Source organism: Homo sapiens, chromosome 5, assembly GCF_000001405.40.
Source record: "Homo sapiens chromosome 5, GRCh38.p14 Primary Assembly".
In the NCBI taxonomy this organism is placed as follows: Eukaryota; Metazoa; Chordata; class Mammalia; order Primates; family Hominidae; genus Homo; species Homo sapiens.
In genome coordinates this window covers 115,729,778-115,801,866 of record NC_000005.10, presented here as the reverse complement: position 1 = coordinate 115,801,866, position 72,089 = coordinate 115,729,778, and the positions used below count along the sequence as shown (strand labels likewise).

Below are 72,089 nucleotides of genomic sequence, written 5' to 3'. Positions count from 1 at the left end.
TGCTTTGGTGTTTTCTGTGTGCCACCAAATCAAATGTACCACGTTATTTTTATTAAGGATGTAAATTCTAAGGATCATTTTCTTAAGCCACAGACTTCTTTTGTAAAGCCGATTCAGAGACTTACCTTGGCGTGGATTCATGAATCATGTACTCACACAATCTTTTTGATGAACAAAGCGTTTTTACATCTGTTCCAAGGAAGGGGACAGAATTAATTATCCTATTTAACAATGGTACTTAGCCTTTTTCAAAATTATTATTATGGACCACTTTGAAAATCTCTGAATACTAAAGAACTTATCTCCCAAAAGGGGACACGCAACAAATTTGCATGCAATTTCAGAAAAGATTCATGGAGTCTCTGAAGGCCTCTAGGGCCCCTCTTCAAAAAGCTCTGCCATATATGAGCCAAGGTTTGTGGGAAATGGTGGCTATTTGACTTCATTTTCTGAGATTAAGCTGGGCAACTAGTTAACCTTTTAAAGGTTACAATGAGTTATCTAAGGTTTCTAGGAAACACCAGGCATGAGCTACCTTGTCCAAGGCACGTCAACACATTTCACAAGATCTGTTCTCTTTTTTCTAAAGACATGAACAACATTTCAAACTTTCACAACTTTATTTATCCAGCTGATAGATGTTTTCTTTAGAAAACAAAAGTATGTGGGAGAATGGCATAAGCCAGACAAAGAACAAATATTATATGATTCCATTTGTACAAGGTACCTAGAATAGGCAAATTCATCAGAAGTAGAACACAGGTTACCAAGGGCCTGGAGGGAGGGAGAATGGGGAGTTATTGTTTAATGGCTAAAGAGTTTTTGGTGGGAATACTAAAAATTTGGTGGGTATACATAGTGGCGATGGGTACACTGCACTCTGAATCTATTTAATGCCACTGAATTGCACATTTACAAATGATTAAAATGACCATATTTTCCCACAATAAAAATTATTTCTGTAAAAAGTATATGTGGGAAAAAAGTGTGTTCATGTGTGTATGTATTGATATAGGTAAGACACACTGATCATAGCAAATTCTAAAATGCTAAAATATGAGAAACCATTTTATGAGAAACATAATGTGAGAAGTCTCCTTCCTAACCCCAAGCACTTCATTTCCCTCCCTAAAGGTAGCCAATATTATCACTTTCTTGTGTTTCCTCATTTATTTTTTCCCACTTTTTATACACAGGGTAGCATTCTGAAGTCAATTTTGGGAACTTATAAGGAGATCTTTCCATATCAGGATACAAACAGCTTCTTTATTCTTCTGTACTGATGGCTGTGTGCTATCCCATTGGATGAATGTACCATAGTTCTGTTAACTAGCCCTCTACTGATGGACTTTTCAGTAATTTCCAGACTTTTATAATTACAAGCAATTCTGCAATGAATTACCGTGTGCATAATGTCATTTCACAAATATCAGTTGACATATTTCTTTATTTCAAAACAAGCAAGATAACAGGGCCCAGGAAATGAGGTAACAGCAGAAAGTCATAGCCAGCTGCCCTGCTTGAAGGCGTCCCTTTAGTGCACAGTCTGCTGCTCCATGTCTTGGCTCTTCAATTCAGCCATTTCCACTCTGTTCACTGGCCTGCTGTATTCATGTGAAGCTCCAAAGCTATCAGAAGTTTGACACTCATAGAGAGAGTATATACCACAACCAAGAAAGCTCTAGGGCCCCTGTTACTAAGAAAAGTCATGATCTAGTTATGGTCAATTTAGGATTCAGCCCCACTATAGGAGAGTTGAGGCACTCCTGATGTTTGTTTTTGTTTTTTATCATTGAGCTTTCTGTGCAGTTGAAGGAGATGTAATAACTTTCTGGGCTGTTTGAAAATATGACTCACCTGTTGCTTACTGGGGGCATTTGGTGATTTTTTTGAATAATTCACACAGAGACATCAACCGTGAGAGACTGACTCTCCCTCAGTAATCTGAGGGACATTCTTATACGAGCTGAAGGAAGTGGTTATCTACTTAAAATATCTGTATCTAAGTATCCACATACTAGAGTACTATGTGTAATGTTTGCCTAAAAGCATCACCAGACCAGTTCCTTGTTCATGAGGGATAGACATATTACAGAACTAGAAAGCAAATTAATGCAAATAAATATCAATTAGCCTTCGATGCCAAGATCCCTGCTAGGCATGTCATAGCATAAAGAGGATGTCATTACAAGAGTAGATGACTGCAAGGCACCTTGCAGTGAAAGCTATATGATTACAATTAGTGAAACAAGTGTTTTGATAAGTGAAGAAACTAAAGCAGAGGAGCTAACCAATGGATCTGAGCAATGTTGTGCTGGTATAGGCTCATACAGCCCTATTAGAGCTGATATTCAGGAATTTTGCAAGCAAATTGGTAGGTTGAAATTGACTATAATGATAGAATTTCTACTGCGGAAATTAGTCAACACTACAAATTAGGGTATTTTTACCCTAGAGAAGCTTTTGTTAAACATGTACCCGCACATTGTTATAGCTAAGGTTATTCAACCAATTCAGAGTAAAAACAAGATTTGCTTGAGCAACTTAAATGTACATTTTTAGGTTGGGCAAGGTGGCTTACATCTGTAATACCAGCTTACTTTGGGAGGTCAAGGTGGGTGGATCACCTGAGGTCAGAAGTTCAAGAGCAGACCAGCCTCGAGATGGCGAAACACCGTCTCTACTAAAAATACAAAAATTATCCGGGTGTGGTGGCATACGCCTGTAATCTCAGTTACTCAGGAGGCTGAGGCAGGAGAATCTCTTGAACCCAGGAGACAAAGGTTGCACTGAGCCCAGATTGTGCCTGACACTGCACTCCAGCTTGGGCAACAGAGTGAGACTCCATCTCAAAAAAAAAAATTATATATATACTTTTTTATGCTTTCATTTGTACTGGGCTTCTAAATTTTAAAATGTTTTTGCATATATATTTGTTATTGTCACTTCAGAGAAATAGATCTTTTAAGGAAAGATCTATTTCTTAAGTAGATATTATTTCTCCCTGCTCCATTTCAGCAATGAGAACACTTAGCCACACATACATGAAATGTTTTGCCCAAGGACACACAGCTTCATAATGGAAAAAACAAAATAGACATCAATTCTGCCCAGGACATTGGACCTTTGACAAAAAAGAAAAACTATTAAGCAGGGACAGAAAGTAAACAATGTGGCCAGCACAATTGTGATTATGATTTTCCTGTTTGATATCTGTCGACTGGTTTCTGACTTCATAGTTTACAAAATATATTCATGAGATACTCAGGCCCAATGGAATAGATAGTAGTTTTGTTTTTCCTGAATAGATCCAACTAATGATTGCATCATAGCAGAGGCTGAGACTGGGCTGTGCTTTATTCCTACTTATTTGACAGGGCAAAGGTGATCAACTTTGGGGACCATGTTCATGGCTATATTCCATGGCACCAGACCAGTATTCCAGGTTGTTTCAGTTAGGGTTTGCTCAGTTGCAAGTGACAAAATGTGACCCAAACTGACCCGAACAAAGCAAGCTCATGTTACTGTAAAGTCCAAGGGTAAGTAATCAGGCAAGCATGTGCCAAGGAGTTCAAACAGCTTATTAGGACTCTATCATGCTCTCCATATTTCCTGATCCTAAAGTCTACCTGTGTGTGTTAAGATGACTCCCCAAACCTGCAGGCTTATGACCCAAGCTCTCTATTTCAATTTTGGCAAGATAAGGGATCATTTATTCACAATCTTTCCATAGATGTTGAAAGGAATTTAGCTTTATGGGTGCTGAGTGCATCAATGACTATCCCCGACCCATTCATTATGGCCAACAGGGTGTGATCTCTGGCCTGGCCAGAGTCCAGTGTTGGCCTCTGGAGTCGAAGGTGGAACCAATTCCACCAAATCATATTTGTTGAATGTATGAATAAAAGGATAAATTGAAGAATTATAGCAACCAAACGACCATCACCTTTTTACCCTTGATAGCACTAATTTATTTTATTTTATTTTATTTTTTTTTTGAGACAGGCTCTCACTCTTTCTCACTCTTTTGCCCAGGCTGGAGTGCAGTGACAGGATCACAGCTCACTGAAGCCTCACCCTCCCAGGCTCAAGCAATCCTCCCGCTTCAGCTTCCAGAGTAGCTGGGATCACATGCCACCAGGCCTGGCTAATTTTTTTTTTTTTTAAAGGTTGTGTCTCACCATGTTGCCCAGGCTTGTTTTGAACTCCTGGGCACAAGCCATCCTCCTGCCTCGGCCTCCCAAAATACTGGGATTATAGGCATGAACCAATGCACCTGGCCATATAACACTACTTTTAAAACTGCAAGACTAGGTTGTTTCTTTCTCTTCTTTTACTGATGAAACTTACAAAAACATTCTCATCACTCCAAAGATAAAGCGCTTTACAGATAGACTCATGAGTGAGCTCAAGGGAAAGCTCCAATGTCTCAACATCCTCCATCGATCCCAAACCATGTCAAAACTCTTCCATCAGAATTAATGCTCCGTGTAACAGGAGACAGGTGGGATTTTTTTCAATGTCCTGAAATCTAGCTAAGGCCTGAGGCCAAACCCAAAAGGTATCAAGTATGCTCACATTACAAAGAAAACTGACAAAAGTCACTAAGAACTTGGGGTCAGGCATTTTCCCTCGAGGACTTATTAGGTGTTGGTGGAGCCTGCTCTCCCAGCAGCACCCCTACACCTTCACCATCTTTGCATTGCCATGGTGAGTTAATGAAATACCTCTCTTAATGTTTATTTCTAAGCCTGTATGCATTGAGTCTGTTACAACCATATTCTAGCTTCTGCTGTGATTTCACCCCACATAGCTCTAGCCCTGACCCTCAATCTACTTCCCCCTTCTCCTGCCCAATAGAGCCAGGTTTGCACTTAGATCTTAGCACCCCTCAATCCTCCACAAACACACACAGCTTGCCCACCCCGTACTCTGGACAAATAGAACTTTGCTACCTCACTGGTTCTGCTCTGCCTCCTCATTCTGTCTAAAATGCACTCTGCCCCAGTTCCCTGCCCTCTGGGGACATAGCGGCTCCTTTCCAAGGCCCAGCTCAAATATCAATTATTTCAGAAGTTGCCTCAGTGGGAGGCAATCTGTCTACCTTTGGGCTCCCATAGAATTTTATTTTCACTTTCTTATAGCACTTGCCACATTCTGCTCTGTTACAGGAATTAGTTTGTGTTTGCTCTGGTATGAGTTAATACGTTCCTGAGGTACCAATTCTTGCATTGAGTTGTGGCAAGACAATTTTAAAAATTAATTTCATTTTTTAAAATTAACAAGTGATAATTGTACATACTCTTAAGGCACGTGGTAATATTTTGATACATATCATGTATAAGTGATCAGATCAAGGTAATTAGCATATCCATCATCCCAAACATCATTTCTTTGTGTTGGGAACATCAATATCCTCCTTCTAGCTATTTGAAACTATATATTATTGTTAACTATAATCATCCTACAGTGTTGTAGAACTCTAGAACTTATCCCTTCTACTTTGCTGTTATTTTGTATCCTGCTTTTTGAAAATAATTAATTATTTTATTTTTGAGACAAGGTCCTGCTCTGTCAGTCAGGCTGGCATGCAGTGGTGCAATCATAGCTCACTATAGCCTCAAACTACTGGGCTCAAGTGATCTTCCCACCTTAGCCTCCCAAGTAGCTGGGGCTACAGGTGCGTACCACTGTACCTGGCTATTTTTTCTTTTTAATTTTTTTGTAGTGATGGAGGTCTTGCTATGTTGCCCAGGCTGGTCTTAAACTCCTGGGCTCCAACAATCCTCCTGCTTCAGCTCCCCAGAGTGCTGAGATTACAGGTGTGAGCCATCACACTTGGCCTTACCTAAGGTATTTTTAAAAGTCAAAAACCAAGTAACAGCAGTTACAGGGGATGGTATGCAGCTGACACATTCTGTTAAGTGCTATCCTATCCTGCTTTGGTGTGAAGGCCACTGCTGGAGGGGACAGAGCATGCCATTGTCAAGTGTAAGAAACCACTAGGGGAGTGTCTAAAAATGCAGTTTCCTGGACTCACCTCCAGAGAGTCCAAGTCTGTGGGTCTAGGATGAAGACCAGAAATACACACTTTTAACAACGGTCCCCAGAAATCTGGGGGATTCTGATGCTGAAGGTCTACAGAGAACACTTGAAGAAATATCATGCTCATGACTATTATTGGGAGTTTCTTCTACTATAATTCATATGCCTAAATTATTTCTTAGTAACTTTTTGGAACTTTATTCTATTTCTCCTTTGACTTTGTTTCCTAGCCTGCGCCAAACCTCTACAAGGAGCAGAAAGAACACTCAGCCAAGAGTCCTGAATTCTAACCTTGCTCTGTCATTAACTTGTACTGGGCTATTAGGCTTCTAGCTTCTTTGGGCCTCAGTTTCCTTATCATTCAATTAAAGGATTAAAAACAAAAACTGAACTCCATAGAACCCTAGGATTCCCTAGATGTGCCCCAGACCCAAACATTTAGTGAGGGGTGAAGGATAGACTAAGTGGTCTTGTATTAGGGCCTCCCAACCCTCCAACTCCTCTAGCAACCAAACCAGCCGGGCTTTGAAATTTTACTGTACATCTTGGGATTTCAATAATGGTTTTGCCTGCCTAATTACTTCTTTTTTTTAATCCACAGGATTTAAAGAGGTCTTTAAAGAATCCCTTTGATCTCTGCTGTCTCTAATTTCAGAAACTCTGGCACATGTCTTTTTTGTGGGATTTTTCCACTCCACCATTCACTTAATCTTAATTAATGGGAGTCATGAATCCTTTCAGTACCTCAACCTCTGGCCAAAGGAGGAACTTTGTCTGCTCCCACCAAGAAGCAGGTGCCTCACCCTTTCCTGTTAACAGGTGACTACTGTGCCTGCACATAACCACCACTGCCCAATCTAGGAGGATGTCTCTCTCCCTTATTTGCTGATTGTGGCTGCCCAGCCCAAGGGGTTTCCTGCTAGGGTGATAACACATTGTTCTTGAACAGAGAGAAATAACTTAGAGGGATCATCCTAGACCCACAGACTTGGACTCTCTGGAGGTGAGTCCAGGAAACTGCATTTTTAGACAATCCCCTAGTGGTTTCTTACACTTAATCTGTGGTAGCCAATTTTATTAGTCTGGGGAGGAAAGATTCCCTTCTGGGAAGTGTGTTGTATTGAGAGCCAGGAGCATGAGTGGTTAACGTGGGCATTGTGACAATCAATGCTACTGGGGAATCCACTCAAGAATCATTTAAGCCTAATTGCCAGAGAAGGAAAGTGCTCCATCTGTTTTTTTCTCAGTCTCCACCAGAGTAACCACTTCCCCACCATTTCACCCCCATTAACACTGATGTTCCTGATAAATAACTTCATAGTTGTGGTGTGGACAGAGACAACAGACTGTTCAGAGAACAAAGAGAGTATTTACAAGGTAGATTTCCACTCTGAGAGGCAACACAACATCTTAGGACAAGATGATCCCTCTAAGTTATTTCTCTCTGTTCAAGAACAATGTGTTATCACCCTAGCAGGAAACCCCTTGGGCTGGGCAGCCACAATCAGCAAATAAGGGAGAGAGACATCCTCCTAGATTGGGCAGTGGTGGTTATGTGCAGGCACAGTAGTCACCTGTTAACAGGAAAGGGTGAGGCACCTGCTTCTTGGTGGGAGCAGACAAAGTTCCTCCTTTGGCCAGAGGTTGAGGTACTGAAAGGATTCATGACTCCCATTAATTTAAGAATCAGGGGACACTCTTTCATGTGTATAAATAAGGAAAGTGCAGTACAAAGAAACATCTGCTATCTCTGGACATATCAGAAGACACATATGGTACCTGCCCCAGATTGCCAGCATCATCCTATGCTGGGAAGCACTCTGTCCCCCTTGTCAAATTCCTTCTCTAGAAAACACAGCCTAGCAGCCAAAAACATTTATCTGACCCTGGTCTAACTTGTCCCCACAGCCATCTTAATCACTTCTTGGCCAATAGGACATGTATTATTATCACAGGCAGCCCCTAAGTTGGCTGTCAGATTGTCACCAACAGAAAAATAAATACCTACAGCTCATATATATATATATATATATATATATATATATATATGCACACACACATATATATATATAACTTGCTGATATATAATTAAAATGTTTTTATCCATAATACAATAAAATTTGCCTAAATGTCAGAGAACTCTATTAGCAAACTAAGCTTTGGGGTTAAATAACTTGTAGAAAGTGTGCTTTGGGTGAAATCAATTCAATAAATAAAACAATGTATTTATTCCACAGACATCTGTTAGTCCCTCTGAGGTGCTAGACCTTGTGCAAGGAGTTGTAGCAAATCTAAAAAGAACAAGCCTCCATCCTGAAAAGGAGTATAACACACACACACACACACACACACACACACACACACACACACACGATAAGTACCAAACCAAAAAGAATAATGATAAATGTCATGAAAGAGATATGAACTGAGGACTATGGGACCTGAGAATGGGGAGCTTTTCTGCCTAAAGGATGGGTTGGATCTTTACATGTAGACCTGAAGGACAGGGTATTGTAGGGAGATGGAAAGTCTTAAGGTGGCCAAGGCTCACATACTTCTGTGTCTCATTCATTTAAGAAGGCTTTACTAGTTTGGAAAGTTGTGAATCCAATTTGACTAGAGGGCATAGTGGGAGTGGAAGGCTGAGTGGAAAAGCAGTGGGCAAAGGCTGAAGACTTTGGGTTTCATTCTGTAAACAATAAAGAGAGATCCAGACATAATAGTGATGTGATCAGAGCTGAGCATTAGGAAATTTTACCTGGTTCTTTGTGTAAGTTTGTTGGAAGGAGAGAACTGAAGACATGAAAGTCATTTCAGAGGTCCCTGCAGGAGCTTTGACAGGAAGATCTGGACTAGGAGTTAGCAGTGGAAATGGACAGAAAACAAGGGGACAGAGGAGCCATTGCAGAGGCAGGATTCACAGGATCTGATTGTGGATTGGCTGAAGAGAGAAAGTGATCAAAGATTACTGTGAAATCCCCACCAGGCTCCAAGGAGAAGGAATCTTATACATTTGACCCAGATAAGTCAGGAAGGAACACATCTTGGGAAGATAAAGTGAAGTTTGATGTTGGGCAGTGTCATAGGGAAATAGAATTTATGAACTGGTCTGATTTATACTAATTCTGTTATCAAACTCAATTGTGTTGTTACCCACAGCATATGACCAGAAGGGACATGTGAGTGAGAAGGGGCAAGAAAAATAAATGCAGGCAATGACAGGATCCAGGATGCTTTATAGGGACAGAATATTCTGTGTGAATGTCTCAGATAACAAAATACAGAATCACTAATATGCTTGGATAAATAGATTGTTATGAAGCAAATGCAGCAGTCTTCTTAGGAACATTGTGGAGGAATTGTCATATTTTTTTTCTTTCAGAAAGAAGAATCTCCATGCAAATCATTAAATGTAGTTTTAATGCTTCATGAAAATCTAGTTCTCCTTATTTTGTTATACTTTATCTTTCTCCAAGATACAAATATACCTGCATATGTTAATTCAGCTCTTGTCTGCAAGAACATCCAATTCTTTCCATCTACAATTTTTTAAGATAGACGCAGTTAATCTGAGCTGTTAACTATGTCTGAGTCTGATGCATCTTTCCGTACCCGTATCAGATAACGGCAGGAAACTGACGTAGACCCAACTGGCAAAAAAATTGTTTTTAATGTATAGGTATCAATTTTAGTCTGGGAAAGTCAAACTCAACCTCATTTCTTTTAACTTCAAAATCCAAAATGCTTGGAATCAGAAGTCTGTTACTTAACAAAATAATTTTCACCTCTTTCTTTCAGAATAGCCATGAAATTACCTCTTTTTGCCTCTTTCACCCTGTCTTCACCCCACAAAATGTAAAGAAATCAATGAACAAATTTATTTAAGGATATTTCAATGATTCAAATAAACAATGGTCCAAATAGCCAGTCTAGGTGGGAGGTGAGATTTTAGAATGATCCTGGGTCATCTCAGCATGAGAGAGTGGCTTTGAAATTGCACAGCAAAGTCACATAGGGAAGAACTAATACAGTGGTCAGGATGCTGAAATAAAAGCCTCTGACTCACCAGCTGAGCCCGACCTGGTCCTCTGGGCCTCAGAGTATCTGAACAGGCTAGGGTAAGAAATAATAAATAATAATAAATACATCATTAGAGTAATAATAAAATAAAAATGACTATTGTAGCACAGCTACTTGTGCTAGGCACTGCACTGCATATTCACATATTATTTTACTTGATCTTCTCAACAATCTGTGAGGGAGCTGCTTTTATCCGCATTTTGCAGACAAGGACAATCAAAGACTCAGAGCAAGTGGCAAAGTGACAGATTTCTGATTGGGACCAAGTTCTATCTGATTCCAAAGTTTGTGCTCCGTGCATTCTGCTGCTTTGCCTCTCTAGCAGGTTTTTTCTCACAAATTTGATCAGGAGACCAGTAAAGCATCCTGATTTCAGTCTGTGAAATTCAGATGCTAAGAGTCAGGAAACTCAGCCCTTAGGCATTAAACTTCCAGAGGTTCTTCCCAAATTCCCCGGGCTAGTGACTCTTATTTTAGAAGTTCTCACTTTTCCATCCCACTGGAGGTCATTTTCTAATTTCTCATAGTCCTAATAAATATTTTCTACTATTGAATAAAAACAAGATACCAAAGGGTCCTATTGCCCTCTGCTCATTCTTATCATGTTTTTGCTTCTTCAGTCACTAAATAAGAGCTTTTGAATGCTAAGCTTCCCTTACCTCCCACCTTTCTCCAATTCCTATTTGCTGAGATCCTTTGGTATTTTTAGTTCTACACTACTATTAGATTTTTCTCTCATATGTCTTCAATTTTAAGAGTTTATTTGGCATTGACATAAAAAAGTCCTTATCTCTGTAGCACTATTTATTTATATTTAAACAACAATATAATTGTGCATCACTCTCGCATCTTCTTTTGAGCTTCCCTGAGCTTGAGGTCTCCTTTCTTAGCGTTTGCCTCAGCTAAGATATGTGTGGGAATATATTATCTAACTCATAGTATATTCACCCATAGGTTGCTTTTTATTCTGAGAGGCTAATGGCATCTTGGCTGAGAGTAGGCTTCTTAGACTGTGCTCCTTTCATTTGACATCCTGTAGATACTATTCCACCATCCTCTGGCTTCCATCACTGCATTTGAGTAGTCTGATGCCAATCTGAGATTTTGTCTTTTGTCTGGAAGCATGTAAGATTTTCTCTTTATCCTTTCATTCAGAAATTTACTAGGCTGCATCTAGATATTGACATATGACTTATTTTTCTAATCCTGCTTGAAATTTAGCAAACCTTTTCAAGGTGGTGACTTCCGTCTTTACATAGATCAGAAGTTTTGTTCTTTCTTTTGAAATATTTCTTCCACTTGATTAGCACACCATTGATTGGATTCTCAACTGCTTCTTTCCTCTCTTTCCATTTTTTACTGGATTATTTAACTTAAAAACAATGCTTCATAGTCACAGAAAGTCCTTTTTTGCTTTAAAAGAATCCTCTTGAGTGGGTGCTTATTTATTTGTTTATTATTATTTTAGTTAAAGTTGTCTTTTGTCTCCACAGCAATTACCATAGTAGAAGCTAACACAATTCTGTCTATTCTTGTTACCACAATGAGACACCACTTTACACCCACTAGGATGGCTAGAATATAAAAGTCAGATAACAAGTGCTGATGAGGTTTTGGAGAAATTGGAACCTTCACACACTGTGGTGGGAATGAAAAACAGTGCAGTCACTTCGGAAAATGGCTGGTAGTATCTCAAATGATTAAACATAGACTTACCATATGACCCAGCGATTTCAACCGTAAGTAACAACCCAAATAGCAACAACCCAAAAGTCCATCAGCTGTAAATGGATAAACGAAATGTGATACATCGATACAATGGAATATTATTTGGCCATAAAAAAGAATGAAGTACTAACACTTGGCTATAACTGGGCAACACAGCAAGACCTCATCTCTACAAAATTTTTTTTAATTAGTTGAGTGTGGTGATGCACACCTGTAGTCCTAGTTACTCATGAGGCTAAGGTAAGAGGATTGTTTGAGCCCAGGAGTTCAAGGCTGCAATGAGCTATGATCACATCACTGCACTCCAGCCTGAGCAACCAAGTGAGACCTTGTCTCAAAAAGAAACTTGCTATAGCACAGATTACTTTGAAAACATTATGCTAAATGTGAAAGAATCCAGTCACAGGAGACCATGTTATATGGTTCTAGTTATACAAAATGTCTGGAATCAGCAAATCTATAAACATAGAAAGTACATTAGCAGTGCATAAAGATGGGTGTATTCGTCTGTTTACATTGCTCTAAAGGAATACCTGAGACTGGGTAATTTATAAAGAAAAGAGGTTTATTTTGACTCATGATTCTGCAGGCTGTACAGGAAGCATGATGCCAGTATCTGCGTCTGGTGAGGGCCTCAGGAAGTTTTCACTCACGGCAGAAGGCGAAGGTGGAGCAGCCATGTCACATGGCGAGAGAGGGAGCAAGGGGGTGGGGGTACTGCATTCTTAAACAACCAGCTCTCACATTAACTCAGAGTGAAAACTCATTCATCGTCATGAGGACAACACTGAGCTGTTCATGAGGGATCCGCCCTCATAACCCAAACTCCTCCCATTAGACCCACCTCCAACATTAGAGGTCACATTTCAATATGAGATTTAGAGGGGACAAACATCCCAACCATATCATTTGACCCCCAGGCCCCCAAATCTCATGCTTTTCTCACACTGCAAAATATAATTATCCCTTCCTAATGGTCACCAAAAGTCTTCACTCCAGCATCACTCAAAAGTGCAAGGTCCAAAGTCTCATTTGAGACTCAAGGCAGGTTTCTTCTACTTATGAGTCTGTAAGATCAAAAGCAGTTATTTACATCCAAGATACAATGGTGGCACAGGCATTGGGTAAACAATGGGGGTCTGGAGTATAAAGGATGGGGGACAAAACCAAATAGCAAAAGGGCACAGGTTTTTTTTTGAGATGGTGAAAATGTTCTGAAATTGACTGTGGCCATGGTTGCATCTATATGAATATAATAAAAACCATTGAGTTGTACACTTCAAGTAAGTGGGTTATATGGTATGTTTCTCTCTCAATAAAGCTGCTAAAAACTATGCTATTCTGAAAAAAAGAATAATATTGCTAATGATATTGCGTAAGAACAAAGATTAAAATAGCTAAGCCTGTATAACCAATAAAAGGCAAGCAATATTACTAAGTCTTATACAACAGGCAAAATTATATATAAAGTGCCCCAATTTATTATAAACTGTATATATATGGCTATATATATAAAACACATAAAAATCAATCTCTACTAAAACTTAAATTTGAGCTAAATATACAGTTGCAGGTTAGCAAATAATAAAACAGAATGCCCAGTTAAGTTTTACTTCTAGTTGCCTATATATATACATTTAGAGAAATGAAAAATATTACATAAGACATACTTTACTATAAAAAGTATTTCTTGTTTATCTGAAATAAATAATAACCATCAAAATTACATATCCATTTTTAAAATTTTATCACCCTAATGGCTCTCCTTAACAGCTCTTTGTTTTCCAGAATTTACTTATAAAACTCCTTGTGGTTATAATCTATACTCCATTTCCATTTTAACACGTCATCTACAGTGGTCCCATCCAACTAGTTTTATTCTTTTGTGCATTTAACATTTACCAATGACAAAACATGCTCATTACGAGCTGGTATTCTAGGCATGTACTGGCCTAAAATTAAAATCCCAGTAAGTACTCTTGGAATTTAATTTGTTGAAGAACATACCATCTTTGGTGACATAACTTGCTTTTCTATTCTTAAGGATTATATTGCATCTTGATCAATGACTTTTAAAATGTTGTCCAATGTCAAAAAAGAGCATTGCTATGAATTTTTATTCCCTTCCTCTTCAACAATACATATGATGATTCCTCTTGTTTCCATGTCGAAAGTGTATTTAATAATATCTCTATAAAAGAATCAAATTCTTCAAGGGATGGTATCAATTTCAAAACATAGTTATAATAAGTGCCATAATAATGAATTAATCCAAGTTGGAATTTCTTTTCTTGTTCAAAGTAATGTTGCCACTTTTAAAAACAAGTTTTGTAGCTACTTAGGAGGCTGAGGCAGGCAGATGGCTTGAGCTCCCAGGAGGCAGAGGTTGCAGTGAGCTGTGATTGCACCACTGCACTGTAGCCTGGGTGACGGAGCAAGGCCATGTCTCAAGAAAAGTAAATAAATAAAAACAAAATAAAATTAAAACAACTTTGATAATTAAAGGAATAAATTTTTCAAGTCATTCTCTAAGGCATTTAATAATTTCCTTAAACAACTACTTCAAAAATGTTCTTCTTTTAATTTGCATAATCCTCTTGCTAAAGTAATTGCAAAATATGAAAAAGAAATAAGTAGCCTTTACTTAATAAACTTTTTAAGTACTCAACAAGAATTTGGGGGGGGGTCTTTCCTTCAGAATTAAAGTATGATTTCATATGAGGATTCTCCCAAATACATTCGTTAAAGAGACCAATAAGTTTTGAATCTGATAGAATGGAAAAACGCTGCTTATAAGTATAGTAAGTCCTCACTTTAGGTCCTCCATAGGTTCTTAGAAACTGTGACTAAGTGGAATTGCATATAATGAAACTAATTCACCATAGGCTGATTGGTGTAAACAAGAGTAAAGTTTCTATGGCATGTTTCTGGTCACAAAAACATCATCAAAGTTCTGCATAAAGACCCAAAACACTTCTAATACTAAACATTGAAATAAATGTGAGCTATACATACTATTGGGAAAGATTAATACAAACAAGATAATTATTTACCCAATTGTTCCAGTTTAGAGTCAAGGGTGGCCGGAGCCTATCCCAGCAGCTCAGGGCATAGGTGGGAACCCACGCTGGCCAGGATGCCAACTCACTGCAGGGTGCTCTCACACACACTCCTACTGTGACAATTTAGACAACTTTTTTCATCAACGTTACAAGGGAATGATGTTGAACAAAACGATGTTATTTGAGGACATGCTGCATAAATGCTGAAGTAAGAGAAGAATTTCATAACAATTTTGTGACAATATCAGTAGAAGGAACATCATATGCTATTTGAACAGCATTATGCAGAATACAGGCAGGACAGTCAACATCTTCTATACAATCATTCATGCTTTGCTTCAACTTTGACTACACATTTTCTGTACCTGTATGCATACATTTACATGGTCCCCACCAAAAGCTATACAATTTATCTCATGAATTCCTAGTTCACTAATAAAGTCCACTAAAATTTTCCAATGTGCCTGAAGTCTCCTCTGGAAGATTTTACTCACAATAGTCTTATAAACAATCCTTTTTTACAGGAAAAATGCTGCACAAGAAATAAGAAATTTTTTTCTGATCGTGATTATTTTATTCACACTTGGCTATGCCACAAAAGGTGAGACATTAGATCTTTGATAATCTGTAGAGTAAATGCAGCTATTATATTTTTTATTATTGCTGTAGATTTTGTCCTGGCACTTAAATATTTGCTTGCAGTTTTGGAATCGAAAAATGCTCTGGTAGCAGTACCTTCAGATAGTCATTTGAGCTTTAAGATTGATGATGACATACACCAGGGAAAGCCATTACAGTTTCTGTTGCCCAGGCTGGTCTCAAATTCCTAGTTCAAGAGTTCCTACTGCTTTTGCCTCCCAAAATGCTGGGATTACAGGCATGAGCCACATCTGGCCTATAGCTGACTTTTTTTTTATGCTGAATGAACAACTTCATTACCCAAAGAGCTTGAAGATAACTTACAAGACACAGTAAGAACTGTGCTTGTAAGATAGTCTGCTGGAGCAAAGCCAGAGTTGATCTTATGTAGGTTTTCAGAATCCTGACATTCAGAGACTGCCGGGCTTTCAGAAGTGAAGTGCCTAGAGACTGAAGGATTTTCAGCTACCTTACTGTGGTCACTGGAGGAAGGCTGCTGTTGACTGGCTGACTCTGGAGCAAGGGTACTGGAGGGAGACCCTTGCCGATTGGCTGTTATCTGTGAGTGTGGGGCATCTCAGATTACTGAGACTGATTAGCTCTCAGACGCTTTGGGCTCTTATGGATTTTCTCCATTTCAGAAGCTTGTAGGGAGGCTGTTTTCTGACTGATTGATGATGAGAAGCATGGCCATAGGAGTGAAGCAATGGCTGTTTGGCTGATTTTCAGAGCCTGTGTGTCGATACAAAGTCGTCTGGGAATGAACAATGCTTACTCATTTACAACTCGGAAATGTGGCCAAAAAAATAGTCTTTTACTTTCTTAAATATGAAAAATAAGTACTTTTAATTCTCAGTTTCCTCTTTTGGTCTTCTCTTAGCCAAATCTGCAGGAGAGACAATGAGGGATTGTCCAGATGTTTATTTCCAAAAGAATGATTTCTAGCTGGTGTTGCTATTTAAGTAATTTAAGTACTAATTATGGGTGCAGAAAAATAGCTCTAGCTGCTGAATTTTTCTAATTTATTGGGGGGAAAAGCCAAATACAGGGCATTTAATGTGTTCTGACAAAGTCAATACAGGACACTGGATATGCCCTGTATGCAAATAATGCCTGGCAACCCTACCCAAACACAATATTCTAGTTGTCACAAACATTAAACGTTTTATGTAACAGTAATAAGATTTTCTTTGTATAGTTTTTAAAAAAATATCATTTGAACGACCTTGGTTTCTCTAAAAACATCAAATTAAATTGAGCTTATTCCTTTTTTCTGTCTCTCATTTATTCTCCTCAAATTACATAGAAATCTTGAAGATCTATTCTGTTAAGGGGCACTTAGTTTTTCTTTTACTCATTGTGTTGCCGATGATGGTAATAATTTCCCACTAAAAATTCTTAAAATAAGGTCTGACTTAGCATATAACCCTTTTGCATTTGCTTACCTGTTTTGCTTTATTCAAAGGCATAATTCCACCTTCCCTCTGTGAGATCAATTAACATTACCAGGAATGTAGTTAAGGGCTAGTTTTGCCTTTTTTAAACAACAAGTTGAAAATTTCATATTTCTTTAGACGTGGCTTAATGCAATTTGCAAATCATAAAGCAAAAGTATTTTTAAGGGGGCTTTAAGAAATCTCTCACAGGTCTCCTAATGGAGATCAAATATAGTTATAATACTGATAAACGTTCTGGACAAATCAGCCCATCCCCTTTCTCTTGGGTGCACAAAGCAGTGGGCTGCAGCTGTTTGACACCCTAGATGGGGCCTGGGGATAAAATGACAAAGCAGTGCTACCACATGGCTGTCAGCTTCCAAGGTGGGTGGGAAAACCTCTCACCCAGAAGGCAATGGTTGGAACACCTCTTCTTGGCCACAAGTCCCATCCCACCCCACATAGGAAGTTATACATCTTTTATCTGTTTATGTCCCTGGAGGCAAGCTGTAGTCAACTGCAGTGGAATCCACAGACCTGTATATACAGAACCACAGGTACAAAGATAAGAACACAACTACCAATCACCAAACATTTGAGGAACACTGGGAAAGTGAGGCACCAAGCTCAACAAACAAGCAAACTCAAACAGGGTAAATAGAACAAACAGAAAAGACTCCAAAATAGTTGTAATTAATACCCTCAGTGTGATAGAAGAGGGACATTGCATATTCATAGGCAACAAGATAGGCAATTAGAAAAAATGTTATATAATTTTGGGTTTTTTGGTCTTTATTTTTTGATCGCAGAAACTGCAAAACTCAGTAAATAACCCTAATATAAGAATGGACAGATGTAAACATTAATTAGAAGATCTAGGTGAAGAATTTTCTCATAATCTAACACAATCCAGAAATTCTCCTCTGAGGAGGGGAAGGGAGGGAGAAGAAAGGGAGGGAAGGAACGAGGGAGTGAGAGAGATCAGAGGTAATGGAAAGAAGAAAAGAAAGAAAGAAAAAGAGAGAAAGGAAGGAAGGAAAAAAGGGAGGGAGAAAGGAAGAGAGGCAGGAAGGGAGGAAGAAAAAGGAAGACAGATTTCCCACATCTAAAGAAAGACAAGAGTATTTCAAAGAAAGGCCCCAATGGATAAGGGCCCCAAAGGGCCTTAATGGGTAGGATTTTTGAAAAGCACCCATGAGACACATTCAAATTGTATTTCACTATCCATGGATAAAGAGAAAATCCTAAAAGCATCCAGTAAGAAAAAAATCATGAAACCTTCAAACAAACAAAAATCAGATTAACTTTGGGTTTCTCATCATTAGCTCTGAATGTGAGAAGATAATGGAGTAATATCTTTGAAATCCTGGAAGACAATTTTGAGACTAAAATTTTTTGAAAAGCTAGATGAGCACAAATTCAATTATTTAAGTACAATTAAAACATCTTTAGTCATGCAGGTATTCAAAGCTTTGCCACCCACAGATTTTTTTTTCTGAAAGTATTACTCAAGAATATAATCCAGTAAGACAGAAAATGAATCTAAGAGAGAAAATATTTAGCTTACAGAAGCAATAATTAGCTAAGAAATTGCTAAAGCATATAGTTATGTCTAAATAATCACTCATGCATAATGTAAAAAAAAACTAATATCAATCTGGAAATAAAATCAAAGACCATTTCAACTAGATGATAAATATGAAGGATTCAGAAGTAAGTGAAAACATGCTAAAATGTTTGTTCTGTGTAGCTCGACAAAAAAATACAGATTATATCTAGACACAGATAGTTAAACAGAATTTTTTAGGTGAATTGCAACTTTTAGGGTAACCAAAAAAAAAATGGATGTAGGACTTGTAACTTTCAAATAAATAAGAAAAGAGTGGGCAAAAAAAAAAAAATAACACAACAAAAGAAAAGAGAGGAAAAAACAAGAAAATGATAAAAATAAAATAGTAAAAATGAAGCAAGAATAAGAAAACCATATCAGATTGACAATTATATAAATTGGTTATATTTCCCCATTAAAAGACAGAGATGCTGAGTAGGAAAAAAGAGAAAAATCCAGCTACCTGCTCTTTTGTAAGAAATATAAAGAAAAAAAAAGAGAAAAAAAAGTACAAGAAAATACTAAACATATGAACAAACCATTTAGTATTAATTGCTAATGGACAGGATCATTCAATGGGACAAAAGAAATATTTCATATTGGTGAAAGATATAATCCCCCAAAATTATAAAACAATGTAACTTCATAATACATAAAGGAAAAATGGATAGAAAACAGAGGATTTGACAAATCCACAGTGGTAACATATTTTAATGCTCTTTTCTTGGATCAGAGAGAGAAAAATTAGTAAAGCTATAAAAGATTTGAATAACCCAGTTGTAAGCTTGACCACAAGTAATTTGCATTCTTTTCAAATACATGTGGGATATTTATAAAAATTTAACATGCATTAAGCCTCAAAGGGAAATCTCATTTTCTAACCACAATGTAATAGGAACAGAAATTAACAAAAAACGATAGTCAAAATTAAAAACAAAGAAACAGTATACTTGAAAGTTAAAAAATCAAAAAAAAACCTTTCTAAGTAATCTTGGGTTAAAGTAGAAATAAAAACAAATATTTGCAACTGGATAAAAATCAATGCTAATGTAAGCACATGTTATCAAACTTGTGAGATTAGACTCCTGAGAAAAAATTATGAAAACTGTGTCAGAAATAGTGTGACGAGACAGCAGTCTCTGATTCTCTTCAATCTGCCTCTTCCTCATTATTGTGGAGAGTCTTTTTTGAAAAATATTGCACGGTAATGATACTATGAAGTTGTGAAAGATGGGTTATATAAGTGAGAAAGAGTGGCATGTTTACCTTTTAGGCATGAAGAATGTGTGGGTCTCAAGCAGGGGTGTCCCATCTTCTGGCTTCCCTGGGCCACATTGGAAGAAGAATTGTCTTGAGCCACACAGGAAATACACTAACACTAAACATAGCTGATAAGCTTAAAACAAATTGCAAAAAAAATCTCGTAATATGTTAAGAAAGCTTACAAATTTGTGTTGGGCCACATTCAAAGCCCTCCTGTGCTACATGTGGGCTGTGGGCCTTGGGTTGAGCAAGCTTGGTCTAGAGCAAAGAGGTTTTACAAGCCTTGGCTTTGAGGGGCTAATAGGAGTTGCTGAGCTTGGGCAAATGCTAAGTGCTTTGGCTCCTTGTAGAATGTCCTGCAAACTTTCAGGATATGGAAGTCTTAGAGATGGAAGGATTAAGGGAGATCAAGAGAAGTGGAGACTCATGGGGAGGATTCTGTATGGACTAAAAAGCAACTCAATGAGGAGAAATATTTTCCAGAATGTCCTCCTCTGCATTCCAAGCTGTTTATGATCACCTGTGAGTAAGATTACACTCTTTCTGCTTATGTCCTCTACCCATAAATTTTTCCAGATATTGCAGGGCATGAAGGGAAGGATATAGAAGAAAGACTGAAAATAACAAACTAAGCATATCACTCAGGTGATGCTAAAAATAACAAACCAAAAGCCGGCTGGGTGTGATGGCTCATGCCTGTAACCACTTTGGGAGGCCAAGGTGGGGGGATCCCTTGAGCCCAGGAGTTCAAGATCAGCCTGGGAAACATGGCAAAAACTGCAAAACCTGGTCTCTACAAAAAAGACAAAAATTAGCCGGGTGTGGTGGCATGCGCCTGTAGTCCCAGCTACTTGGGAGGCTGAGGAGGGAGGATCTCTTGAGCCTAGGAGTTCAAGGCTGCAGTGAGCCAAAGTCACGTCACTGCACTCCAGCCTGGGTGACAGACTGAGACTATGTCTCAAAAAAGGAAAAAAAAAAAAAAGAATTAAAAGGAAAAAAAGATCCTTTTGTAGTTGGTGCAGTAAATCTCTCTTTCTCTCCATACGTGTGTGTGTGTGTGTGTGTGTGTGTGTGTGTGTGTTTACATATATACATAAAATCTCCTGCTAGCTCTGTTCTCTGGTAGAATCCTAACCAAAACATCTGTTCACTATGTGATGGGCACTAAATATTCAATGATAAACACAATAAAGATAGAATTTACAGCTTAATATTGAGAGAGCAATAAATAGACAAGTACTTTGCAAGTTGTGGTATGGGCTAAGAAGGAAAATAAACAGGTGTTATTGAGAGGATATTATAGGAAGGGACTTAATTTAGATTGGGTGGCCAAGGTCCTCTCTAGGTAGATGACATGTAGGCTAAGATGTGGGAAGGCACCAACTTCTAAAAAAATATAAAGATAAGGGGGTCCCATGTAGAGGGAATAATATATGCAAATGAGTGCTTGACATGTTCTTGGAACTTCCAGAATACTAAAATATGTCCTGATCTCTCCCTTGAACACCCAACTCTATACCTAATTATCTACTTGACATATCCACATTTATTTGTATAATTCGTTTTTTGTCTGTCTCCCATCCACCAAAATGAAAGTTCCATTAAGCAGGGATTTTGCCTGTTTTGTTTCTCTGCTCTGTCTTTAGAGTGTTGAAAAGTTCATGGTACTTGGTAGGTCCTCATCAATATTGAATGAATGAATGAATGAATGAATGAACAGTTAGGAACAATTGCAGGAGTCCAGGCATAAGATGATAGTGGCTTAACTAAAGTGAAGGTGGTAGAGACAGAAACAGGTCAACAAGTTTGAGGTATATTTTGGAGTTCAGCACTAGTACATAGATGAGAAACGGAGCGTATAAAGAAAAGGAAGATATTAAGAGTGACTCATGGGTTTCCAGCTTGAACAGCTAGGTGGATGGTTTTGCCTTTAACAGAAATGGGACAGCCTATAGGGTAAACATATTGATATTTCCAGGACCTAGCCTACAAGCTTTGTGGCTATTTGATAAATGAATGAATGAAATGGTGAATTTAATCACCGTCATTGTGTTTAGGCAAAGAACAACTATCTTAATGTGTTTTTCTTTTATACGTTTTAATGATATCTTTAGCTACTTCTAGAAGTTTTTTTTTTTAAGGCCAGAAAGTAAATATATTAGTAGTAGAATGAAGAACTGTGTTTGGATGACTTAAGGGACCTTTGGCTAAAGGGAAATCTGGAGGACAGGAAAATTCCTTATGCTAGCAATAACACACGATCTTGGTGCAATAACCATAGAGTGGACCTGCGTGTATCACAAGAAATGGGTTTCTCTTTTCTTGATCTCTTTCTCTGTTTTAAGTCAGATACTTTTACTTCAAAATTTAAAATTTCATCTTACTGAAATGCTTTAGTTTTGTAAACTATCCATGATATTTTTTGCTTTGGAATGGTTTTTCTCAAATAATGCGGCATGGATTATTATTATCCGGGGGATAGAGCCCTGGAGTGAGAACTTGTTAAAAAGTGCACCCTCCTAGGTCCTAGCCCAAACTTAAGGAATCAGCAACTTTGGGGGTAGAAGCCAAATCAGCATTTTAACTATGCCTCCTAAATGATTCTTAAGCACACTAAAAGTTGAGAACGACTCCTATAGGAGTATAAAAATAGATACACGTTTAGAATAAAAACCTGAAACATAGTTTAATTTTATTTTCTTTTTGTTTTTTTAAATACAAATTTATGACTCTCAAAACCAGCACTTCTGAAAGTATGGACAAGGGGATGCTTAGGGACCTCCCCCACCACAAGTCCTTTTCATAGAGTCCACAAGATCAAAACTGCTTTTGTAATAATACTGAAATGTTATTTGACTTTTTCTATTCATTCTCTCATGAATGTGCAGTGGAATTTTCCAGAGGCTAAATGACAAATGCTATCATAACAAAAAAAATGCAGAAGTAGATAGGAGGATCCAGCTTTCTTCTATTAAGCATACATTGAAGAGATTCTCAGAAGTGTAAAAAAGCCATTTCACTCATTACCTTTTTTATTCTAGAAAATATAGCTATTTTTCATTAAAAGATGTTAACATTTAATGAATCTGTTATTATTTTAAAATAAGTAAATATTTTTAGAAATTACATAATTTTAGTTTCCATTACAGTGAATATCAATAGATATAATCCACAAAAACAAAAGCTCTTTGGGATGTTCCATAATTTTTAAGAGGGTAAAGTTGTCCTGAGTCCAAAAGTTTGAGGATTATGGTCCTAGATTTGTTTTTCTTCTCTAAAAGAATCGAATCCTAAGGGATTTTAGTGGGAACTCTTTTCTGGTTCCTGATCAGCTGCACATTCTGAATCCTTGTGGTTTATGACCAAACAACTGGTTGACCAAGTGAGCTAATATACTGTTGAGACTTTGGTGAAGCCCTTTATCTATTCTAGAGTAAACAGTGATGGTTTCCATGAAGATTAAGTAAAAAGCTAGAAAAACAAGCTCTTTAGAATTTCATTCAAGTAGCCAAGTCTAGACAACAGTAAAAAAGGAGCAGATAGGGTATTATTAAAACAAAGATGTTTTAGGCATGTGTAATATGACACAGTAAAAACAGCATTGTCCTTGAAGTAAGCTTTCTTGAGTAAATCAACTTTTTCTGGGCCTCAGTTTTTTTCATATAGGGTTTATATTGGAATCTAACATTTATTCATTTATTCATACATACATATATTTATTTCTTTATTTTATTCAACAAATATTTATTAAACATATTCTTAGCTCCAGACACATTGTTAATCACTGGAGAAATAGAGGTAAATGATCTAATATCTGACCCTGAGGTGTTCATAGTCTATAGGAAGCTAAATCTATTTAAAATTTATTTAAATTTACTCTAAAATTGGTCTGCAGTTCTACAACATTTTCTCTATTTCCCCAGTTTAATATTTCTTCACTGCACTCATCATGACCTGACGTCTTATGTATGTATGTATTTCCTTTGGAGAGAGGGTACTAATTGTCTCAGTAAACTAGATATTCCAGGAGGACAGGGCTTTTGTCTTGCTAGTTTTTTCCTGGCACATGGTTGACACTTGGTAGGAATTTTTTGAGTAGATGAAAGAAAATACGGGGAAAAAGGAGGGCTAAATACATATACAGGGGAAAGAGAGAGGAAAAAAGGAAAGAAAAGGAAAAAGAGAAAGAAAATACTTAGGAAAACAAATCAATATATTTATTGAGTAAAGAAGGATGAGTTGAAGTTAGGTGAGGTATTAGAGAGCTGGAAAGAAAGAGCATTCCATGCAGAAGGAGGTGCATGTACAAAGACTAAAAATGTGGAATAACATGGGACTGTAAGTTGTTCAATATAGAGAGTTGCAATGTGTGATCAATAGGGCAGGGAGAGAGAAGAGATGGGCAGCTGTAAGGTTCTGTGAATCTATGAAGGAAAGGATGTGAAGGTGTGAGTGGCTTTGTGCATGCCTCCACTTCGTGGCTTAAGCAATGTGGACTTCTCTGTGGACTGGTCAGATAGATATATGGTTTTAGTGTGGGAAAGCTTTTAGTTATTATCCAACAGTATTGATGGTAGAATTATTGTGATTACGGTTAATGTATACTGAGTTCCTGGTAAGTGAAAAGAATTAACATGTATTTTCTCATTTTCAAACAACCTAATGAGGTAGAGACTATTATTAATTTCTATTTCGTAGATGAGGAACTTGGTGTTCAGAGGGGTTATGGGACTTGCCCAAAGCCAGTGGCAAAGTGGTAGCCAGTCTCCAAGAAGGCCATCAATGATCTTTACTTCCTGATATTCCTGCGCATGTGCAGCATCCTCCCATAATGAAAGGAGAGCTGGTCTGCATGTGCTGTGAAATATGGTGGAAGTGATGGCGTGTGACTTCAGAGGTCAGATCACAAACAACATTTCAGCTTCAACCTTGACCTTTTGAATTGCTCACTCTGAGGGAATCTCAGGGGCTGGCCTAAGGTGGCTTCTCTTTTTCTAGGCAGGATAATTTGTCTAGGGTCAGGAATTAAAGGTAAGAGTAAGGAATGGAAAGAGACTCTTGGAGTATGTGATAAGAATCTTGGAGCAGAGGCAGTAGCAGTAGGCTTCTATTTTTCTAGAGAAGCAGCAGAATTCACTTTAGGGGCCCGACAGCCCTATATAAGCTTTGGGGAATGATGGAGAAGGAGCCGTGTTCACAGTGTGGCATAAAGTGAACTGAACGGAAAACCACTTGGAAAATGGGAGTTTCCTCCTAGGAACTTTAGGCTTTGGACTTCCAGAGTCGTACGAGATAAGACTGTTCATTATTTATTTATTATGTATTTGAGATGAGACTGTTAATTAATAGGACATTGGAGGATTTGGGAAGGACTGGGATTGCCTTTGCAAAGTCACCTAACGTGTGTCTGGCTTACAGCAAATATCTACATAGGCTTGTTGGATGTGAATCTGTTCATTTGGTCTATATCTGAGATATCAGTTCATACAAAAACTTATCTGGGATATAAGTCAAAACAACAGTCCTGTCAAACCAAATTGTTGAATTCTTTCTTTTTAAAATCTCTCAATTTTTCCACTAAATATTTACTTGAACTAAAGAGTCAGAAGGAATAAACATGTGTAGACCACCTGGTTTGTGCGAAGCACTGTGCTAGGTACTTTTACTTGCACTGTCACCTGCTCCTCCTTGCTGCAATCCTCTCCATATGTCTTTGCTTTGCTCATTTAGCCCAAATAGAAGCCCCACGTGGCTTCTGCCTAGTCTTCCTATGATGGTCACAGTTGGGGAATTTCTGCCACTGCGGAGGAGCCAACCAGCTGGCTCTGAGCCTGTATTTCATAGCCTCACTGTCACAAGGCTGCTAGGTAAGAATCACCTTTTTTCTGATCCGTAGTGATTTGCACTTCTCCTCAGTAACTATATTTATGCTTAAAGCAATTCATGCCCTCCATTTAGCCTGTATCTTTCCTCTTATGGAGCTGTAGTGCACATTAATCTCACCTGACTTTACATCTCATTTAAGGGAGAGGCTGGAAGAAAGTTTTGTGGTTGAGAAACTGAAATAAAGAGGGACTAATACCAAATTATAATTATGTCTTACAGTTTTCAATTTTTAAAAATGTCCCAGACCAATGTTTCTTAAATCTGGGAGCTACATTAACCTTGTAAAGGCAAAAAAGTTTCATGAAGTCTCAAAACTATGTCTACTTACTTCAGTGGGAAAAATACTACTTTATGGAACAAAAGTCTTATTCTACAAGCAAAGTTTTTCAAATATGAATTGTCACTGCAAATAATCTTTATAACAGGTGAAGTTATTTTTGTACTATCTTTAAAATGAAAAATTAACATTTAAAATTCCTCACAAAATTACCAAATCCTTGAGAATGCAGCCAAGCCTGCCCCACCTAGTTTGAGAAAATCTGTACCAGCCACAAGTTTATTTCTATATTATATATCCCCAATTATATATTAGGTCTTTGGAGGCCCTGGCAGTGTAAGGCACCACACCTCTCTTTCTCTTTCTTTTTTGAGATGGAGTCTCACTCCATCACCCAGGCTGGAGTGCAGTGGCGTGATCTTGGCTCACTGCAACCTCAGCCTCCCAGGTTCAAGCGATCCTACTGCCTCAGCCTCTTGATTAGCTGGGACAACAGGTGTGCACCACCACACCCAGTTAATTTTTCAGGCTGGTCTCAAACTCCTGACCTCATGTGAGCTGCCTGCCTCGGCCTCCCAAAGTGCTGGGATTATAAGCATGAGCCACCGCACCCTGCACGCTTGTTTCTTTCTGTATGGATTTAAAGGGAAAAAAAATCAAAGCATATTTCTTTTAATTTGTTCATGCAATATGTAGTTATCTGCATTCCATTTGTCTGGGTTTGCTGTGTGTGAAAAGCTGATGTCATTAGTACCGACAAGGTCTTCGACTTTGTTTTGCACGTGCTTTAAGCCCCACTTGTATTCTCAAGTGTCAGGCTCTCTCTGGGGTGGGCTGATGACCATTCTTCCACCTGGAGATGCGTATTTCATCCAGCTACTGGCAGCTGCAAGGGTTTCAAGGCCTAGGAAAAGCTTAGTCCTCTGAGACTGCTGCTTGCCCAGAAATACAAGTCATACTTTTGTGATATCTGGTTGCTTGCCATATGGTGTCTCAAGGGGTCTGGGATCATTTACTGCAATAATTCAGTGGGATCATGTGACAGTGCTCAGGGTCTAAGACAGGCACACAAGAAACATCACTACTACTGCATGGCCTTCTTTAGCAGCATGTGGAAATGTTGCAAACCATGGGAAGGCTTGGATTAACCCCATAAAGGGACAAAGCAAGGAAAGAACTGGCTGGGATTCCCAACAATCTTGGAGTTCAAAGGACCCATGGTAGGGCTGTTCTGGAGTGTTGGATGGGATGATAATTATTAATAGTTCCATCTGGTTCCTATAAAAACAATCACTTCAAAAACATTGATTATTAAAAGCCTCATAGAAAATTTATTTTTACCACTTCTCGGCCTGGGTAAGATCAAGTGTGGTATCTGTTTATATCAGTTTAATATCTGATACATCCTCTATCGGAGGATAATATATTGAATGGATTTTTGGAGCTAGTAGATGGACTAGTAACTTGCCCCACTCCACCCATTGACCTGGTATTACAGTACCTCCAGGAATGGTGCATCCCCTTTGGGGTATAGAATGGTTGCAACAAAAAGTAGATCAAGGCTGGGTGTGGTGGTTATGTCTGTAATCCCAACACTTTTGGAAGCCAACGTGGAAGGATCGCTTGAGCTCAGGAGTTTGAGACCAGCCTGAGCAACATGGTGAAACCCCATCTCTACAAAAAAAAAAAAAAAAAAAAAAAAAAATATTAGCTGGGTGGGGTGCAATATGTTTGTAGTCCCAGCTGCTCAGGAGGCAGAGTCACTTGAATCCAGGAGGTAGAGGTTGCAGTGAGCTGAGATCGCGCCATTGCACTCCAGCTTGGGCAACAAGAGGGAAACTCTATCTCAAAAAATAAAAAATAAAAATAATAAAGAATTTTTTTTAATTACTGGGAGGAACAGTGTCAAAGTTTTAATGTTGTCTTTCAGGGATAAGATGACAAATGGCTTTTCCTCCTGCCTCTCTCTATATTTCTATACTTTCCAAATGAGCTACAAGAATGTAATGTAGATATTCATACTCAGACTGACTGGCTCCACTATCTAATACCCAGGTGGCCCTGGACTAATTTCTAATCTCACTCTACTTCCATTTTTTTCTGTAAATGGGGATTCTATGAATAATGCCTGCTTTCGTAAAGCTGTTGTGAGAATTAAATGAGGCAATACAAGTAAAGGTTTAAACAGAGCCTGGCATATAGTAACTACACCCACATTTTGGCTATTGTTACTATTACTGCTATACTTAATTGATTCTAAGACTCACATTTTTCTCTTTCATTTTTACTGCTTTCTAATTGGAATATATCTCATAGCTGATGATATGACATGCTTAATGGACAACCCTTTTTATTGTCTTGGTGACTTTGGTGGTTTGATGCAGTCAGTCTGAACAGCTGTGCAGTTGGCTTTGCACTGTTGCAGTCTAGGTCAGAGGCTCTATCCCTTGGGCTATGTGGTATTTTGAACTTGCTGATTACTGCTGTTTATGAAGGCCTTATCCACAGGCCAATAGCTATCTTTTTGAAGGCAGACCCGACAAATGCATGGGGCCCACAGTTGCCTTCAGAAGCTAGCCATGAGGGGGCTGGTGAGCAAGCAGACACTGGCCTTCCTGTCCTCAACAAAGCTACTGTCCCCCAGTGGGGGCTTTGCTCAGCTGGCTGCTGCCTGTCCTTGGATTACACAGGCATAAATGCTCTGGCCTCTTGGGCTTCTGGACAGATTCTAGTGGGCCTCAAAGGGCTTAATACTGAAAAAGCTAAGGCAGTAGTCCATTTGTAAGGGGGTAGGGGAAAGTCTTTGGACATACTTTAAAAGCAGCACACTTTTGGTGCTTTTAAAATGCAGTGCAGCTGAAGGGTATTTGTGTGTGTGGTGTGTGTGTGTCTGTGCATGCGTGTGTGTATGTTGCAGGAAGTTTCAGTTAAGAGTGCCAGACCCTGGGAGGGAGCACTAGATGAGCTGCTCCAATTTCATTCTGCATCCAGGACCAAAGAGTGAGCTGTGAAGGAGCTAACCTTAAATTCATAGGATTTGTACACAGATTCAAGGATCACTCCTCATTGTGTGATCTCAAGATGTCCCAGATTAGAATGCAGAGTTCTTAGGACTACTGACCTGGCAGTAAGAGGTAGTAGAAACAGCCTCTATGAGCAAAGACAGAAAAAGCCAGATCAGAAAAGAATATGATTGCTGTGTAACTTGGCGGTGCCTACGTTCAGTTCAATATTGGGGTGCTAGTGAAGGAAGATGTGTGCTCCAATGGAAAACTATGAAACTATGTCACATCTAGACTAGCACAATACACCCTTCATGGTTATCTAATTTCTATTCTATGGGAGCTATTTTCTAACTCTGTAAGTAGGAAAATAACTGATGCCAATCAAAATAATTACTTTCTTTGTATTTTGAAATTTTTTTGAAGTGAAATTTTTTCTGGTGGAGGAACAATACTCCCTCATCCTCTCACTACCCCATGCCCATGCAGAAGCCAGTTTTGCATCCAAATGAGCATTCACATCAACATTTCTTAGTCCATAAAAATTTGTACTTCTATGACTTCTCCTTTGAACCAGTTGCCTGGTTTCTCCACTTAATTAATGGGTTACATAACATCTTTAACATGTGCTCATTTTCTATCTATATGAGAGTCATGATTTTGCTTCTTTTTAAAATATCTTTGAACACTAGAAACATGGGATTCAAAGGACAAAGAACAATTTAGGAAGTTTTGAATATACTGGATGGGAAAGAAAGGCACCTCAAATAAGACTGGGAATGCCCCTAGGTCAGCTCTCTGGACTTTGCTCAAAGCAGCAGTATCTTAAATGCTCTTTTCTGAGAGGTGACAATATGCGTAGGAGTATTTCTCTCCCCATCTGGAAAATTCATGGTTCCAAAAATAAACTCTTGCCAAGAGCCATTTCCTAGTTATTGTTAAGCTCCCAGATCATGGCCTATGGACAAGTGGCATAAACTCTGGCATACTGGTGCAGCTCAAACCAAGAAAGTGTCTTCTTCCACTCAATGCTGCCGAATCTCTGCTGCGGTCTTTGCCAACTCTCTTTGGTTTAGACTAAGTACTGAGTTGGGAGAATATAATTTTGTTCTGGGATAACTGCCCTAGGGACTGGGGATGCAGCAATTTTCTAAATTTGGTAAATGTGGGACCAGTGCTATTAAGTACTACTAATTAACTCTGAACTTTTTCCAAGGGTGGTACATGAAAGATTTAGCGTGAAGTAATACTACATCTTGAGAACTACACTAATTCTGTTATGGAACAGCTTAAGCTGTAACTGCTGAAAGAATCACATTATCCAAGATGGAGAATCTCTATCTGAAAACTGAACAAGATAAGAGATTGAGAGGGGTAAATTTTGAATTGGTATGTCTTTGGACATTAACACTGAATGGCAAGGGAAACTGATTCTGGACTTTTAATTCCATTGGACAATAATGTTTTTAGAGTCATCTTGTAAGCAGGCTTAGTTGCTCTTGTGAACTCTTTATTTTTCTTGAGATACAGTATTGCTCTGTTGCCAGGCTGGGGTGCAGTGGTGTGATCATTGCTCACTGTGATTTCAAACTTCTGGGCTCAAGCTCAAGCAGTCCTACAGGTATGCACTACCACACCTGGTAATTTTTTTCCAGAAAAAAAATTAACAGGTTTATTTATAATTATTACAAAGCAGAACTGCTGAAACTTGTTCACTGAAACATTTTGACTTGCATTAACGCTTTACGTCCCTGCATTTACATTAAAAATTCACAAGAACTACCAATAACAGCAAGAAGATAATTTTTTTTTTTGAGAATGAAATGTTTCCCATCATAGTGGATTCTTAAGCACATTCTCCACGTATGCAACGTGCTAGCTGGATGTCTTTTGGCATAATTGTTACACGTTTGGCATGGATAGCGCACAGGTTGGTGTCTTCAAAAAGGCCAACCAGATAGGCCTCACTTGCCTCCTGCAAAGCACCAGTAGCTGCGCTCTGCAGCCCAGATCTGTTTTAAAGTCCTGAGCAATTTCTCCACCAGATACTGAAAGGGAAGTTTGCGAATCGGAAGTTCAGTGGACTTCTGATAATGTTTAATTTCTCGGAGTGCCACAGAACCGGCCTGTAACAATGAGGCTTCTTCATCCTTCCAGTAGTGGGCGCACTCTTGCAGGCGGCTTTTGTAGCCACTTGCTTTCTGGGTGCTTCACCACCGGTGGATTTGCAGGCAGTCTGCTTTGTAAGAGCCATGGTATAGAGACCTCCTTACTTACCCCCCTTCTCCTTAGGCTGGAGCTCAGCGAGTGAGAGGTGGTGCTGGCGTTGGAGAGCAACGGCCCACACCTGGTAATTTTAAAAAATTGTTTGTAGAGATGGGGTCCTGCTGTATTTCCCAGTCTGGTCTCAGACTCCTGGCCTCAAACAATTCTTGTGACCTTTTAATGGAAGAGAGTTTATATTCATATTTCTATGCTTGCTGACCATTTTTTGTTGGACTGTCTTCATATTGAACCTCTAATAGACTATGCTGGTGCAGGAGGCTGCTCAGGACTTGTGATGAAAAACAGAATAGGCAGTCAACTTTTGGAATTGGGTAGAAAGTGGCTTTGGACTTAATTTACCTACTATACTGTTCCGATGCATTTAAGACTCTTCTGGGGGCAAAATCAAAACTGCTCTCTGGTGGTTCCAGGATGATATTCAAAGGGGAAGTTGTTGGTATTGCAGAAGCACCCATGAGATGGGAGCATGGACTGAGAGCCTGCTGATATTTTCCCCCAAAGGAGCAGCTGCACCCAAGGGTTAATGGTTAATAAAAAACACAACTAGACAACATGTTTAGGAAACTCTCCTGACGTTTCTTTCCATGTGAAGGACATTGATTATATAACACTTTCTTCACTCCTTTACTTATAAACCCATGAGTTTGGAGGAGAAAAATGGGCATACAAAGTGTAAACTCTTCACTTTTCATTCCTTCTGGCAGTGAGCTGCCCTACAAAGGATATGTGTCTTCCTCCTCTACATTGAGATGGTGGCCTTGACTAGCACTCCTGGGAGCAGAATCTCTAATTCTGGTTCCAATATCAGGCAGCTTGCTTGTCTGCAGATATAAGCTTCCTTCTCCAGTATCAGTTTTATCAACAATAAAGGTAATATTTCAATTTTACATCTGTTTCTTTTCTTTTCCTTTTCTTTTCTTTTTTTTTCTTGCTCTGTCACCCAGGCTGGAGTGCAGCAGTGTGATCACGGCTCACTGTAGCCTTGACTTCCTGGGCCCAAACAATCCTTCCACCTTAGCCTCCCAAGTAACTGGGAGCACAGGCATGCTTCACTACCCCAGCTAATTTTTAAATTTTCTGTAGAGAAGAACCAACCCATGCTGGTTCCGAACTCCTGGGCTTAAGCCATCTTGCCATCTTTCTACCTTGGCCTCTCAAAGTTTTGGGATTATAGGTGTGAACCACCTTGCCCAGCCTTGTTCTTTTGATCTTACTTTAAAACTCAACGAGAAGAGAGGTATCATTTTGGGGCTTCTCTCATGTATCAACACTGTGCATTACTATTTTTCACAGTAAAATAAATGTATGTTATTTTAAATTATCAGCTGAGTGTGGTGGCTCATGCCTGTAATCCCAGCTCTTTGGGAGGCAGAGGCAGGAGGATCACTTGAGGCTAGGAGTTCAAGACCAGCCTAGTCAACATAGCCAAGCCCTGTATCTATCAAAAACCTTTAAAAAAAAATTAGCGCATACTGGTAGTCCCAGCTACTTGGGAGGCTGAGATTGCAGGATCATTTGAACTCAGCAGTTCAAGGCTGCAGTGAGCTAAAATGGTGCCACTCCATTTCAGTGTGGGTAACAGAGAGAAATCCTGTCTCTTAAAAAAATAAATAAAAATAAGCTAAATGACCTCTTAATAATTCAATATAAATTAATCGCATTCCATGTCAATTTTATATGCCTTAAACTAATCCCAGAGCCAGTGTGTATACGTACACACACAAAATAGTTTTCAGTATTTGAATGAGAGCTAATTTACATAGGGAGATATTTTAATAATTTATTCAAGAGAGGTAACAGTTTGTGAAAAAAATAAACCTTGTATAAGGTCCCCAGGAGAGAAATTTAAGCTAAATTGATCTAAATTATAATAATTCTATTAGAGTCTCTGTCTCCCAAGACATCATTCACCAAATAACTCCCCCCATAGCAGGATACAAAAAATTTCAAATACGTATGCACAGGCACACAAGTGCATGTATAAAAAAATTTTAGTTACATATTGGAAACACTAACAAGTTTCTCAGATTTTTGTTTCTTTCAGCTATTTGATCTACCTTTATTCTCCCACATTCCCGAAGGGAACATATATTCTATATATCTGTATAGCTATAAATCTATGTATGTATGTGTATATGTATATGTATAGATATAAATGTATGCATATTAATATATATTTATATTTACAATACATATATAACATATATTTATATATTCCCTCTTGTCTTCACAATTAATACTTGGATATTACCTTTACATTGGTAGTTATAGATATATTCTTTTTATAATCAGAAAAAAATTTGTGTGTAAAATCTTCAGGTGTTATCCATGTAGATAATAAGGGAAGTAGAATTGCTCAACAATGCACAGCAAAAATCTTAGCTATCCAGATCTTCAAATAAGTCTCGGATCTGGGATCTCAGGCCCCATCAGCCTGGGGCCACCATGAAAGTAGTACAGGATTTACTGGCTGTCATCTGTCTTCTCTATTGTGAGATTTTGAGACCTTTCCAAGTCCCTGGGCTGTCTCATGTGTGGCTCACACACAGTATTTTCAGCTATTATCAAATGTACATATGTTGGGGGCTACCCTCTCCAAGCCTCTTGCACAGATTGCAGATGGAGGTGGTGTAGAAGAGTACAGGAGGAGAGGGAGGAAATGGGCCAGGTAGCAGTAAGAACCATAATTTCTCAGAAATGCCCTTCTCTCATTCAGTGGCTACTCTCCTATCACCTTGTATTAGTCTGTTCTCATGCTGCTATAAAGAACTGACCAAGCATGGGTAATTTATAAAGAACATAGGTTTAATTGACTCAAAGTTCCGCATGGCTGGGGAGGCCTCAGGAAACTTACAATTATGAGGGAAGGGGAAGCAAACACGTCCTTCACTTGGTGGCAGGAGAGAGAAGTGCTGAGCAAAGTGGGAAAGCCCCTCATAAACCCGTCAGATATCTGGGAACTCACTCACTGTCAAGAGAACAGCATGGGGGAACTGCCCCCATGATCTAATCACCTCACACAAGGTATCTTCCCCAACATATGAGGATTACAATTCAGATTACAATTCAACATGAGGTTTGGGTGGGGACACAGAGCTAGGCCATATCACACCTTCTCTTGTAAGTCTTTCCTTTTCTTTAGAGGAGGTCCTTCTCAAGGAGCCCTGAAGTCCCTCTCCATGGACTTTCTTCTTGTGATTACATAGCTGTGAATCCTAGGCCAGGCCTAGCTTGGGTTCAAGCTAAACCCACCATTGTGTTTTCTGATTGGCTGAGTTTCAAATACTGAGACATTTATCCTTTGAAAAACAAAACAAAATTTTAAAAAACAGTTTGGATAGAAATGGAGTTCACTCTTCATTAGGGCTTTAAATGATACCTGAACGTGAATCAAACTTTCTCTAATGATCCAGGGTCAACCTTATGAACATGATAGTTGGCACTGTTCTATGACACAGCTATTTCCTGCTCTTGAGCTTTGTAACTGTTTGCTACAAGTCCTAAAATGCTTTACTTCTGGGGATCCTCTGTCTTCTATTCACGGTTATAGTGTCTTGTTATAGTCAATGTCCTTGTGAATTAAAAACTAGAAAAGCAATATTGATAAATTTGGTGTAAATTAGAGTAAGTTGGCTCTTCTGAGAGTTACTGGAGTTTTCCCATGAATATAACGTATACCCTCAAGAGAATTTGGGAATCTTTATTTTGGCTGCTCTGATGCCTTTGTGATTTGGCTTCTAGGTCACAGCTGATTTCCTGTCTATGACTCTGCATCCTGATTTTTCCAAGGCAGTCATAATGTCCTGGAGTAATATAGTGCTAGTTTCTGCTTTCATTCTCAAAGGTGTTGCAAACTGGATAATAGATTAACTGGTCACTTTACAGATAAGTGATAGTATCAGCAGGTTTAAAAACTGTAATAGTTTCTTCTCTAAGTGATCTATATATCAGGATTGTACTCAGGTTCACCAAAAATGAAAAAGAAAACACGAAAATGTACAGTAGAGCTTTATTCTAAAGATTTACAGATTTGCTTGCCTAATAGAAATCTGAGATTGAAGGAGGAAATCTAATATTAAGTACCTACTGTTTACCTTGACCTATGCCAAACACATTCGCATTTATCAAATTTATTTAACCCTCAAAATAGATACAATTCTCTTCTATGTAAAAGGGAGTCAAGTCACCAAGAATTAGCTTACGAACCTCGAGGTTGACATAAGGAGAAAAGAGAGATGCTTTTAAACCACAGATAGACTTATTTCAAATTCTTTTATTCCATTCCTAACTACAGTGTTTATTATTATCACACAATATGCTGGAGAACCTCTTCTTGGTAACATTATAACATTGTCTTCACAGTTGGTTAAAAGGAAGAGGTAGGATAGGAAAAAGAACTTAATTTAATTCGGAAGTGTTTGGAAAGCCTTGGTTTGGAGAAGTTGCTGAATATAATGTCATAGCTTTAGTTTAATTGTAAAGGGTACCTGGCCGATTACTGCTTTAGTTTCTGAGGTCTGTGGCTTTGAACATTGATAAGCATGAAATGAGTCAAAGGAATGGAAAATCGTGGGGGAAAATGTAACTTTAACCATTCTGGGTATATCTGGGAATGCAGCCCTTCATTTTAAAAAGTGAAGGCTTACAGCACAAAATAGTAGGATTCTGAGAAATGTGTCACACCCACCCCATCCATAATCATTTAAAAAAACTGTCTATATATTAGGGCCCAAGTCTGCCATTTTGATTTATGTATATTCTTTTTTTCTTATGTTTTTAATTTTTCTTTTCTTTCCCTGATTTCCTGTAGGTTACAAGAACATTTTTTGAAAGTCCATATTTATTTATCTGGGATTTTTGAGTCTATTTCTCTTTATAGTCTTTTTTAAAGGTTGTTCAAGTTATTATATTATACCTACATAAATTAACACAGTGTACTGGTGTTAAGATTAACCAGCTCAAGTGAAGTATAGAACACTTAACCCCACTTAAGTCTCCTTTACCCACTTCCATTTATAATATAATTGTCTTAAATACTTCCTTTATGTACATTGAGAAACATATTGTTAAATTAAGGTTGGCCTATAGCTGTCTCTTTATGTTTTAAGTACTGCCTAAAGCCTTCTTAGTGTATAATAGACTGTAACCCAAATTGATGTGTAAATAGACTGTAAACTACTTTAACAAATAGCTGAGGCTCAGCCAATCACAGCAGCTTAACTTCAGCCAATCATAGAAAGCCAGCTGTTCAAACCAGTTTCAAATAAGGTAAATGCCCACCTTTAACCAATCCAGCTGTTTCTGTACTTCACTTCTGTTTTCCGTATATCATTTTTTTTTCCTATTTATAAATGTTATCTCACTGTGTGGCAACCCTGGAGTCTCTCTGAACAGTTTTTGTCTTTGATTTTTAGAAGTTTGATTATGATATGTCTTGGTGGGCTTTCATTTATGTTTATCCTATTTTGAATCTTGCAGTTTGTTGACTTTGTAGGTTTATACTTCTTGCCAAATTGGGATATTTTGCAGCTATTATTTTTTGAGTGCTTTTTTATTCTCATGATTTCTCCTCTCCTTCTAGGACTCCAATGACATGGAGTTAGATCTTTTGGTATGGGTCCATTGGAACTTTAGGCTCTGTTGATTTTTGTTCAGCCTATATTCTATCTGTAGTTCACATTAGATAATTTCTGTTGCTCTATCTTCAAGTTCATGGATTCTTTCCTCTTTCTTCTTCATCGTGCCGTTGATCCCATCCATTAAAATTTTAATTTATATTGTTGCATTTTTCAGTTTTAAAATTTCCATTTGGTTCTTTTTTTGCTGAGATTTTCTATTTTTTTCATTTTTTTCAAGTGTACTTGTAAATTTTACTGAAGCCGTTTTATACTAGCTGTTTTAAAACTCTTGTCAAATGATTCAAACAATATTCATGTCGTCTTTTTGTTGGCATCTGCTAGGGTTTGAATTTGTCCCCTAAAGTTCATGTGTTGGGAACTAGATTCCTCAATGTGGCAGTGTTGTGAAGTTATGTGGTTTGGTTCTGTGTCCCTACCCAAATCTCATCTTGAATTGTAATTCCCACGTGTTGAGGGAGGGACCTGATGGAGGTCATTGAATCATTGGGGGCAATTTTTCCCATGCTGTTCTCATGATAGTGAGTGACTTCTCACAAGACCTGATGGTTTAAAAGTGTGTGGTTGTTCCTCTCTGTCTCTCTTTTGCTGCCATGTAAGATGTGCCTAGCTTTCCCTTTGCCTTCTGCCATGATTGTAAGTTTCCTGAGTCCTCTCCAGCCAAGCAGAACTGTGAGTCAATTAAAACTCTTTTCTTTATAAATTAACCAGTCTCAGGCAGTTTTTTTTTTTTTTGAGATAGAGTCTCACTGTGTCACCCAGGCTGGAGTGCAGTGGCATGATCTCAGCTCACTGCAACCTCTGCCTCCTAGCTACAAGTGATCCTCCCACCTCAGCCTCCCAAGTAGCTGGGACTACAGGCATGTGCCACCATGCCCGGCTAATTTTTTGTATTTTTAGTAGAGATGGGGTTTCACTATGTTGGCCAGGCTGGTCTTGAACTCCTGACCTCAAGTGATCTGCCCACCTCAGCCTCCCAAAGTGCTGAGATTACAGGCATGAACCACCATCCCCAGCCGCAGGTAGTTCTTTATAGCAGTGTAAAAATAGACTAATACAGAAAATTGGTATTTGGAGTGGGGTACTGCTATAAAGAGAACTGAAAATGTGGAAATGACTTGGGAATTTGCAACTGGGTAATGGGCAGAGGTTGGAATAGTTTGGAGGGCTCAGAAGAAGACAGGAGGATGTAGGAAAGTTTGGAACTTTGTAAAGACTTGTTGAATGGTTTTGACCAAAATGGTTTTAGTGATATGGGCAATGAAATCCAGGCTGAGGTGGTCTTAGATGGAGTTGAGGAACTTATGGGGAACTGGAGTAAAGGTTACTCTTGCTGTGCTTTAGCAAAGAGACTGGCAACATTTTGCCCCTGCCCTAGAGATCTGTGAAACTTTGAACTTGAGAGAGATGATTTAGGGTATGTGACAGAAGAAGTTTCTCAGCAGCAAAGCATTCAAGATGTGATCTGGCTGTTTCTAAAAGCATATAGTCATATGCATTCACAAGGAGATAATCAGAAATTGGAACTTATGTTTAAAAGGGAAGCAGAGCACAAAAGTTTGGGAAATTTGCAGCCTAATCATGTGGTAGAACAGAAAAACCCATTTTCTGGGGAGAACTGTAAACTTTTGGCTGCAGAAATTTGCGTAACTAAAATGAAACTGAATGTTAATAGCCAAAATAATGGGGAAAAAGTCTCCAGGGCATTTCAGAGATCTTCACAGCAATCCCTCCTATCAAAGACCTGGAGGCCTAGGAGAGAAAAATGGTTTTGTGGGCCATGCTCAGGGTCCTGCTGCTCTGTGCAGCCCGGGGACATGGTGCCCTGTGTCCCAGCCACTCCAGCTCCAGCCATGGCTAAAAAGGGCCAAGATACAGCTTGGGCCATGACTGTAGAGGGTGCAAGCCCCAACCCTTGGTGACTTCCATGTGGTGTTGTACCTGAGGGTGCACAGAAGCCCAGAGTTGAGGTTTGGAAACCTCTACCTAGATTTCAGGGGAGGTATGGAGATGCCTGGATGTCCAGGCAGAAGTCTGCTGCAGGAGTTGAGCTCTCATGGAGAACCACTACTAAGGCAATGCTGAGGGGAAATGTTGGGTTGGAGCCCCCATATAGAGTCCACACTGGGGCACTGACTAGTGAAGCTGTGAGAAAAGGGTCACCATCCTCCAACCCCAGAATGATAGATCCATTGACAGCTTGCACCATGTGCCTGGAAAAGCTTCAGGCACTCAACACCAGCCAGTGAAAGCAGCTGTGGGGGCTTTACCCTGCAGAGCCACAGAGGTGGAGCTGCCTAAGGCCTTGGGAGCTCACCCCTTGCCTAAGGATGCCCTGGATGTGAGGCATGGAGTCACAGGAGATTATTTCAGACCTTTAAGATTTAATGGCTGTCCTGATGGGTTTCAGATTTGCATGAGGACTGTAGTCCCTTTGTGTTGGCAAATTTCTCCCATTTGGAATGGGAACATTTACCCAATGCCTGTATCTCCATTATGTCTTGGAAGTAACTAACTTGCTTTTGATTTTACAGGCTCCTAGGTGGAAGGGACTTGCCTTATCTCAGATGAGACTGTGGACTTTTGGGTTAATCCTGGAATGAATTAAGACTTTGGAGGACTGTTGGGAAGGCATGATTGTGTTTTGAAATATGAGAAGGACATGAAATTTGGAGGCACGGGCAGAATGATATGGTTTGGTTCTGTGTCTCCACCCAAATCTCATCTTGAATTGTAATGCCCAGGGAGGGCCCTGGTGGGAGGTGACTGGATCATGAGGGTGGGTTTCCCCATGTTGTTCTTGTGATAGTGAAGGATTTCTCTTAAGATCTGATCGTTTAAAAGTGTGTGGCAGTTCTTCTCTCTTTCTCTCTCTCTCCTGATGCCATGTAAGACATGCCTTGTTTACCTTTTGCCTTCTGCCATGATTGTAAGTTTCCTGAGGACTCCCCAGCCATATGGAACTGTGAGTCAATTAAACCTCTTTTTTAAAATAAATTTCCCAATCTCAGATAGTTCTTCATAGCAGTGTGAAAATAGACTAACATAGGAGGTAACTTTTTTTTTTGAGATGGAGTCTCACTCTGTCGCCCAGGCTGGAGTGCAGTAGTGCAATCTTGGCTCACTGCAAGCTCTACCTCCTGGGTTCACGCCGTTCTCCTGCCTCAGTCTCCCGAGTAGCTGGGACTACAGGGGCCCACCACCATGCCTTGCTAATTTTTTTGTATTTTTAGTAGAGACAGGGTTTCATCTGTGTTAGCCAAGATGGTCTCGATCTCCTGACCTTGTGATCCATCCGCCTCAGCCTCCCAAAATGCTGGGATTACAGGCGCAAGCCACCGCACCTGGCCCAGGAGGTGAAATCTTTTAAGAGGTGATTAGGCCATGAGGGCTCTGCCCTCATGAATGGATTAATGCTGTCATCACTGGACTGGGTTCATTATTATGGGAGTGGGTTTGTTTTTTTAATTAAACAAGTTCAGCCCTCTCTTTCTGCCCCTCTCCTTTCTTACTCTCCCTCTCTTATTCTCTCTTTGCTCTTCCACCATGGGATGACATAGCAAGAAAGCCCTCGCCAGATGCTGGCCTCTTGATCTTGGATTTCCCTGCCTCTGGAACCATGAGCCAATAAATTTCTGTTTATTATAAATTACCCAGTCGGTGATCAGCTGTAGCAGCACAAAATAGACTAAGACAGCATCTGGTTATTGTCTTTTCTCATTCACATTGAGTTTTTTTTTGGTTTTTGGTGTGATGAGTAAACTTTAATATTGTGGACATTTGAGGCATTAAGTCAGAAGACTCTGGATCTTGTTTAAATTTTCTGTTTCAGCAAGCCTCATCTGAAACCACATCAGCATGGAAAGGAAAGTGCTGCCCCATAACTGCCACATGGGGGTAGAGGTTTAGGTTCCCAGTGCAGCTTTCATTGGCACTCTCAGGAGGAAAGAGAGCACCTCATTACATCTGGGTAAAGGTGGAAGTATAGCGTTCCCACTTGGCCTTTGCTGATGGGATCAGGACAGGGCTACAGTTTTCCTCCTAATGTTTGGCTGGAGTTGGGTGGTTATTGTCAAAAATTTTATTTCTGCACTTTGGAGATTTCTCAAGGAACTTAGAACTACCACTTGACCCAGCAATCTCATTACTGGGTATATATTCAAAAGAAAATAAATTATTCTACCGAAAAGACACATGTACTTGTTTGTACATTGTAGCAGTATTCATAATAGCAAAGACACAGAATCAACCTAGGTGCCCGTCAATGGTGGACTGCATAAAGAAAGTGTGGTATATATGTACCGTAGGATACTATGTAGCCATAGAAAGGAAGAAAATCATGTCCTTTGTAGCAACATGGATGCAGCTGAAGGCCATTATCCTAAGCTGTATTAGTCCATTCTCATGCTGCTATGAAGAAATACCTGAGACTTGGTAATTTATAAAGGAAAGAGATTTAATTAACTCACAGTTCCGTATTGCTGGGGAGGCCTCAGGAAACTTACAATCATGGCAGAAGGCAAAGGAAAAGCATGCACCTTCTTCATAGGGTGGCAGGATGGAGTGAGTGCCAAGTGAAGAGGGGAAGCCCCTTATAAAACCATTGGATCTCATGAAAACTCACTCATTATCATAAGAACAGCATAGAGGAAACTGCCCCTATGATTCAATTATCTGCACCTGTTCCACCCTCAACATATGGGGATTATGGGGATTAAAATTCAAGATGAGATTTGGGTGGGGACACAGAGCCTAACCATATCATAAGCTAATCAATACAGAAACAGAAAAACAAATACCACATCTTTTCACTTATAAGTTGGAGCTAAACAGTGGATACTCATGGACATAAATATGGAAACAATAGACACTGGAGACCGCTAAAGGGGCAAGGGAAGGGGGAGGGCAAGGGTTGAAAAGCTATTGGGTACTATGATCACTGTCTGGGTGACAGGGTCAATCATACCCCAAACCTCAGCATCATACAGTATACCCAGGAAACAAACCTACACATTTATTCCTTGAATCTAAAATAAAAGTTGAAATTATTTTTTAAAAATTGAATTAATTAGATGATTTTTTCTTTTTCACTAGGCTGACCCTTTGACCCTTCCTTGGTTTTCTTGGGGCTTTTTTTTCTTTTATCAGTGTATGTTGGTATTTTGGGTTGCAGGCTTCTCTAGCATCCAGTATGAAATATATAAGGCACGAGGAAATCTAGAGACCTCAGTGCCATGCTGTTTTTTAAGGTTTCAAAGTCCCTAACTGACCTGTTTTTTTGTCTCCACCTTTCCGAGTATTTTTATGTTTATGTATGATGTCCAGAGATTTTAGCTATATCTAGAGAAAGGAATAGAGAGACACATCTATTTTATCTTCTAGCCATAATCTTTTAGCCCTTTTGATGCACCCTCAGTGTCCATATATTTTGAAATAACCATGATCTCCAGAAGGTTCTATAATCAAGATTGATACATGGCTCTCTGTGTCAGCTGGTTTCATCAACTACTTCTATAAGTTTAAGTTGTTATTTGTGACTAGGGATATTAATTTAGACACAAATGTACATGGAGTGACTTACCTTGGTTTAATTTGCCTTTGTTGAAATTGCATTCTGTCAGATTATTTTGGCCAAATTTCCTTCTTTAGCCCTGTAATTAGGTTAGTTCTTAGTCCCTAACTTCCTGAGCATAATTTTTTTTCCTAATTGTTTGCTTTGGGCTTATAAATGAAACTTCTTCCTCTAATCTCAAAATTCATTTCATGTATGGGGCTGTTCTGCAGTGAACAGATATATGCAGGTCTCCCCCTCAAAGGCCAAGGAAGCTGGGAAGCCAGAGAAAAGAGGCTGACAAATCCAGTTTCTCAGAAAGAAACATTTGATAGGAACCTATGAACAGAAGCAATGCCTTGGGCAGCTGAGAGACCATAGATTTCCACACCTACCCTCCTGAAATATTCTTTCTATAGCAGGCTTTTTTTTTTTCTTTTTTTTTTTGGTAAAACATGTAGCTACACTGGACGCAATCAGAGAAGTGAAAAGGCACATGTCCTTTTCTATCAGGTTGGTGCAATTTTCCTCTAGCCATTTGCTTTTCATTTCTATTGCTAGCTAAACCTGTGTTGACAAACAAATGGCCCACAGAAGCAGCCAACCCACTGCAGTGGCTATCCACTGCCCTTCCTTACCACACTGCACCATATGCCTTTCAGTTAATAACCACTCTAGGCCAACCAGCTTGTTCAGGGTGTCTCCATAGTCACACAGAGTCCAAATGCATCTAACAGACGTGCCACACCATCCCACATAGACGTGGCTGGCCTGGGATTTCCCGTACAGATGCTTCATTCCCCTTTCCTGTCTCTTGGCCTCTTAGCTCCTGACTGACTCACCAAATGTTCTGGGTGAGTAGGTATATGCAGATCTACCCCCGAAAGCCAAGAGAGCTGACAGGCCAAAGAAAGAGGCTGACAAATTCAGTTTCCCAGAAAGAAACATTTAGTAGGGACGTAACAAACAGAAGCCATGCTTTGGGTAGCCACAAGATGATGGATCCCCACACTCGGCACTCCAGAAAATATCCTTTCTGTAGCAAGCTTTTTTTTTTGGTAAGACATGCGCTGCTGGTCACGTCTCAGACCCTCTTATGACATTCATGACCACTGGGGAAGTTAGAGAAGCATCTTTATGAGAAGTTATCTATGATATAGGCATTGTTTCTTGACCTTGCTGTGGGAATGCCTGGATATGCAGGAATTAATGACGATTTCACTTCAAGATGGCATTTTTCTTGCCATGCAACAGGCTGCTTTCCTACAGGAGCCCACTTACAGAGTTTGCCTGTGAGGTGTGATTTCTTTTCTTTCTTTTTTTTTTTTTTTTTTTGAGACGGAGTCTTGCTCTGTCGCCCGGGCTGGAGTGCAGTGGCGCGATCTCGGCTCACTGCAAGGTCCTCCTCCTGGGTTCATGCCATTCTCCTGCCTCAGCCTCCTGAGTAGCTGGGACTACAGGCGCCCACCACCACGCCTGGCTAATTTTTTGTATTTTTAGTAGAGACGGGGTTTCACCGTGTTAGCCAGGATGGTCTCAATCTCCTGTGAGGTGTGATTTCTGAGTAATTTCAGGGTGTTACAAGTTCCTTTGCAAGGGATCGTATATCTTGTTATCAGTAGTGTAGACCTGGAGATAAATTAGTTCCAGGTAGAGGACTTAGAATGCATTTTTAGATGGGAGCCCCCAAAGTGGTAGGGAAGACCTCAGGTCATGATAGGGCCAGGGGATGCCAAGGAAAGGGAGAGAAGCGTGTGCTATAAGGGGTGAGAGAGTGAAGTGATGTGGTTGAATCCCCATATTCAACCTAGAGAAAACAGAGAGAAAGGAGACCACCAAACATGGCATATTTCTGAAAGTTAGCCAGCATGACTGACTGCCTATCAGTACAGAACCAGTCAGATATTTTGTTCTCTATCATGATATTTAGATAAAATATGACAGAAATTACAAACTCAGATGTCTACAGGGGCCAGGTTAATGACCTGGTTACAAAAATAAGTTTTCCTTTCTTTTGAACTCTACTATAAGAAAAGTAATAACCCTATCATGATTACAATTAACAACACCCTCCAAAGGCTTCCTATTTCATCCAGTAAATGACAAACTCCCTTCAATAATCTATAAGACTCCACACCATCTCTACCCTGTTATTTCTCTGATCTCATCTCTTGTTACTCTGTGCCAAGCTAGATTAGCCTCCTTGCTGTTGGTTGAAGACCCTGGGCTACCTCCCTTGCCTAGAATCTTCTCATGGACTGTCATGTCTGTCTAGAATGCTCTTCCCTGGGTTATATGCATAGCTCAATTCCTCACCTTCTACAGGTTTCCTCCCAAAGTCACCTTTCAGTGAGGACTTCCTGGGATCCATGGCTAACATTTTAGCTCTGGAACTGTCTATACTTCTTCCTGGCTGTATGTTTTTTTCTTATACTTCTTTCCACCTAATATACTATTTATCCAACTTATTAACTCTAAATGTCTATCTTTCTCCAATCTCACTAAAATGTAAACTTCATGGTACCCCGTGACAATTAGGCAAATGGAAACCATGCCAGTTAGGTGTGTTTGCATGTTTAGTCTCCAGTACCTAGAATGAGGCCATACATGCATTAGGTTCACAATAAGTAACTTAAATAAATGACAATAAACATGTAATGAATGCTGGGTAAGCAGCAGGAAGTATGAAGGCCTGTTGCAAACTCGAAAGGGTATGCCCCTTCTAAAGGACAGCTACTGTCTATCTCCTGTATTTTTGGCAGATAAATATGTAGACCAAATGATGTCAGACATTTTGATTTTCAAGAAATATAGATATCTCAATTTGTATATAAATATTACCAATTTTAAATTTTTCTGCTTTATTGAGGTACACTTAATATAAAATAAATGCATATATTTAACTTGATGAGATTTGATGAACTTGTACATCCATGAAACCATCACCACAATTAAAATACAGAACATTTTCATTGTCCGGAAAGTTTTTTTATGCCTCTCTGTCATCTCTCCCTCCCTCTACCCCATCTCTGTAAGCTACCACCTTGTTTTCTGTAAGTATAGACTGGTTTTCATTTTCTAGAATATTATATAAATGGAATCAAATAGTGTATACTTTTATTTTCTGGCCTCTTTCACTCAACATAATGACCTTGATATTCAATTATATTAAGTGCCTGATTTGTTTATTTTTATTGCTGAATATTGTTTTATTGGATGAATATACCACAACTTGTTTATCATTCATCAGTTGATGGATATTTGGGTTGTTTCTAGTTTTGGGCAATTATAAACAATGCTGCTGTGAATATTTATGTGCAAGTATTTGTGGGAAGTACGTTTTCATTTCCCTTTAATTCTCCCAATGTTTAAACATTGCTAACTAATATAAAACATTTTTAACCCAAGTAGACAAATAGTGAATGGTGTACACAAAACACTACTGCACACTGGATCCAGCCTGTGGCTGGCCAGTTTGCCATGGATATGGAGGTTCTGTGGTTTTCTCTTAGAAACACAAATATTGAGTTATGCTCATTGGCTACCCTGACCCTTTAAGACTTGGCCCCAGATTTCATTCACCATCCAGAGTTTAAGTTATGTGGAGGCCATGATAAGAAGCCATAATTTATGGCCTCCATTGTGCTTCTCTGTCTGGGGATCCTTGGCAGGGCCAATGGTAAGGGTTTGACCTTTCCATAGCAAGGTTGGGCTCTAGGGATGGTGAGAAGGTATGTTGGCACATCTTCTCCAATGGACTAGAGCTGGCAGAACAGTTGTTGTAAGTGTCCTTGGGGTGCTTCTGTCTAGGCCCCCATTACACCATGAAGCAAGCAGATTGGAAGTCAGGTAGGCTTCTGTCATTTCTTCCTGGGTGGTCTAGCTGTTCCCTTAGCTGCTCCAGGAAACCTCCTGATAGGGCCTTGCACTGAGATTTCCAGGAAGGCATGAATACAGGGACCCTTTATTCTCTGTCCTGAAAAGGAGGAAAAACTACATAAATGGTTTGGGAAATTAAGCCCTATTTATTTCTTATCTTTCTTTTCTATCAAACGCAGAGAAAGGGGAAAACAGTTGGCTCTGGAAGGTGGCAGAATTCTCTGGGATAGCTGCAAAAGAGAAATAATAGAAGAAGGTCAGTTTGGGCCCAGGTAGGGGATGGTAGTCTTGTAAGAACTCCAGTCCCTTGCCTGAGATGCTGGCAGGCACTCACCAGCAGGAATGAGGAGCACTCCTCACTAGCATGGCCATGTGAAGAGAGCTGCCCCATGGGGCACTGGCAGGGGGCATCACTGTAGGAGAGGATGGAAATGGAAGACCAGGGAGGTAGACAAAAGAGCTGGTTTCATACACATGGGACACCCCCAACAGACTTCAAAAACAATTTTGGGTGAATTTGAAGGGGCTGGGCTTCTGCAGAACAAGTGTGGATAGATCCAGAAATATACAGCATTATCTTCAGTACTTTGCTTCTGTGTTTATTGATTGATTGATTGAGACAGGGTCTCCCTCTCACTCAGGCTGGAGTGCAGTGATGTGAATCATAGCTCACTGCGGCCTCGACCTCCTGGGCTCAAGTGATCCTCCCACCTCAGCATCTTGAGTAGCTAGGACCACAGGCATTTGCCACCACACTTGGCTAATTTTTTTTCTTAGAGATGGGGTCTCCCTATGTTTCCCAGTCTTGTTTAAAAAAACTGAGCTTTATTTTTTCTCTTATAATAGTAGTACATGCTCGTAAAAATTCCAGAAAATTCAGAAAAGTATGAATAAGAATATAAAAGTTACCTGAGCTTTTACTGTGTGGAGGTAGCCACTGTTAACTTTTGAATAATAGCTTCCTGAATTTTTAAATATCCAGGGGAAATAGCAAACACACACACACACACACACGCACACATGCACACACACACACTCTCTCTCTCTATATATATGTATATATACACACACACATATGAGCATACATAGCTATACATACACAAATCTAATGATAAAGAGAAAATCTTATTCTTTTATTCTATTTACACTCCTCTCAGGGCCAGGCATTGGCTAGCACCAAAGCTTTCAAAAAATCAGGCAGGAGAAAGGCTGAACAGCTATTGGGATGGTGGAAGCCCGAATGATCCTCAAACCCTCAGAGAAGTCAGCAAAAACTCACAAAGGGCTTGCTGGGAATGAATTTATTGTGAAAGGACTGAGTTTTTACATCTGGGTTTTATAAGATAAAACAAGATCAGCACACAAGTACACAGAAGTCTAGAGGCACATAGAAACATGAAGAAGAAAACCTCAGGGAAGGTGTGAATCTAATCCAGTGGTCTCCAATCTTTTTGGCATCAGAGACCAGTTTTGTGGAAGACAATTTTTCCACAGACTAGAGTGGAGGGATGGCTTCAGGGTGATCGACCTCAGATAATCAGGCATTAGTTAGATTCTCATAAGGAGTGCCTAGATCCCTGGCACTTCACAATAGGGTTTGTGCTTCTATGAGAATCTAATGCCAGCCGCTGATCTAACAGGCGGTGGAACCCAAGTGGTAATGCTCACCTGCCGCTCACTTCTTGCTGTGTGACCCAGTTCCTTACAGGCCATGGACTGATACCAGTCTATGACCTGGGGAATGGGTACCCCTGATCTAATCCACATTTCTTCCACAGTAAAGCCATTTCATGCTTATGGATAGGAAGAATCGATATTGTTAAAATGGCGATACTGTCCAAAGCAATTTATAGATTCAATTCTATTCCCTTCAAATTACCAATGGCATTCTTCACATAATTTTAAAAAATTATTTTAATATATGGAATAAAAGAAAAGCCTGAATAGCCAAGGCAATCCTAACCAAAAAGAACAAATCTTGAGCCATCACATTGCTACAAACTATACTTCAAAGTATACTTCAAACTATTGTACAGAGCTACAGTAACCAAAACAGCATGAAAGTATTTGAAGTATACTTTGAATAGAGAGCCCAGAAATAACGCCACATACCTATGACCATCTGATCTTCCACATTGCTTGACAAAAACAAGCAATGGGGAAAGAACTCTTCATTCAATAAATGATCCTGGGACAACTGGCTAGCCATACACAGAAGACTGAAACTGGACCCCTAGCTTATATGACATACAAAAATCAATTCAAGATGGATTAAAGACTTAAATGTAAAATCTAAAACTATAAAAACCCTGGAAGATAATCTAGGAAATATCATTCTGGACACAGGAAGGACTTCACAAATGTTTCATGACAAAGACACCAAAAGTAATTGCAACAAAAGCCAAAATTGACAAATGGGATCTAATTAAACTAAAGATTCTGCACAGCAAAATAAACTGTCAACAAAGTAAACAACCTACATAATGGGAGAAGATATTTGCAAACCATGCATCCAAAAAAGTTCTAATATCCAGACTCTATAGGGAACTTAAACAAATTTACAAGCAAAAAACAAACAACCCATTAAAAAGTGGGCAAAGGACATTATCAGGTACTTTTCAAAAGAAGACATACATGTAGCCAAGAAGCATATGAAAAAATACTCAACATCACTAATTATTAGATAAATACAAATCAAAACCACAATGAGATACCATCCTGCACTAGTTAGAATTGGTATTATAAACAGTCAAAAAACAACAGATGCTGGCAAAGTTGCAGAAAAAAGGGAACACTTATACACTGTTGATGGGAGTGTAAATTAGTTAAGCCATTGTGAAAAGCAGTGTGGCAATCCCTCAAAGAACTTAAAACAGAATTACCATTTGACCTAGCAATTCCACTATTGGCTACATACCCAAAGGAATATGAATAGTTCTACCATAAAGACACATGAATGTGTATGTTCACGGCAGCACTATTCACAATAGCAAAGACATGGAATCAACCTAAATACTCATCAATGATAGACTGGATAAAGAAAATGTGGTGTGTGTATACACACACACACACACACACACACAGGCACCCACACACCCTATGGAATACTATGTAGGCATAAAAAGAATGAGATCATGTACTTTGCAGCAATATGGATGCAGCTGGAGGCGATTATCCTAAGCAAACTAACACAGGAACAGAAAATCAAATGCTGCATGTTCTCACTTATAAGTGGGAGCTACACAACGAGAACACATGGATACCAGGAGGGAAACAAGAGACATCGAAGGCCTACTTGAGAGTGGAGGGTGGGAGGAGGGAGAGGATCAGAAAAAAATACCTATTGGGTACTATGCTTATCACATGGGTAATGAAATTATCTGTACACCAAACCCCCGTGACATGCAGTTTACCTATATAACAAACCTGCACATGTACCCCTGAACCTAAAATAAAAGTTAGAAAAATAAAATAAAAGCTGTTGGAATTTTAAATTATTTTAGGCCTTAATGGAATGTGATTATGGGATTTGAGTCATGTAACAGACGTATATAACCTAGGCAGCTGTAACCTCTTTTTCTCTGGTTATACATTAGCCTTTTCCTTTACCTATATTATTTTGTAAAATGTTTTTAAAGACTAAAGTTTCCAGAAATGACTCATTTACTCTTAACTATTGATCTTCATTGTAGATTAATTTCCCTCTTTCTTCTCTTAACGCAAAGACGTCATGATTATCACATTGTCTAAGATGGAATGTTAAATATACTCTTTAAAATGGTGGGGGTGGGGAGGGGAACAAGCTATAACAAATCAAATTGCTGTAACTCATAAACCAGCCTTGTATGGAAATATAATCCTGTTAAATATCCTTGTTTTCTGCTGATATAAGTAAAACCTTGCCTTTTCAATTTCTGAGCACTGACCCCATTTCTCTGGAGTCTGTATTTTCCAAATGGCCATCCTCAGTTTTGCACTTGAATAAACTCATTTAAACTAGATTCTTATCCTTTCCGTTATTTCAGATTGACATTTTGGTGACCCAGATGGGACCCATAGTGAGCTTCCTACATTGACTCTTTCTGCTTTCTTTACAGTCCAGCATGCTGGTACCAGCATGAACTGTTTCCATCCAACTGACTTTTGCTGGAGTTTGTGGGAAGCCCTTGGTAAGGCTCCTCTCTGGTTTCAAATCTCCCTGGCTTAGGTGAAATGCAGACTGTATTCAAGCAACCTGATTCCATACCGGATGGAGCTGGAATTGAAGCTTAACTTTAAAGCTTTAAGGTAGTAGTTTCATTTTTTTATCTCTCTAGAGATTCTGTTGTTTGCAAGTTTGTGGTTTTAATCATCTTTGAGGTTAAGATTTTGTTCGTCTTACTTGCTAAAGTTTGCAACCTTTTCTCTAGTTCAAAATCTGGTTTCTCTTTAATAGGAGAAAGTAAATGTCTATGGATTAAGCAAAATTGTGATTTAAATTGGTGAGGTTTTGAAGTTTGGTTCAATTTGGCAAATTAGAATTCTTCTTTTGAGTGACCAATAATTAACAAAAGACCTTTATTAGGATGTGGTAAGTCCTGAAGAAAAGGGACACTGTTCCTCCCAGCCAAAGGCACCTTAGGCAACCAAGGACTTGTGCAAGTTTCAGAGCTTATCAATCGAGACAAGAAATGGTCCCACAGGGAATTCCCAAAGAAGAAAATACAGGGAAATTTGCTTAAACTTGTGGGCACATATAAGGGACTGATCTCCCAGTGCCTTAAGCACACTGAATTCCTGTTTTTCATTGAGACACATAAAAGGGAAGAACCAACCCAAGGGTGACACCTTGGGGAGCTAGTCCCTTAAGCAGTACACTCAGTCCAAAACACCTTTCCCTTTTAGCTTTTAGTCCTTAAGAGAAAAGTGCAAATGATGGACAATCAGCCATCTAAAACCAAGTCTTCCTTGAGGAAAAATCCACCTTTAGAGACTCCAGCTAGATTCATGTACAATACTTACGGCACCACACCTTGTCATTATTTTTAAAAATGGTCCCATATAACTTGGAAGAACCAAAACTTCAATGGCTGAAATGGGATACCTTTGAAAAACTTCAACTAATTTACTTGCAAGTTCAAATTTAAAAAAGCTGACTAGAATAAAACAGAGTAATTGGGAATGTCATTTTCAATGGTATTTGAATGCATCCAAAAGAGGTTCTGATAAAGTTATTTCTTTGCAGGAAAAAAAACCCAGAAGACTGTCTAAAACAATTTCTGAATTTAAAATGGTTGCTGAAGCTTCTCCTCCCTCAGAAGATTTCCCTTCTCCTCCCTCGGGTCCTTTTTGTCTCTATCCTTTACTGTCTAAATTACCTTGCCCTGCTATGGAATTTAAGTATTTGAGCTTATGACCCTGGTATTTCTGATTTATATCAACTAGTTTACATGTTAGCTTCAAAAACAAGGCTAAAAATGAGGCTTGAATAGATAAAGCCCGTTGGCAAAACCCCTAGAGGATTTCCATAAATGTTCAAAAGAAGACTGCAGGAATGCCCGTGACACTGAAAGGCTCTACTTGCAACCATTTCTTTAGTCTTCTAAAAGGGAGTTGATTGGAATAAAATACAGCGATGTCAACAACATCTAGGTGAGTCAGTGGTGTTATATTTTGAAAGATTTGAAAAGACTTTTAGACAATATTCAGGTTTATCTGAGGTGAGTTCTGCTAATCATCAAAATGAGACTCTCCTGAACTCCAAGTTTATAAATGGGCTACGCAAAAAATTAGCTCTAATAGTAAAGAGACATTGCCCTAGCTGGGCTACTTCTCACACTCACAATTTGATTAATCTTGCTGAAAAGTTGTCTTGTACTTTAATTAAAAATGAAAAAGGGAAAGAGACTAGACCAAAAAATAAAGCTAAGAAGATTATGAATCTGCAGCTGAAATAATTACTCACCCAGTCTGGACTGCCAAAATATACCCAATAAACCTCTGGACAGATCTAACCCTCCAAGTTGCAATTATTGAAAAAAATGGCCACTTTAAAAAAAGATTGCTGAAAATTAACAGAAGGAAAAACAACAGCCAAAGGAGGAAAAGATAAAATAGGAGTGCTCCAAGGAACTTAGAGAGATCTTTACTTATCTCCTTACTAATACTCTGGGAGAAATATAAATCTCATCTTATTACAAGGTCTCAATCCTCAGAGTAAACACTTGGTCCAAATCATAGGTGTCACAAATACTCCTATCAACAAACAAGTCTCAACCTGTAGCTTTTCAACCAGGTCCCTTGCAAGTGACTCATATTTTCCTTTTGGTTCCATGAGCCACCATCCCTGTAATAGAAAGATACTTCCTGGAACTATATAAATACTCATATTTATTTTTCCTTAAAGGAGGAACTGTATTGAGAATTAGATGGTGTGGTATGCACGAGAGACTACATTATTTGTCTACTCTAGTCTTTTAAAAATGAATTCACTTTCTATCTTTTCCAAGCCATAAAGAAGTTTCCTCTTTTGAGCCAACTTATGAAAGATAATAAACTACATCACATTTTAATGACACTATTTTGGCTTTTATGAGCCAGCAGTGAAGAATTGTTTCTCAGGACTTTGAATCTGTTGTCAGTCTCGGAACTATACAGGCATCTTCATTAACCTGAGCCTCTGGATCTGACTTGTGTTAGAGAGTGTCCTCTTTGTTTAAATTTTAAGATTCTTGTTCTTAAGGGCAACCACAAGGCTCCAGGGGAAAGGAGAACCTTCTATATGGAGACTGTTTACTAACTTGTTTTATTCTGTTACACATTAAAATTATTTACCCAGAAGCTAGATACTGAACAAATCATTTTGGAGATTGTGGACCCATAATTATATCCTAACTTATATTATAGTTATTCATGTAGTTAACTCCCTTACTAAATTATATAGTCCTGGAGGGCAGAACCTTTGTCTTTTACATATGTGTCTTCTCCTTTAGCACCTAGTATAGAGTGGGGGACACAGAAGAGCAGTGTCCTTATTACAGGTTTGGACTTTAACCAGATGGGGAGTAGAAATCTGACTCCATCACTAATTGGCTGTATGACTGTTGTCTTAGTTGCCTATCTGCAAAGTGGGGAGCCAAATTCTCCTCTTCCCTTCTCCCCTCCCTCCCATCCTTTTTTCCTTTAACAAACACTTACTGAACACCTACTAAGTGCTTGGCACCATGGGATACAAGATAAAATAATGAATAACATGGAAATGGTTGTTGTATTGGACCCCTATTGACTCCAGTAGGGATGACACTATGTCTGAGAAGATGAAGAAGAGACAGTGAACAAGACATAGGGTTTACTGGGGGGATTTACATACAGGTATGGGCCTTTGGTGGCAGGCTGGTCAGGCAAACCGCTACCGTTTATAAAAAGCAGACAGTTTATATAGCATTTTCACTTAGCACCCTCCACCTAGCTACCGCAATCTAACCAAAACAAACGGCTTTGATCCCCTGTGTGGCCTGCATTGCAAGGGATGAGCCAGGGGCTCAGATGTCCTTCATAGATAAGGAGTGAATCTGGATTGGCCACTCCTAGATTCCTTAGATTGGGACACTGAGCAAATTCTTCTTAGACCATAGGGTCATTTTCAGGATGTGCTGAAGTTACTGCTATCGGGCCTGTCTGCCATACAATGGTCTTTGTTCCTTTGGAATGGTTTTAAGATTAAGAAAGATGATGAAAATGAGTACCAATGAAGTATGATGTGAGATAGATAGAGAGATAGAGAAGTAGATAGGATTGAATAGGTATTGTTCAATAAATTAATGCTGATGGGGAGAGACAAAGGGAATATAATACTTTTAAAAAATATGATTGATTACCAATAAAAGAGAAAGATAAAACAAAGAAAGAAAGAGCTAGGAAAGGAATTCAAAGAAAACTGGAGATATGGATGCAAAAGAAAATTAAATGAGAAGAAAGGGGATATGAAGAACAGGCATAAACTTAACCTAGTAGCTTGGCTGTGGTGTATCTAGAATATCATCAGGGCATAAAAATGTCACTAAATTGTAACCAAAAATATCTTGCAGTACTCTCCTCTCACTCACTGCTGGATCCTGAGAACTGCCTTTGGCTTACGGTTTAGTGCTCAGGTGTTAAGGGAGAGGAGAAAACAAGGATAACTTGGAGACTCTGAGCTTGTGTAGCTAGAAATGATGACACCATTCATATAAATAAAATGAGGCATATAAATTAGTTAGGTCTTGAGTTTGGTTTAAAACTGATGAAGTTTCAGGTCTAAATGGCTTATCTATGTAGATATGACCAATGGCTACTGGAGGTTGGAATGCAAATTGGGGAAATAATCCCTTTGTAAAAACACACCTAAACAATGCACAGTGAAGCCACAAAATGGATAACTCTTGAGGGAAATGACAGAGACAAAGCCAAAGAGAATGCACTGAATCTTGAGAGTCTTTTCCTGGATGGTAAGCTTCAGGAAAATAAGAGAAGGAAATGCTTCAATCAAAGAAAACTAGAGTTGGAGCAAGGTGGAGCAAGGTGGCGAAATAGAAAGCTCCACAGATTGCAACCCCGTGCAAAGACACCAAGTTAACAACTATCTACACAGAAAAAAAAAACATCTTCATAAGAACCAAAAATCAGATGAGCACTCACAGTACCTGGTTTTAACTTCATATTGTTGAAAGAGGCACTAAAGAGATAGAAAAAACAGTCCCAAATTGCTGACACCATCCCTCCATGCTCCCTCTGGCAGCAGCGGTGTGGTGTGGAGATCATCTCCAGCTAGGGAGGGAGAACACAGCAATTGTGAGGCATTGAACTCAGTGCTGTGTTTGAACAGAAAGGAAAACCAAACTAAACTCAGCTGGAGCCCACCCATGGAGGGAACATTTAAACCAGCCCCAGCCAGAGGGGAATCGTTAATCCCAGTGCCTGCAAACCTCTCCACCAAGGGCTACAGCACTCTGTGTATACCAGAAAACTTGAAAGGCAGTCTAGGCCATAAGGACTGATATTCTTAAGTGAGTCCTAGTGTTGAAGTAGGCTAAGAGATCATGTACCGGGGAGGGCACATGGCATACTGAGACATCAGCTGGGACAGGCAAGGAAGTGCTGGCATCACCCATTCCCTAACCCCAGGCTGCACAGCTCATGGCTCCAAAAAAGACTCCTTCCTTATGCTTGAGGATAGGAGAGGGAAGAGTGGGGAGGACCTTGTCTTGCATCTTAAATATCAGCCCAGCCACAGCAGGATAGAGTACCAATCAGAGTTGTCAGGTCCTTGTTCCAGGCCCTAGCTCCCAGATGACATTTCTAGACACACCCTGAGCCAGAAGGGAACCCACTGCCTTGAAGGAAAGGACCCAGTCCTGCAGCATTAATCACCTGCTAATTGAAGAACTCCTGGGCTCTGAATAACCAGCAGTGATACCCAGGTACTACATAGAGTTCCTTGGGTGAGCCTCTGAGAGTTGCTGGCTTCAGATGAGACTCAGCACAATACCAGCTGTGGTGGCTATGGGAGAAAACTCCCTCTGCTTGAAAAAAGCAGAGGGAAAAGTAAAGGGGTCTTTGTCTGATACCTTAGGTATCACAGCATGGCCACAGAGGGGTAGAGCTCGACTTGAGTCTTACCATTTTAGAACCTGCCCAGGGTCAGAGGGGAGCCCACTTCCCTGAAAGGTGAGTCCCAGGCCAGGCAGCATTCATGACAAATTGACTTAAGAGAACTTGGACCTTAAGGGAACATCAATAGTAGTCTTACAGTACTCCTCAAGGCCTGGGGTGGTGGTAGCTATGGGGTGAGTCTCCTGCTTTTGGAAAAAACACGGAAGAGTGGGAAGAACTGCACTGTGTGGTTTGAGCACCAGAACAGCCACAATATAATAGAGCACCAGGTAGATTTCTAAGGTTTTTGACTGTAGTCCCTAACTCCTGGATGGCACCTCTGGACCCACCTGGGGCATGGGATAGTTTACTGCCCTGAAGGGAAGGACACAGGCCTGGCTGGCCTTGACATCTGTTAATTGTAGAGCCTGGGGGCCATCAGTGAACATAGAGAGTAGCCAGGGAGTGGTTACGGTAGATCCAGCACTGTGCTGCCTTCAGTTCTGAGCCAGTGCAGTCATAGTGATGGTGGCCACAGGGGTCCTTGTGTTATTCCACCCCAAGCTTTAGATAGCTCAGAACAGAGAGAAGCCCTGTATGTTTGGGAGAAAGTAAGGGACGAGAACAAGAGTCTCTGCCTGGTAATCCAGAGAATTCTGGATGGTCCAAGACCATCAAGGTGGTACCTCCACAAGTCTGCAAGAACCACAGTGTTACTGGATTTGCAGTACTCCCTAAAGCAGGTAGAGCCTAGATCACAACACCCAAGTCCTTTCAAATATCTAGAAAGCCTTCCCAAGAAGAACTTCTATAAATAAACCAAGATGGTGAAGACTCCAATAAACTTCAATGCCCAGACACTAAAGAACATCTACTAGCATCAACACTACCAAAGAAAACATGACCACACCAAAGGGACTGCATAACTCATCAGGGACCAATCCTGGAGAAAGAGAGACATGTGACCTTTCAGACAGGAATTCTAAATAGCTGTTTAGAGGAAACTCAGAGAAATTAAAAATAAGACAGAGAATAAATTCAGAATTCTATCAGATAAATTTAACAAAGAGATTTAAATAATTAAAAAGAATCAAGCAGAAATTCTGAAGCTGAAAAATGCAATTGGCATATTTAAGAATGCATTAGAGACCTTTAATAGCAGAAATAAACAGAAGAAAGAATTAGTGAACTTGAAGACAGGTTATTTGAAAATAGTCAGTCAGAGGAGACAATACAAAAAAGAATAAAAAACAATGAAGCATGCCTACAGAATATATTATAGAAAATAATCTTAAAAGGGCAAATTTAAGAGTTATTGGTCTTAAAGAAGTGGTAGAGAAAGAGATCGGGATAGGAAGTTTAATGCAAAGGGATAATAACAAGAACTTTTCAAACACAGAAAAAGATATCAATATCCAAATACAAGAAGGTTGTAGAACACCAAGAAGTTTTCACCCAAAGAAGATAAATTCAAGGCATTTAATAATCCAGCTCCCAATGGTCAAGGACAAGGAAAGGATCCTAAAGGCAGCAAGAGTAAAGAAACAAATAACATACAATGGAGCTCCAATACATCTGGCAACAGACTTTCCAGTGGAAACCTTACAGGCCAGGAGAGAGGTGGCATTACATATTTAAAGCGTTGAAGGAAAAAAAAAAACTTTTACCCTAGAATAGTATAACTGGTGAAAATATTCTTCAAACATGAAGGAGAAATAAAGACTTTCCCAGATAAGCGAAAGCTGAGGGATTTCATCAATACCAGACCTGTCCTACAAGAAATGCTAAAGGAAGTACTTCAATCAGAAAGAAAAGGACATTAATGAGCAGTAAATAATCACCTGAAGATACAAAACTTACTGGTAAGTACATAGAAAAACACAGAGTATTGTAACACTGTAACTGTGGTGTGTAAACTACTCTTATCCTAAGTAGAAAGACTGAACAATGAACCAATAAAAATAATAACTACCACAACTTTTAAAGACATGGTCTGAACAAAAATTTATAAATAAATAGAAAAAAACAAAAAGTTAAAAAGTCAGGGGATGAAGTTAAGGTTAGAGTTTTTATTAGTTTTCTTTTTGCTTGTTTATTTATGCAAATAGTGTTAAGTTTTTATCAGGTTAAAATGATGAGTTATAAGATAGTATTTGCAGACCTCATGATAACCTCAAACAAACAAAAAACATACAATGGGTACACAAAAAATAAAAAGCAAGAAACTAAATCATATCACCAGAGAAAATTACCTTCACTAGAAGAATATAGGAAGGAAAGAAAGAAGGAAGAGGAGACCACAAAACAACCAGAAAACAGATAACAAAATGGCAGGAGTAAGTCCTTATCAATTATAACATTGAATGTAAAAAGACTAAACTCTCCAATCAAAATACATAGACTCATTGAGTGGATGAAAAAAACAAGACCCAGTGATCTGTTGCCTACAAGAAACACACTTCATCTGTAAAGACACACATAGACTGAATATAAAAGGATGGAAAAAATCTATGCCAGTGTGAATCAAAAAGGAGCAGGTGTCACTACACTTATGTGAGACAAAATAGATTTGAAGACAGAAAACTATTAAAAGAAACAAAGAAGTTCACTGTATAATAATAAAGGGGTCAATTCAGCAAGAGGATATAGCAATTTTAAATATATGTATGTGCCTAACACAGGAGCACACAGATATATAAAGCAAATATTATTAGAGCTACAGAGAGAGATAGGCTCCAATACAATAATAGCTGAGGACTTCAACACCCCTCATTCAGCATTGGACAGATCTTCCAGAGAGAAAATCAGCAAAGAAACATCAGACTTAATCTTCACTATAGACCAAATGGATCTAATAGATATTGACAGAACATTCCTCCAATGGCTGCAGAATACACATTCTTTTCCTCAGCACATGGATAATTCTCAAGGATAGACCATATATTAGGTCACAAAATAAAACATTCAAAAAAATTGAAATAATATCAGGCATTTTCTCTGACCACAATGGAGCAAAATTAGAAATCAATAACAAGAGGAATTTTGGAACCTATACAAATACATAGAAATTTAACAATGTGCTCCTGAATGACCAGTGGGTCAATGAAAGAATCAAGAAGGAAATTGAAAAATTTCTTGAAACAAGCAATGGAAACACACATACCAAAACCTATGGGATACAGCAAAAGCAATTCTGAGGGAATTTTATAGCTATAAGTGCCATAATGTCAAATAAACAATCTAAAATAAATATCTTAAAGAACTAGAAAAGCAAGAGCAAACTAAACCCCAAGTTACTGGAAGAAAAGAAATAATGAAAATCAGAGCAGAAATAAAGGAAATTGAAATGAAGAAAACAATACAAAACATCAATGAAACAAAAGTTTGTTATTTGAAAAGTTAAAAAAATTGACAAACCTTTCACCAGACAAAAAAAGAGAGAGAGAGAGATGATCCAATTAAATAAAATCAGGAATGAAAAAGGAGACATTACAAGTGATACTGCAGCAAGTCAAAGGATTACTAGTGGCTACTATGAGCAACTATATGCCAATAAATTGGAAAATCTAAAAGAAATGGACAAATTCCTAGATACATACAACATACTGAGATTAAAACAGGAAGAAATCCAAAACCTGAACATACCAATAACAAGAAATGAGATTGAAGCCATAATAAAAAGTCTCCCTGCAAATTAAAGCTCACAACCCGATGACTTCACCGCTGAATTCTACCAAACATTTAAATAAGAACTGTTACCAATCCTACTCAAACTATTCCAAGAAATAGAGGAGAGGTAATACTTCCAAACTCATTCTATGAGACCAGTATTACCCTGATACCAAAACCAAAAACACATTGAAACAAAATAAAACAAAAAACTACAGACTAATAGCTTTGATGAATATTGATGCCAAAAATCCTCAACAGAATACTACTAAACCAAATCCAACAATACATTAGAAAGATCATTCATCATGACCAAGTAGGATTTATCCTAGGCATGCAAGGATGATTCAACATAAAAAAATAAATCCACATAATACATCATATCAAAAGAATGAAGGATAAAAATGATCAATTGATCTTTTCAATTGATGCTGAAAAAGCATTTGATAAAATTCAACACTCCTTCATAATAAAACCCTCAAAAAATTGGGATAGAAGGAACATAATAAAAGCCATATATGACAGACCCACAGATATTAAATAGTATCATACTGTATGGGGAAAAACTGAAAGCCTTTCCTCTATGATTGGGAACATAACACAGATGCCCACTGTCACCACTGTTATTCATCATAGTACTGGAAGCCCTAGTTAGAGTAATCAGAGAAGATTGAAAAAAGGGCATGTGAATTGAAAAGGAAGAAGCCAAATTGTCCTTTTTTGCAGATGATATAATCTTGTATTTAAAAAAGCTAAACCTAAAGATTTCACAAGAAAGCTACTAGAACTGATAAACAAATTCAGTAAAGTTGCAGGATACAAAATCAACACACAAAAATCAGAGCATTTCTGTATGCCAAGAGTGAACAATGTAAAAAATAAAAACTAAAAAGTAATTCTATCAACAATAGCCACAGATAAAAGCAAATATCTAGGAATTAAGTTAACCAAAGAAGTGAAGGATCTCTATAATGAAAACAATAAAACACTCATGAAAGAAATTGAAGGGAACACCAAAAAATGGAAAGATATTTCATCATCATGGATTGGAAGAATCAATATTGTTACAATGTCCATGCTACCCAAAGCAATCTACAGATTCAGTGCAATCTCTATCAAAATGCCAATGACATTCTTTACAGAAATAGAAAGAACAATCCTAAAACTTATATGGAACTACTTTTGTGGACCTAGAATAACTAAAGCTATTCTTAGCAAAAAGAACAAAACTAGAAGAATCACATTACCTCGCTTCAAATTATACTACAGAGATATAGTAACCAAAACAGCATGGTACTGGTATAAAAATAGACACATAGCTCAAAGTTAAGAGAATAGAGGACCCAGAAACAAATCCACACACCTACAGTGAACTCATTTTTGAGAAAGTTGCCAAGAACATATGCTGGGGAAAAGACAGTCTCTTCAATAAATGGTGCTGGAAAACTGGATATCCATATGAAGAAGAATGAAACTAGACCCTATCTCTTGTCATATACTAAAATCAAATCAAATAAAAATGGATTAAAGACCTAAATCTAGGACTTCAAACTATGAAACTACTACAAGAAAACACTGGGGATATGTTCCAGGACATTGGTCTGGGCAAAGATTTGTTGAACAATACCCCACAAGCACAGACAACCAAAGCAAAAATGGACAAATGGGATCACATCAAGTTAAAAAGCTTTTGCACGGCAAATGATACAATAAACAAAGTGAAGAGAAAATACACAGAATGGGAGAAAATATTTGCAAACTACCAATCTGACAAGAGATTAATAAGCAGAATATACCAGCAGTTCAAACAAATCTATAGCTAAAAAATCCAATAATCTGATCAAAAAATGGGCAAAATATTTGAATACACATTTCTCAAAAGAAGACATACAAATTGTAAACAGTTATATGAAAAGTTACTCAACATCATTGATCATCAGAGAAATGCAAATCAAAACTATAATGAGATATCTCACCCCAGTTAAAATGGCTTATATCCAAAGACAGACAATAACAAATGCTGACGAGGGTGTGGAGAAAAGGGAACCCTCGTATACTGCTGGTGGGAATGTAAATTAGTTCAACTTCTATGGAGAACAACTTGGAGGTTCCTCAAGAAACTAAAAATAGAGATACCATAAGGTTCATAATCTCACAACTCAGAAGGGCCCTCCACACTCTTGGAACTGTACACCCATTAGAAACCTTAAAGTAAAGCTAATCAGAGAAGTTTCTTCCCAGAAGCATTGCATCCGTGATGTGGACAGCTTTCTTCCAAAATCACAGATTGAGAGTTCTCTGCTATCATGAGACTCGTATCTTTCAATGTGTGCTTATGCCTCTGTGAACAATGGAAATGAAAAGGGGGTCTGTTGTGTGTATTCATGGGGTATACTCCTATTTATGAAAGATTTTGCAGCCAGCCTTATACACGGACAAGCTCATGTTGCGATAGATGCAAGATGAAGGAACAATGTAGGTAAGAAATTTTAACGGCATATTTGTTGCCTAATAATCAGTCAGAAATGAAACTTTGGTCCGCTCCTCTTAAACTACATCATGGGTTAAAGAGAACATTGTCAGGCCAGGTGTGGTGTCTCACACCTGTAATCCCAGCACTTTGGGAGGCTGAAGTGAGCAGATTGCTTGAGCTCAGGAGTTTTAGACTAGCCTGGGCAACATGGTGAAATCCAGTCTCTAACCAAAAATTAGCCGGGCACGGTGGCATGCATCTGTAGTCCCAGCTACTCAGGAGGCTGAGCTGGGAGGATTGCTTGAGCCTGGGAGACAGAGGTGGCAATGAGCCGAGATTGTGCCACTGCACTCCAGCCTGTGTGACCGAGCAAGACCCTGTCAAGAAAAAAAAAAAGAGAGAGAGAGAGAGAAAATTGCCAGGACGTCTTCATTCTTTTGGATGAGCGTCATTTTTAGGTCTTCTTTTTCATGATTTAGAGTAAATTAGGTAATGATTAAAAATTAATCTCTCATGATAGCATCTCTAGCAGATTCTATAGTAAAGGCTGTGGTTACACAACAGACTTTAAATTCTGTTGTGAAAGTTATGCTAAATATTAAAATTGCTCTAGATTACTTACTGGCTAAATGGAGAAGTAGCCGTGCAGTTGCTGGCATGTCTTGTTGCCCATGGAGAAATAAATTGTATACTATGGGGATTCAGTCATAGAGGATTAATGAACAGACTGCTTGGTTAAAGTAAATAGACTGTTTACCCAGCTCATTCTTTGATCTGTTTAATTTTAGTTGCTTTGGTTAATGGGTATCCCAGCTAAAGAGCATACTCCAAACCCTTGGTATTATTCTGCTGATAGTCATAGTAGTCTCCCTGGTGTGTTGTATTCTCTTAAAAGCCTTAAATGTTTGCACGCAGCCATCTCTAGAATGTCAAATTGTCTCTTTTCAACTGGAATGACGAGCTGAAAGAAATGTGTGACCATGAGGGCACTGGAACCTATGAATGATATGCTGACACTGAAAACCCAAAATGACAGTAAGAGTGGCACTAAGGCCCTAAGTTTTGGTCATACTCTCAACTAAATGAGAACTTGACCAGAAGGGAAGAATTTTTTAAACAAAATTATGGGAGGCCATTGTTTTGGATTGAGCTCATGCAATAGGCCCCAACAGATCAGACCAAACCAAAATAGACACTCATGCTAAATGTGATATAATCAAACTAAGGCTTTAAAGAAATAGATTCCAGAGGAGACCAGGTCTTGTTTTTCTCCTGTAAACAGGACATTTCAGCATAAGAAAGTACCCTCTACTCTAACCCTTACAAAAATATAACCTGAAGTTCTTGTTCCCACCTTACAAATCCCACTGTTCTGCTATTTCCTAGGGGATTTCGAGACCAAATACTCACATTTACAATGGTGATAGTGACATCAATGACTAAAGTTTTGGTCAATCTCCCAAAATTGAGAGACGATGACCAAAAGGGGAAAATTTTTAAATCAGGTTTAGTCTAAAACTACCTCCTCACATATTTTAAGTTCAGCCTAAAGGTTTCTCTGTACATAGTGAACTATAACTTAAACGGAGATGTAAATAGGCTATAACCTACTTTTGTGCCAATCACCCAGTTTTGGCCAATAAAAGGGGGCCAACTGTTTAAACTATGTTCAGATAAGGCAAATGCTGAGCTGTAACCAATCTGGCTATTTCTGTACCTCACTTCTCTTTTCTGTAAGTCACTTTCCATAAGTCACTTTCCATTTTCTGTCCATAAATCTTTTTCTACCATGTGGCTATGCTGGGATCTCTCTGAGCCTATTCTGGTTCAAGAGGCTTCCTGATTCATGAATTGTTCTTTGTCTAATTAAACTCTGTTAATTTAATTTGGCTAAGGATTTTCTGTTAACAGGGTGATTGGTAGGGAAAGAAAGTTGCTGGAGTAGTAACTTGAGGTGACAATACATTGTAAAGAAGGGTTTTTCAGAATAGGGATGATGCGCATAGGCTTTTAGTCAGAAAGAAAGGGACAGGAGGAGAGAAAGACATTCAAAAGGAGAAAAGAAAGTTGATGAAGAAAGGAAGTGGATGGAATTAGGAGTCAAGGCAGGAGGGGGATGTGGGGATAAGGATTATTCAGACCAGGAAAAGAGAAGCTTCTGCCTCTGCCAGAAGGAAGGAGGATGCAGGGAATGAAAATGAAGTCAGAGGAATTCTGAGGCAGAGGAGGATGGTCACAGAAAGTGGAGGAAAGATGGTTGTTTTCTTACTACATAACCTTGAGGACGGGGGCTGGCCTAGTGTCCTATTTTTGGACCACCCAAAACCATTGCTATACCTCAATAATAATTCATGGAAGGAAAGCAGGTGAACGGGGTCAGCCTCAGCAAATGCAGCATAATCCATTGCCTGTGGTCATAGTTTCTGGGGCACTGGAAAGAGACTTTACCCAAAATAATTTCTTCAAGCCTTTAAAAAATGTTCATGTTAAATGGCTTTATTGAATCTTAAGTCATATTTTTAGATAATCTCTCTCTCTCACCTGTGGCTCCTTTAGCATGGAAGTCCATACGAAAATGAAGTTTTCCTGCAAATAATATTAATTTAGCATTCATGCTATGTGTGTGGGCAAATAGTCATTTGCAAACTTGTTTTACAGGTAAACAAAAAAGAATGAAAGGGGTGCAAGGTAAAAAGAACTCTGAAGAGTTGTTTTATGGAAAATAAAAGTACAATTTATTCAGTTTTTCCTTTTGTAAGGTCAGGTCTACTACATAATTAGAGCTTCTGTGTATTCAGGATATCACAAGAATACAGAATTGCAAAGCATCTCTACTGTTGCCATGGGTGTGACAAAAAGGTACCAAAATTTTAGAACAATCTGCAGGCCAGATGCTGCTGCTTAATGTTTGATTTGCAAAAGAAAACCACAAAGAGCTTTCATTAACAAATGATTGGCATCCTTTGAAAACTTTGCTTAAAAGGAGAAACATCATAAGAATTTGTGAAGGCGATACAGCCATTCTTCCCTTCACACTTTTTTCTTTGTGTTCTTAAAAGCAGCAACAATCTTTTAACCAGAGCTTTTTAAAGAACATAACGTTCTTATGTCTACCCATCAACCCATATTTAAATATGTGTGGGTAAGAGCATAATTACTGGAAACTGTGTGTTGGCAGTATATAGGAGAACCTGCTAGAGGTGAAGGAAAAGTACAGAAAAGAGAAATCTTGTACACCAAAGAGAAATGTCTCTTGTTTCAAAATTTTCTTAGGATTACCGTAAAACAAAATTCCCTTCAATTGATGTAAATTTAGTATTAAGTCAAATGAATGACCCAATTGCTATTTGAAAAGTCATTTTTAAAATTATTGTAACTTTTAAACCATGGTTTTCATTTTTACTAACATGAAAGTTCAATTTTCCATTACTCACTTGGAGTTAAGCTTGAAAACATACTTCTTTTTCCCTTTATTTTTCTTATAACTGATTGTGCAATAAAGCTGAGACATAAAGTACTCTGTAGAGTAGACGGGGTTTGAGAAATTTCTTTAATCCAGTGCAAATGTAGGGAGTTGATTGAAATATCAGAATCTCACACTGTTTGTCAAACACACACTCACCCCATGTCTTCTTGGAAGTCACAGTGCTCCCACCTATTTTCATTTTACAACACAACTGGTTTGATGCAATTTCACAGTTGAGATTTTTTACATAAGTTGAAGTTGAGAAATCTTAACTCATTCTCACCTACTTGGCTTCAGTTTAAAATATTGCTATAATTTAGGCAAATAGTTGCAGAAAAAAATATGCCATGGAAAGGCTAAACAATAGTAGCTATGGCAACCTGCCTTTGACTCTCTCAGCCTTGTAGGGAATGGTGCTTCTGTCTACACTTCACAGCAGTCTCTTTGCCAGCACTCCCTCCCACCACAGATCTCTTCCTCAGGGGAGTTTCGGTGAACAGTACGGGCAGTTCATTCAAGTGGAAAATTCCTGTCCTCCGTATGTGCCAGCAGGTCGGTGGGGTTCCAATGCCCGTGACAGCTTGTTGTCTTGAAATTTTGCTGAGACAGAAAATTATGCCTTGAGCATCTCAGAATTGATATTTTTCTTTTGCTGCTCTGGTTGAAAGATAGAACATGTGTGGACTAGGATAGCAGGGTTTTTACAATGTTCGGGTAATCTCAATCACTGTGCAAGAAAACAGCTCAATAGTATCTGTCTCCCCTCAGCTTCAAGCAGCTAAATAAAGATCACTCATCTCTGGAGTCTGGAATCAAGGCCTTTCTTGCCTTGTAGTAGAGTGACTTCACTGTGGTGTGGTAAGGAGACCATCTCTTTGCAATAGCACCATGACCATGAGTGGCTGCTTGAAGGGAGAGTGGCAGCATTTGAGGTCTCTCTTCTCTGAAGGATTCTAGCCAGAGTGTGCAAGCTCAAAGGTCTACAGGGAATAAACAAGTGATGAAATTGAGTGAGGCAGGGAGAGGGAGACTTTGGGAACTGGAGAACCCTTGCCCAATATAAAGGCCCTGGCTTGGTTTAAAGTGGAGAGCCTCCCTCAGCTCCATCTAGTTGTTGTCATACAGAAATGTGGCTCTGTCTTGCCAGGTCTTCGGATTTGTCAAGAGAAGTCAGATAGTTACATGAAATTTATTTATTACAAATTACTGGTAGCAAATTCATTAACATTTTGTGAACACTTCGTCAAGTTTTCAAAAACATTTCACCTCCTTCAGTTCTTTGCCCAAATGTTGACTTCTCAGTGAGGATTTCCCCTGAACACTGTTTTGGTTGACAACCCCGACCCCACCCTGGCACATCCTTTTTCTCCTTCTTTGCTTTCTCTTTCTCCATAGCACAACACTTAATTGTTATCCAATACTGAGAGCAGGAATTTGTAACTGATTGCTCCTCTTCTGGACATCCAGCACCAAGAACACTGTTTGGTCCACAGAAGGTACTCAAGAATATTATTGGATGAATGTGAAGCAATGCAGGTCTGATACCCAGGCATAGGACTAATGTGAGATGAGTGAGGCACCAAGGGTGCAAAATTGAAGGGGCACTTAGCTTGTATGACCATGAGAGTGAGTGCCTCCTTAAATTTTGTGTCCTGGATACCTTACTCCCTCACTCTAGTCTTTGCCATGCTGGTGTAGTTGCCATAAGAATGTCTGATATGATCCTGAGGGTGGAATGAGAGACAGAAAAAAGGACTAGGATGTTTAACAATTAACATGCTACTGTTATTTAAAAACGCATGACTACAGTGAATCTGTATTGTGTCCATCAACAACATGAATGATATGGACTAAAAATGGTACAGGGTAATCTTCAGTTAGAATGCATACCTTCTGGGAATTAGGAATGTTAATTCACGCTCTCTTTTTCATTTTTACACAGAAAAACGTAAATCGTGATGAAAATTTTCATCAGCTGGGGGAGAATATTGATTTCAATTTTAGGCATGGGATGACCAGAGCTAAGAATGCCTATTTATTGAAAACCACCAAAATGTACAACAAATTGAAAAAAGAATTACTACCTGTAGAAGAGGTAGTATACCTCATTTTCAAGTTGAAGTTAAAATTAAATTTTGAATGAAAACTAATTATGAGAAAAGTTTTCAGTACTGTAACAAAGGCCAGCTAATGTTTTCCATTTATAGTTTTACTGGCTGAAAAGGAATATTGTCTGCACTCATAGCCACCAAACAAACGGCGATCCATAATATACAGGATGAACATGGTGGCAAATGTTAAATGGGAAATCTTGACTGAGGCTCTGAGATAGGATAACTATTAAAAGGAGTTAGTGAGGCAGATCAAAATGCAAACTGTTCAACTGTTAGAGAACTGGTTTCTCAAACAGAGTTGCAGTAGGAGGAACCTATCAAGGGAACTGCCAAAGAACCCACAGTAGTCCCTGTGGGGGAACCAGTTTTAAACATCTTCCATGCCTGATCGTGCAAAACTTTTTAGAATGACACCAGTGAAGAAAGAACTTTCTGTACTCCTTTCCTTTCTGCCCTCCAACCCTAGGGGCCTGAGGTTTGTGCTTAGCAGGTTTGAGAGGAGACACTGAGAGAAAGGGGCGGGGAGAGAGAGAGAGAAAGAGAGAAAGCCACCACTCTCCCCTAAATCCTGGCCTTGCTAGGAGATGAAAAAAAAAAAATTAACAATCAAAGAAAGAGTTTTGTATGTTACATTGGAGTGGGCATTCTCATTACTGGATGGAGACTGTTTTGTGACATAAAGTGCCCTAGGACTATTTCAGAAGAGTGAGCAGAAAAGTCATGCAACATGGAGGATTTCATTCAGAGGAAGTAAATTTTAAAGGGAGAGTGGGAGACAAAGCTCGGGTTTCCTTTCAGTGATATCTCATGAGAGTGATTGTTAAATGTGCTGATTACCCAGGGCTGTGGCAGACTACAGCCAGTCTCTGCGATTATTGTTAAATTTTTCCAGATTTGCTCTTGTGAAAACTACCTATTTGCTTAATAAGACTGAAAAGGAAAGAAAAGATGATCAGGTATAGTCATAGGTGATTTGTATGGCTCTGTAGTAACTGGAAGGTAAAGGAGGAAAGGAGCTGAGAGCAAATGTACTGGAGGGAAGAATGGTGCCAAGAAGTCCAGGGGAGCTGGGAGGTGGTGTCCATCCCCTCCTTAAAGATCTACACCTTACTAATACAAAAGATGGGATTCTGCCTTGCAAAATAGAGAGCTCATACCTTTCACTCCAGATATTTCAAAATGAGACGCTGAAGCACAGTTAACGAACTATAAAAATTAAGATAACTAGTAATACATCCCTGAATGAGGCAAGGAAGTGGAAGGAACATACTCTTGGAAGACAGAAGTCAGATCTGCCACTTATCTTTCTGTGCATCTCAGTTTCCTCATTTGTAAAAAAAATAGATATTAACACAGTTTTAGGATTGTTGGGAGGACTTAATAAGATTATATATGTAAATAAAGTGTCTTATACAACTTGAAGTACAACTGTCATTCAATACATGAGAGATATTAAAGTAAATGCTAGAAGACTCACCATCTATATTGGAAAAAAGTCATGTGTATCATTATATTATTCCTCCCCAATATCATCATTATTATGCAATGACAGGCTTACAAATATTTTTGCAGAAAACTTATATTCGAAAAGTAATATAATGGTGTAATTTGCTTGACTAACAATAATACAAGAAAGTACATGACAGAAGACAGGGAAGACCCCATATATAGCCTCCAAGAATAGTACCTCTTTTCCATTTTATTTTACACCCTAAAAATATATTTGGAGGGTTTTGATACCTTGAGAATATTAGGAAAACTATTATAAAGTGAGTTACATTTTTTGTAGTCTGTCTTTAAAAAGAAAAAGGCTACTTTATTTTAGGGTGGTAGAGTCTTAGGCTTATGCAGCTGAAGTAACAACTCCCAATGCAAATTATTTTGTAACTTTCTTTTATCTAATGCCATCTTGGTAAATATTTATAGGACCTGGCAAATCATCCTATTGGGCTGATTTCCCAGAGTCCCTGAGGGTAATAGGAGCCTTTTTTTTTTTTTTTTAAGAATGTCTGTAGTTTTCAGGAGTTTCAACAAGATATAGCTTAAGTTGTGGCAATATGAAATAGATATTATCAATTCATGTGTTGATATGGTTAGCAGCATCATATGCTATCAGTCAATAAGAATGGATGATCAAATTCCAGCCCTCCCTCAGCCAGTAAAAAGTTGCAATTTGATTATGGTTACCTACATGATTACCTAGGTAGATATTTGAAGACTGACCTTAGACTGTTTGTGTATGTATCATATCTATGTCTAAGTCCTTGAATTTCAATATGCCATCACTGTTGACACCTGGACTGGTTTGTGGACTATTCGACCTTGCTGGAACTCGGGGTCTGGGTCCCTCAGTGAAGGACCAGTGCACTTGCAAACTGGAAGTGGGTATACATTGAGGATAGGAGAGACAGCAGGAGGTACAAATTCCAAATTTTACTTTCTGCTACTCAAATCATATCTTGATTGTAATGGTGGTTACATGTATATATACATTTGTCAAAGCTCATTGAGCTTTACACTTCAAATGGGTATGTACTTTTATATGTAATTTATCTCAATAAAACTGATTAGAAAATAGTTTGCTCCAGTTTACTAAAAAGTAATTATTAATATTTAAACACTGTGATGATTAATACTGTTTCAACTTGATTGGATTGAAGGATACAAAGTATTGATCTTGGATGTGTCTGTGAGAGTGTCACCAAAGGAGATTAACATTTGAGTCAGTGGGCTGGGAAAGGCAAACCCACCCCTCTGGATGAGCACCATCTAATCAGCTGCCAGCGTGGCTAGAATAAAAAGCAGGTAGAAAAATGTGTAAAGAGAGAGACTGGCCTAGGCTCCAAACCTACATCTTTCTCCAGTGCTGGATGTTTCCTGCCCTCAAACTTCAGACTCTAAGTTCTTCAGTTTTGGAACTTGAACTGGCTCTCCTTGCTCCTTAGCCTGCAGATGGCCTATTGTGAGACCTTGTGATTGTGTGAGTTAATAAACTCCCCTATATATATACACACACATACACACACATATATATTTAAGTTTATATATATTTATATATTTACATATATATTTAAGTTTATATATATTTAAGTTTATTAAGTAATATATATGTGCTATATATATTACATATATATGACATTTATATATATGCTATTATTTCTCTCTCTCTAGAGAACCCTGACTAATACAGATTTTGGTACCAGGAGTGGTTCTAGAGGAAGAGAATATTAAAGATGCAGTTCTTTTGTTGGTTTTGGGGTTTCTGGAGTTGGCTGCTTAATATGATTAGACCCCAAAATGCTAAGGACTCTACTTCTAATAGTATGGAGAACACGGATAATCCTTGGCATGAACTGTTTAGAGAGTTATGCAAAATAAATGCATTTGACACTTCTGATTCATTGCACATGAGAGGCGAGGAGTTTAGTGACTCTATACATAATGCCTTTGCGCATATGTGGAGAACCAAGGAACATAGTGAAGCTGGTTGGTTGCTCCTAAATTCTGTAGACAAAGTGATGAAAGAAAATGATGAACTTAGGGATTCTATCTCCTGGCTTCAGAAGCAGATACTGAGCCTCAGATCTGCTAAGATTGCCCTGAGTGAGAGTCTTATCAGCTGTAGAGAAAGAGTTGAAATTGTGGAAAAACAGACACAAGCTCTTATCATGCGAGTGGCTGACCTGCAACAAAAGGTGCATGCACAGCCTCACCAGGTGTCTACTGTTAAAATGAGGGCATTGATTGGAAAAGAATGGGACCCTGCAACTTGGAATGGGGATGTGGGAGGACCCTGATGAAGCTGGACACTGAGTTAGTACACATTGATGAACCTCTTTTTTCAGAAAGAACAGCTTCCCCATCCCCAGTAGTGGCAACATCCTCTCCCTGACCCATGCTGCCGTCAGCCTTTCCATTGTCTGAGAAGATAAATCCTGCGCTGCCTGAGTGTACAGTGATGGCCTCTCCTGAGGCAGTTGGCAGGCAAGATAATGTTGATTCTCCTCAGGAGCCACCCCTAACACCCCATTTGCTTCTAGACTTATAACTAAAGTCCTGGCAGGCCCCTATTGGTGAGGTTGAGAGTGTGACCCATGAGGAGGTACACTACACTCAAAAAGAACTGCTTGAGTTTTGTAACTTATATAACAGAAATCTGGATAACAGGCATGGGAATGTATATTAAGGGTGTGGGATAATTGCAAAAGGAACACAGAGTTGGATCAGACTGAATTTATTGATTTGGGCCCAATAAGTAGGGACTCTGCATTTAATTTTGCAGCTTGGGGAGTTAAAAAAGGTCCTAATTGTTTGGTTAGCTGAAATATGGATTAAAAGATGGCCCACTGTGAGTGAGCTGGAAATGCCTGATCTCCCTT

At 38.9% G+C, this 72,089-nt stretch overlaps 1 long non-coding RNA gene and 2 pseudogenes across 1 annotated transcript; 1 reads left to right on the top strand and 2 right to left on the bottom strand.

Moving 5' to 3' along the window:
* RNU2-49P (RNA, U2 small nuclear 49, pseudogene) lies at positions 27,365 to 27,548 on the top strand (annotated as a pseudogene).
* Positions 30,703 to 31,368, bottom strand: H3P24 (H3 histone pseudogene 24; annotated as a pseudogene).
* On the bottom strand, positions 45,324 to 62,823 carry LOC124901048 (uncharacterized). The gene is made up of 2 exons (XR_007058907.1): positions 62,753 to 62,823; positions 45,324 to 46,476 (listed from the first exon to the last, which is right to left on the bottom strand). It is a non-coding gene; the product is annotated as an uncharacterized LOC124901048 (long non-coding RNA).
* Between the last annotated feature and the right edge of the window lie 9,266 nt (positions 62,824 to 72,089).